Consider the following 72,089-nt stretch of genomic DNA (forward strand, 5'->3'; position numbering starts at 1 on the left):
ATTATGAGTTTCAGACATTTCAGTACCAAGTGGACCAGGTGTTTAAAGGTCATTCATTTCCCTCTTTCCATATCGCTGTTAGTTAAAGGGACAGAGATTGATTTCCCCGCATTATGCATTTGTAGTCGTTAAAGTAACATCCTTCCTTTTGGAAGTGATTTACATTCTGTGTGGGATGAGATGGCTGGTGGCATCAGCCTTTAAAATACACATCCTCTTGTTCAAATCTCTCCAGGGTCTCACCCTTCCCCTATCTCTGTAACCTCCTCCAGCCCACCAACCCTCTTAATAGTTTGTTTTCTTTGGAACAGAGGAGGCTGAGGGGTGACCTGAATGAAGTGTATAAAATTATGACGGGCCTAGATAGAGTGGATAGGAAGGACCTATTTCCCTTCGCAGAGGTGTCAGCAACCAGCAGAATTTTTTAGTCAGTACGTAGCAAGCCCAACAAGAGAGGGGGAAGTTCTGGACTTAGTATTGCTAGTGATCGTAATCCAGTCAGATTTAGGGTAGATATGGAAAAGGACAAAGATAGACCAGGAATAAAAGTTCTCAATTGGGGAAAAGTCAATTTTACTAAGCTGAGATGTGGTTTATCCAAAGTGGACTGGAAACAGCTACTGGAAATGGTGAGAGATTGGGAAATGTTGGTCTTCAGAGGGACCTTGGTGTCCTTGTACAAGAATCACTGAAAGTTAATATGCAGTTACAGCAAGCAATGAAGAAAGCAAATGTTGGCCTTTATTACAAGAGGATTTGAGTACAAGAGTAAAGACGTCTTACTGCAATTATATAGGGTCCTGGTGAGACTACACCTGGAGTATTGTGTTCAGTTTTGGCTGCTTACCGAAGGAAGGATGTACTTGCCATTGAGGATGGCAACGGAGGTTCACCAAACTGAATTCCTGGGATGGGAGGATTGTCCTATGAGGAGAGATTGAGTAGACTAGGCATGTATTCTCTAGCGTTTAGAAGAATGAGAGGTGATCTCAATGAAACATACAAAATGCTTACAGGGCTTGACAGATAGATGCAGGGAGGATGTTTCCTCTGGCTGAGGAGTCTAGAACCAGGGGTCACAGTCTCAAAATAAGGAGTTGTCCATTTAGGACTGCGATGAGCAGAAACTTATTCACTCATTAATCTTTGTAATTCTCTACCCCAGAGGGCTGTGGAGGCGCTGTCTTTGCGTCTATTCAAGACAGAGATCGATAGATTTTTGTACATTAGGGGAAATGAAAGGATATGGAATAGTGCAGGAAAGTGGAGTTGAGGTAGCAGATCAGTCATGATCTCCTTGAATGGCAGAGCAGGCTCGAGGGGCCGAATGGCATACTCCTGCTCTGAAATCTTATGTTCTTATGTTGAAGTTAAATCAGTCTCAGAGCAGTGGGAGGCATTCAAGGAGGAGATAATGAGGGTTCAGAGGAAGTATGTTACCTTAAAGAAATAGGAGCAGGAATAGGCCATAAGATCCCTCGAGCCTGCTCCCCCATTCAGCAAGATCATGGCTGATCATCGACCTCAACTCCACTTTCCTGCCTGATCTCCATATCCCTTGATTCACCTCGAGTCCAAAAATCTATCTATCTCAACCTTGAATAGACTGAGCATCCACAGCCCTCTGGGGGAGAGAATGCCAAAGATTCACAACCCTCTGAGTGAAGAAATTCCTCCTCATCTCTGTCTTAAATGGCCTACCCCTTATCCTGAGACTGTGCCCCCTAGTTCTCGACAGTCCAGCCAGGGCAATCAACCTCTCAGCATCTAACCTGTCAGTCCCCTTCAGAAACGTGTATGTTTCAATGAGATCACCTCTCATTATTCCAAACTCGAGAGTGTATAGGCCCATTCTACACACTATCTCATCATCAGACAGCCCTCTCATCCCAGGAATCAATCTTGTGAACCTTTGTAGCACCATCTCCAAGGCAAGTGTTTCCGTCCTTAAATAAGGAGACCAAACTGTGCCCAGTACTCCAGGTGTGGTCTCACCAAGGCCCTGTACGATCATAGCAAGACCTCCTTACTCTTATACTCCAACCCCTTGCAATAACGGACAAACCATTTGCCTTCCTTATTGCTTGCGTACCTGCATGCTCACTTTCTGTGTGTCTTGCACGAGGACACCCCAAAACTCTCTGAACACCGACGTTTAAAAGTTTCTCATCATTTAAAAGATATTCTGTTTTTCTGCTGTTCCTACCAAAGTTAATAACCTCACATTTCCCGACATTATACTCCATCTGACACCTTACTGCCCACTCACATAGTCTATCTATTTTTCTTGCAGACTCTTGTGTTCTCAGAACTTACTGGCCCACCTAGTTTTGTATCATCAGCAAATGTGGATACATTACACTCGATCCCTTCATCTAGGTCATTAATCATAAAATCATCGAAATTTACAGCATGGCAGGAGACCATTTCAGCACACCGTGTCCGTGCCGGCCAACAAACAGCTATCCAGCCTAATCCCACTCTCCAGCTCTTGGTCTGTAGCCCTGTAACTGATGGCACTTTAAGTGCACATCCAAGTATTTTTCAAATGTGGTGAGGGTTTCTGCCTCTACCACCCTTTCAGGCAGTGAGTTCCAGACTCCCACAAACCTCTGGGTGAAGAAATTTAACTTCGTATCTCCTCTAAACCATTTACTTTAAATCTATGCCCCTGGTTGTTGACCCCTCTGCCAAGGGAAACAGGTTTATCCTCGGCACTCTATCCAGGCCCCTCATAATTTTATCGACTTCCAACAGGTCTCTCCTCAGTGTCCTGTGTTCCAAAAAAAACAGATCCAACATCTCCAATCTTTCGTCATAGCCAAAATTCTCCAGTCCAGGTAACATTTTTGTAAATCTCCTCTGCACCCTTTTCAGTACAATCACATCTTTCCTGTAATGTGGTGACCAGAACTGCACACAGTATTCCAGCTGCGGCCTAACCAGTTCAAGCATAACCTCCTAGCTCTTGTATTCCATGCCTTGACTAATAAAGGTAAGTATTCCATATGCCTTCTTAACCACCTTATCTACCTGGCCTGCCACCTTCAGAGATCTATGGACCTACACTCCAAGGTCCCTTTGTTCCTCTACAATTTTCAGTGTCGTACCATTTAATGTGTAATCGCTTGCCTTGTTAGACCTCCCCAAATGCATTACCTCACACTTATCCGGATTGAATTCCATTTACCACTTTACTGCCCACCTGACCAGTACATTGATATCTTCCTACAGTCCGCAGCTTTCTTCTTAATTCTCAACCACACAGCCTATTTTAGTGTCACCTTCAAACTTCTTAATCATACTCCCAACATTCAAGTTCAAGTCATTGATATATACCACAAAAAACAAGGGACCCAGCACTGAGCCCTGCAGGACCCCAATGGAAACAGCCTTTCAGTCACAAAAAAACCCATCTACCATTACCTTTTGCTTCCAGCCTGAGCCAAGTTTGGATCCAACTTGTCACTTAGCCCTGGATCCCATGGGCTTTTACTTTTGTGACCAGTCTGCCATGTGGGACTTTATCAAAAGCATTGCTAAAAATCCATATACACTACATCATACACACTACCCTCATCGACCCTCACGGTTACCTCCTCTCGAAATTCAATCAAGTTAGTCAGACACGACCTTCCCTTAGCAAATCCATGCTGACTGTCCTTAATTAATCCATGTCTTTCCAAATGAAGATTTATCCTGTCCCTCAGGATTTGTTTCCAATAATTTTCCCACCACTGAGGTTCCGGGGTGATGTCAGGAAGCACTTCCTCACACAAATGGTGAGAATCTGTTTCTCTTGGCTCGAGAGTCGAGAACTAAGGGTTATTGTCTCAGGATACGGGCTCGGCCATTTAGGACTGAGCTGATGAGAAATTTCTGCACTCAGAGGGTCGTGAATCTTTAGAATTCTCTTCCCCAGAGGACTGTGGATGCTGAGTCATTGAGTATATTCAGAGCTGAGATAGAAAGCTGTTTGGACACTAAAGGAATCGAGGGATATGGGGATAGTGCGGGAAAGTGGAGCTGAAGTACAAGATCATCCTGAATCTTATTGAATGGTGCAGCAGGCTCAAGGGATCGTATGGCCTACTCCTGCTCCTGTTTCTCATGTTCTTAAAGGTTGTGGAAATCTGGAACTCTGTTCCCCATGAAACTCAGGCTGGGATCCAATTGAAAATTCCAAAACTGTGATTGATAGATTCTTCTTGAGCAAAGGTTTTAAGAGTGATGGAACCAAGGCAGGTATACGGAGATAAGATACTGATCAGTCACGATCTAATTGAATGGCGGGACTATGACTCAGTCACACTGGGTGGTGCCTGAGAGATTCGGTAAACCATCACCAACAGTTCTTGACTTCAGGATTTATAAGAACAAAATACACTCGGCACAGGGTTTTGGCTCAACCTTAAACTTGTATGTTTATTGAACTTGCGTTATTCCCCAGTACACAACCTCCCTGAGATTCCGACCGGAATAACACCAAAACCATAACACAAACCCCCTACACAAGGTTACCTGAAACCTAACAGGAAATATCACAGTTTAACACCCTTCCGCGATTCGACTGCGATTATAAAATGACTCGGACAAATTCCCCGACGGTTTGACTGAAACTTATAATCACCCACACAGCTGGTGGTTGTGGTGTGGATTGTAGGCCGGGACCAGGTGACCACCCTGCATCCTCCTTCACTGCACTGCCCTCGCTTCGAAGTGGTCCTCTTTTTATGGGGCTTCATAATCACAGCATCAAACATATTTCCTGCTGTTCCCCTGTCGATGGTTAATAACCTCTTGATCATCAGTGTATTCCACTCCCTGGCCTAGACAGGGGCACGATCAGCTCTCCTGCTGTGTTGTACAATGCAAACCTTCCTTGGGAACAGATCTGGCTCCACAGTTGAGGAATGTGTGAATGTCCCTCTTCCTTCTTGACAGGGACCAGGGGCCATTGAAGGTGTGCATGGCCGGCGTCTGGTGCTATTGCCTGTGTTGATTAGATCGATGGCAGGTATCCTGTATCATTGTCTCTGAGGATGATCTTCCAGTCTCTCAATGAGTCATCGTTTTGCTGCAATGTTTGAATGAACCCCTTACTGTATAGCCCACCCTCTGGGTGTTTGTACTGAGGTTTGTTTTTTTATTAACCCCTCCCACTGTCCGTAGGTTTTATATTCCATTCGACAGTTCATTTTACAGTTGGGATGAGGGGAGGTGGGGAACAGATCCTACAAGCCTTTATCCACTGAGCCATTGGGAGGAGGGTCTGGTGGCCCTGCTGGAAAATGCACGTGTGAGGCCTCAGGTGAGGACAGTGGAACAGCCAGTCGACACTCACTGTCGAGGTTCACACATGGAGTTTGGGCACATGGGTCACATATTGGAGAGAAACTGGTGAGTGTAGAACTGAACCCAGCCAGAGTCAGCACCTTCAGTGGAGGGGAACCAGTGAGTGTGGAACTGAACCCAGCCAGAGTCAATACCTTCAGGGGAGGAGAGGGAGGGGAACCAGTGAGTGTGGAACTGAACCCAGCATAGGATATTAAGTGAATCAAGGGATATGTGGATAGTGCAGGACAATGGAGTTGTGGTAGAAAATCAGCCGTGATCTTATTGAATGGCGGAGCAGGCTCGAGGGGCCGTATGACCTACTCCTGCTCCTAGTTCTTATGTATGTTCTTGTGTTCATTCACAACTGGATGTGGCAGGACTGCAGAGCTTTGATCTGATTCATTGATTGTGGGATTGCTTAGCCCTGTTTATACCATGCTGCTCTCGCTGCTTAGTGTGCATGTAGTCCTGTGTTGCAGCTTCCCCAAGCTGCTACCTCATTTCTCAGTACGCCTCGTGCTGCTCCTGGCATGCTCTTCTGCACTGCTAATTGAACCAGGCTTGATGGTAATGTTAGAGTGAGGGATATGCCAGACCATGAGGTTACAGATTGTGGTGGAATACAATGCTGCTGCTGCTGATGGCCCACAGCACCCTGAGGATGCCCCGTTTTCAGCTGCTAGATCTGTTCTGCATCTATCCCGTTTAGTGTGATGGTGCCACACAACACATTTGAGAGTGTGTTCGGTGTGACTTTGTCTCCACAATGACTGTGTGCGGTGGTCACTGCGACCAATGCTGTCATAGACAGATGCAGCTCCATGTGGGACAAGCTCGATGTACCTGATGGTCTTTACCTGTCCGTCATTGTTCGTATCTGCGACAGGTAGATTGGTGAGGACCAGGTCAAGTAGTTTTTTTCCTCGTGTTGGTTCTCTCTCCATCTGCTGCAGGCCCAGTCTGGCAGATATGTCCTTCAGGACTCGGCCAGCTCAGTCAGCAGTGGTACTACCGAGTCACTCTTGGTGATGGACATTGAAGTTCCCCACCCAGAGTACATTGTGTGCCCTTGCTACCCTCAGTGCTTCTTCCAAGCTTAAACCAGTGTGAGTAATAGAATAGATTAGATTATAATGTGAGATGTTTATACTTATAATTGTGAAACTATATGAACTAGCAGCAGGCAGGGTAGTTTAGGGATAATGAGAACATTACTGAAGAAAAGTAACTGCTGGGAACCAGGGAAAGTGTCCTTGTAAATCACAGATTAGAGAAGTTCCAGCTGTCTTTTCCTCACTTCCTGCCCAAACCCAGCAGAGAAGACAAAGAAGAGTCCGGTGCCAGAGGTGGATCAGTGCAGGGTATAAAAGTGAGGGGAGACTGATGTAAGGGGGCAGTGGGGACTGGAGACATCGGAGATCAAGCTCAGGGCGCCCGAGGTTCCATCCAGCGGGCTGACCTGGTGTCAGTTCCTGTGGACACGCGGGACTTGCATCTTTACTCTGATTGGTGGATCAGTATAAGATACGGTGGGTGACGGAGAAACTGCTCATCTTATATTTCTTATTAAGGTATTAAAGTTGCTGACACTGGACTCCGAAACTTGCGAATTAATAAGACAAGGGATTAGCTCGACTTTTACATCCCCAAATCTCTCTACCCCTCCACTCCTTTTAAAATGTTACCATTTAATGTACATTTCCTCCATTTTTCTTCCAAAATGTTTTGCATCAGATTTCTCTGCACTAAATTTCATCTGCCATCCATCCAGCCCATTTACAAACCTGTGCATTCAGACTGAGCTCACTTACAGTCCTCTTCACAGAGCCCCCCGCTCCCCATTTTTGGCATCATCTGGAGATTTTGATCATACTGCAGGTCTGATCACCGATTTTTAAAATAATTTATTTATTATTATTTATTGTCCCTCTGGCCCCAATCTCGATAACATGACAAAATCAATTTCAGTTCCCCCAATTTGGACTTTCAATTTTTGGAAAAAATTCTGAGGGACAGGATAAATCTTCATTCAGAAAGACACGGATTAATCAGGGACATTCAGTACGGATTTGTTTGTGGAAGGTCATGTCTGACTAACCTGATTGCATTTTTTGAGGAGGTCACACGGAGGGTCGATGACGGTGTTCTGTTTGACGTTGTGTATATGGATTTTAACAAGGCTTTTGATAAGATCCCACATGGTAGACTGGTCATGGGATACAAGGCAAAGTGAATACTTGGATCCAAAATTGGCTGAGGTAGGAAGCAAAGGTTAATGGTCAATGGGTGTTTTTGCGACTGGAAGGATGTTTCTGGTATACATCAATGATTTAGACTTGAATGTAAGGGGTATGACTACAAAGTTTGCAGATGATACGAAAATTGGCCGTGTGGTTGATAATGAAGAAGAAAACTGTCGACTGCAGGAAGGTATCAATGGACCTGTCAGGTGGGCAGAGCAGTGGCAAATGGAATTCAATCCGCAGAAGTGTGAGGTAATGCATTTGGTGAGGGCTAACAAGGAAAGGGAATACACAATAGATGGTAGGACACTGAGAAGTGTAGAGGAACAGGGGGACCTTGGCGTGCTTGTCCACAGATCCCTGAAGGTAGCAGGACAGGTCAATAAAGTGGTTAAGAAGGCATACGGGATACTAGACTTTATTAGCCAAGGCATAGAATACAAGAGCTTGAACTGTACAAAACACTAGTTAGGCCACAGCTAGAATACTGTGTGCAATTCTGGTCATCACATTACAGAAAAGAGAGGGTATAGAAGAGATTTACGAGGATGATGCCTGGACTGGAGAATTTTAGGGATGAGGAAAGATTGGATAGGCTGGGGTTATTTTCTTTGGAACAGAGGAGGCTGAGGGGAGACCTTATTGAGGTTTATAAAATTATGAGGGGCCGAGATGGAGTGGATAGGAGGGACCTATTCCCCTTCGGAAAGGTGTCAATAACTAGGGGCATAGATTTAAAGCAATTGGTAGAAACTTAGAAATTTACACTGCAGGAGGCCATTTCGGCCCATCGTGTCCATGCCGACCGATAAAGAGCCGCACAGCCCTCGGTCAGCAGCCCTGAAGGTTACATATAAACCTATGAGCAAGGAACAATGGCGGAAAGGTAATGAGCACCCGAGCCAACCAGTCCGCCTCACACAACTGCGACACCCCTTAAACTGAAACATTCTACACTCCACCCCAACTGGAGCCATGTGATCTCCTGGGAGAGGCAAAAACCAGATAAAAACCCAGGCCAATTGGGGAAAATAAATCTGGGAAAATTCCTCTCTGACCCATCCAGGCGATCGAAACGAGTCCAGGAGATCACCCTGGCCATATTCGATTTGCTGCAGTACTTACCATCGTATCTGCGCCAGCCAACAGGAGGTTATCCAGTCTAATCTCAATTACCAGCTGTAGGTCCGTAACCCTGCAGATTACGCCACTTCAAGTGCCCATCCAAGCACCTTTTAAATGTGGTGAGCATTTCTGCATCCACCAGCCTTCCAGGCAGTGAGTTCCAGACCCCCACAACCCTCTGCGTGAAGAAGCCTCCCCTCAAATCCCTTCTGAGCCTTCCACCAACCACCTTAAAACTATACCCCCTCGTAATTGACCCCTCCACCAATATCCAGGCCTCTCAAAATTGTCACCTCCAATGAGGTCTCCTCTCAGCCTCCACTGTTCCAATGAGAGCAAACCCAGCCTATCCAATCTGTTCTCACAGCTAAGATGCTGCATTCCAGGCAGCATCCTAGTAAATCTCTGCACCCTCTCTCGTGCAATCACATCCTTCCTATAATACAGCAACCAGAACTCCAGCTGTGGCCTAACCAGAGTATTATACAATTGAAGCATAACCTCCGTGCTCTTGTATTCTGTGCTTCGGCCAATAAAGGCAAGCATTCTGTCTGCCTTCTTAACCACCTTATCCACCTGGCCTGCTACTTTCAGGGATCTGTGGACAAGCACTCCAAGGTCCCTTTGATCATCTACCGCTTAATGTGTATCATCATCATCATCATCATCGGCAGTCCCTCGGGATCGAGGAAGACTTGCTTCCACTCTTAGCATGAGTTCTTAGGTGGCTGTACAGTCCAATATGTGAACCACAGTCTCTGTCACAGGTGGGACAGATAGTTGTTGAGGGAAAGGGTGGGCAGGGAGCCTGGTTTGCCACACGCTCCTTCCGCTGCCTGCGCTTGATTTCTGCATGCATCGGCGACGATACTCGAGGAGCTCAGGCCCCTCCCAAATGCACTTCCTCAAATGAGGGCGGTCTATGGCCAAGGACTCCCAGGTGTCAGTGGGGATGTCGCACTTTATCAGGGAGGCTTTGAGGGTGTCCTTGTAACGTTTCCTCTGCCCACTTTTGGCTTGTTTGCCGTGGGCAAGTTCTGAGTAGAGCGCTTGCTTTGGGAGTCTCGTGTCTGGCATGCGAACTATGTGGCCTGCCTAGCGGAGCTGATCAATTGTGATCAGTGCTTCAATGCTGGGGATGTTGGCCTGGACGAGAACGCTAATGTTTGTGCGTCTGTCCTCCCAGCAGATTTGCAGGATCTTGCGGCGACATCACTGGTGGTATTTCTCCAGCGACTTGAGGTGTCTACTGTACATGGTCCACGTCTCTGAGCCAGACAGGAGGGCGGGTATTACTATGGCCCTGTAGACCATGAGCTTGGTGACAGTTTTGAGGGACTGATCTTCAAACATTAATGTGTATACCCTTTCCTTATTAGCCCTCCCAAAGTGCATTACCTCACACTTCTCCGAATTAAATTCCATTTGCCACTGCTCTGCCCACCTGACCAGTAGATTGATATCCTCCTGCAGTCCATGACTTTCCTCTTCATTATCAACCACACAGCCAATTTTAGTGTCATCTGCAAATGTCTTAATCTTACTCCCTATGCTCAAATCTAGATCATTGATATATACCACAAAAAGCAAGGGACCCATGACTGAGCCCTGCAGAACCCCACTGGAAACATCCTTCCAGTCACAAAAACATCCATCAATCATTACCTTTGCTTCCTACCTCAAAGACAATTTTGGATCCAACTTGCCACTTTGCTCTGGATGCCATGGGCTTTAACCTTTGTGACCGGTCTACCACGTGGGACCTTATCAAAAGCTTTGCTGAAGGCCATATACACTATATTGTATGCACTACCCTCATCAACCCACTTGGTTGAATTTTTTGAGGAGGTAATCAGGTTAGTCAAACACTATCTTCCCTTAACAAATCTGTGCTGACTGTCCCTAATTAATCCTTGCCTTTCCAAATGTAGATTTATCCTCTCTCACAGGATTTTTTCCAATAATTTCCCACCACTGAGGTTAGGCTGACAGGCCTGTAATTACTTGGCCAATCCCTTAATCCCTTTCTCCCTTCTTAAACGAGGGTACCATATTAGAAGTCCTCTGGCACCATGCCCAAATCCAAATAGGACTGGAAAATGATCCTCTTTTACTTCGCTCAACAGCCTGGGATGCATTTCATCTGGGCCTGGGGACTTAGCTACTTCCGAAGCTGCTAAACCCCTTAATACTCCTCTCACTATTTATTTCATCCAGAATTTCACACTCCTCCTCGATAACAGTATCTGCATTGCCCTTTTCCTTTGTGAAAACAGACGCAAAGTATTCATTAAGAATCATAACATCTTCTGCCTCCACACAAAGATGGTCTCCAATAGGCCCTACCCTTTCTTTAGTTATCCTCTTGCTCTTAATATATTTATAGAACATATTTGGGTTTTCCTTAATTTTACTAACCAAGTATTTTTCATGCTCTCTCTTAACATTCCTAATATCTTTTTTAATGTTACCTCTTAACTTTCTATATTCCTCCAAAGATTCTACAGTATTTAGCCATTGGTGTATGACATAAGCTTCCCGCTTTTTCTTTATCCTCCCCTGTAAGTCCTTAGACATCCAGCGGGTTCTAGAATTGTTATTCCACCCTTTTTCTTTAAAGTCACGTTTGGCCTGAGCCTTCCAGACCTCCTCCTTGAATGCCTCCCATTGTTCCGACACTGATTTACCTACAAGTAGCAGTTTCCAGTCCACTGTGGCCAAATCACTCCTCAACTTAGCAAAGTTAGCTTTTCCCCAATTTGGAACATTTATTCGAGGCCTATCCTTGTCCTTATCCATAACTAACTTGAATCTGACTGAATTATGGTCACTGGCACCCAAGTGCTCTCCCACTAATACCCCTTCAACCTGCCCAGCTTCATTCCCCAAAACTAAATCCAAAACCGCCCCCTCTCGTGTTGGGCTTGTTACATACTGACTAAAAAAGTTCTCTTGAATGCATTTTAAGAATTCCGCACCCTCTATACCCTTCACACTATATTTGTCCCAATCAATATTAGGATAGTTAAAATCCCCTACTATTACTGCCCTATGGTTTTTATACTTCACAGCAATTTGCTGACATATTTGCTCCTCTATCTCCCTCCCACTGTTTGGGGGTCTATAATACATGGCCAGCAGTGCGATCGCCCCTTTTTTATTTTTAAATTTGACCCATATAGCCTCATTTGATGATCTCTCTAAAATATCCCTCCTCACCGCTGTAATAGTTTCTTTAATCAATACCGTGACACCCTTTTTACCCCCCTCTCTGTCTTGTCTAAAAATCCTGTAACCAGAAATATTGATCTGCCAAACCTGTCCCTCTTTCAGCCATGTCTCTGTAATGGCTATAATGTCATACTCCCAAGTATCTACCTGTGCTCTTAGCTCATCTGCCTTACTCGCTATACTCCTTGCATTAAAGTATATACCATTTAGCACAGGAAGACCTCCTTGATTACTACTTATTAACCCTTGTTTCCTCTGTTTTACAGATTCGCTTTCTAAATTCTTGCTATCCAATTTCTGCTTTACTTCCTTCCCTATTGAATGTGTGTTCAGGTTCCCATCCCCCTGCCAAGCTAGTTTAAACTCTCCCCAACAGCACGAGCAAAGCTCCCCACGAGGATATTGGTCCCGGCACTGTTGAGGTGCAACCCGTCCTGTTTGTACAGGTCCCATCTCTGCGAGAAGTGGTCCCAATCCCTCAAGAATTTAAAACCCTCCTTCCTACACCAACTCTCCAGCCACGCGTTCCTTCTCTCTGTCCTTCTATTCTTGTGCTCATTAGCACGTGGCACTGGTAGTAATCCGGAGATTACTACCTTTGAGGTCCTACACTTCAATTTTCTTCCTCGCTCCCTACATTCTGCCTGTAGAACCTCATCCCTCTTTCTACCTATGGTGCTGGTCCTGATATGGACCATGACCTCTAGCTGTTTACCCTCTTCCCCCCCACCCCCCCACCCCCCCAGAATTCCCTGCGTCTGCTCTGTCACATCCTTGACCCTGGCACCACGTAGGCACCATACCATTCTGGAGTCACGTCTGCGGCCGCAGAAACACCTCTCTGCTCCCCTAACTATAGAAACCCCTATCACTACAGCTTTTATTCATCGTCCTTCTCCCCTGTGCAGCTGAGCCACCCGTGGTGCCTTGGAATTGGCTCGAGCTGCACTCCCCAGAGGCACCATCGCCCTCATCGATGCTCAGAAGTGAATATCGGTTTGAAAGCGAGATGGACTCACGAGGGGACTCCTGCACTACCTGCCTAGCGTTCTTACTCTGTCTGGTGACCACCCACTTCCCCTCTGCCTGCACGCTTTTAAGCTGTGGTGTGACCACCTCCTGAAAGGTGCTATCCACGGAGCTCTCAGCCTCGCGGATGCACCGTATTGACTCCAGCCGCCGCTCAAGCTCCGAAACATGGAGCTCGAGTAGTTGAAGCTGGAGACTCCTCCTGCACAGCCACTGACACCAATCCCCTCCTGTCTGATATAAACCCACCCCACAGTCACTGACACCAATCCCCTCCTGTCTGATATAAACCCACCCGTCACTGACACCAATCTCCTCCTGTCTGATATAAACCCACCCCACAGTCACTGACACCAATCTCCTCCTGTCTGATATAAACCCACCCCACAGTCACTGACACCAATCCCCTCCTGTCTGATATAAACCCACCCCACAGTCACTGACACCAATCCCCTCCTGTCTGATAATAAACCAACCATCATCATCATAGGCAGTCCCTTGGAGTCGAAAATGACTTGCTTCCACATTACAAATGAGGTCTCAGATGTCTGTTAGGTCCAATGCGGGAGCTACAGTCTCTGTCGCAGGATGGACAGACGGTGGTTGAAAGTACGTTGTTTGAAGTGCCGGTTTGTTGAAGTGCTTGGGTTGTCGTGCGCTCCTTCCGCCGTCAGCACTTGGTCTCCGCTTGCTCCAGGTGGAGAGACTCGAAGTGTTCGACGCCCTCACGGATTATTCTCTTCCATTTTGTGCCAGGGATTCCCAGGTGTCGGTGGGGATGTTGAACTTCAAGGAGGCCTTGAGGGTGTCCTTGAAGCGTTTCCTCTGCCCCCCGGGGCTCGCTTGCCATGTTGAAGCTCCAAGTAGAGTGCTTGCTTTGGGAGTCTCGTATCGGGCATGTGGACGATGTATCCCATCCATCGGAGCTGATCGAGCGAGGTCAATGCTTCAGTGCTGAGGATGTTGGTCTGTGCGAGAACAGATGTTGGTGCGTTTATCCTGCCAATGGATTAGCAGGATCTTCCGGAGGCAGCGTTGTTATTTCTCCAGTGCTTTGATGTGCCAGCTGTACATAGTCCATGTCTGAGAAGCCTGTCCGAGGGCAGGTATCACTACTGCTCGGTAGACCATGAGCTTTGTGCCGGTTTAACGGTCTGGTCTTCAAACACTTTATGCCTTAGGCAACCAAAGGCTGTGCTGACACACAGAAGGTGGTGTTGGCCCTAGTCATTGATATGTGCCCTTGTTGACAGTAGGCTCCCGAGGTATGAAAAATGGACCATTTTGCCAAAGGCCTCATCGTGGATTTTGATCATCCAGGGTGGGGTGGGGGTGAAGGGCAGTCCTTGTGGCGGGGCAGGTTGATAGAGCACCTTTCTTTTACGGAGATGTTTAGTGTAAGGCCTATGCTCTCAGACACTACGGTGAACGTGTTGACGATGGTTTGGAGCTCGTCCTCTGAGTGAGCGCAGACACAAGCATCATCTGCATATTGTAATTCGATGACACAGGATGGCACGACCTTGGATCTGGTCTGAATACGATGGAGGTTGAACAGTTTCCCGTTTATTCTGTAGATTATCTCCACTCCAGCGGGAAGCTGACTGACGGTGAGATGTAGCAATGCAGCAAGGAAGATGGAGAAGAGCGTAGGTGCAGTGACACAGCCTTGCTTCACCCCGGTCCGTACATGAATTGGGTCTGTGGTGGATCCATTGCTCAGGATCACAGCTTGCATGTTATCACCAAGCAAGTGGAGAATGGTGACAAATTTTTGAGGACAGCCGAATTTGAAGAGTACACCCCATAATCCCTCACGGTTGACAGTGTCAAAGGCCTTGGTCAGGTCAAAGAAGGTTGACCCAACCCCACAGTCACTCACACCAATCTCCTCCCATGTGATATAAACCAATCCTTGTCACTGACACCAAGTGGACTGGGAAAATATGTTGAAGGGTAAGACTGTAGAAACGCAGTGCCAAACATTTAAGGAGCCATTTCATAATCTCAGCAAATATTTATTCAAGTGAGAAATAAAGATGCTGAGAGAAGGATGAACCATCCCTGGCTAACTAAGGAAGTAAAGAATGGTATCAAATTGAAAAAAAAAGGCATACAATGTTGCGAAGGACCGTGGAAGGCTTGGGAAATTTTTAGAAACCAGCAAAGGACGACTAAACAAATGATAAAGACTGAGAAGATAGCAGATCAGAGCAAACTGCAAGAAATATAAAAACAGACAGCAAGAGCTTCTACAGGTATGTAAAAAGGAAATGAGTATCTAAAGTAAATGCTGGTCCCTTCGAGGGTGGGACTGGAGAATTAATAATGGGAAACATGGAACTGGCAGAGATTTTGAACAAATATTTTGTATCTGTCTTCATGGTGGAGGACACTAAAAACATCCCAACAGTTGTTATTCAAGGAGCTATTGTAGGGGTGGGTGGGAACGTAAAACAGTCACTATCACTAGAGATAAAGTACTCAGCAAACTAATGGGACTAAAGGTGGACAAGTCTCCTGGACCTGATGACATGCATCCCAGGGTCTTCAGAGAAGTGGCTGCAGAGATAATGGATGCACTGGTTGTAATCTACCAATTTCCCTGAATTCTGGAGAGGTCCCAGTGGATTGGAAAACAGCAAATGTAACACCCCTATTTAAGAAAGGAGGGAGACAGAAAGCAGGAAACTATAGACCAGTTAGCCTACCATCTGTCATTGGGAAAATACTGGAGTCCATCATGAAGGAAAAGTAGCAGGACATTTAGAAAATGATAGTGCAGTCAAGCAGAGTCAGCCTGGTTTTATGAAAGGGAAATCATGTTTGATAAATTTGCTGGAGTTGTTTGAGAATGTAACGAGCAGAGTGGATAAAGGACAACCAGTTGATGTTGTATATGTTGATTTCCAGAAAGCATTTGATAAGTTGCCACACAAAAGGTAACTGCAGAAGCTAAGAGCTCACGGAGGTGGGGGTTATATATTAGCATGGATAGAGGATTGGCTAACTAACATAAAACAGAGACTCAGGATAAATGGGTCATTTTTAGGTTGCCAAACTGTAACACAGGGATCAGTGCTGGGGCCTCAACTATTTACAATTTATATTAATGACTTGGATGAAGGGACCGAGAGTAACGCAGTCAAATTTGCTGATGATACAAAGATAGGTGGGAAAGCAAGTTGTGAGGAGGACGCAAAGAATCTACAAAGGGATATAGACAGGCTCAGTGAGTGGGGAAAAATCTGGCAGATGGACTATAATGTGGTAAAACGTCAGGTTATCCCCTTTGGTAGGAAAAATAAAAACACAAATTATTACTTAAATGGAGTCGATTACAAAATGCTGTAGTACAGAGGGATCTGGGGGTTCTTGTACAAGAAACTCAAAAGGTTAGCATGCAGGTACAGCAAATAATCAGGAAGGCAAATGGAATGCTGGCCTTTATTGCAAGGGGGAATGGAGTATAAAAGTAGGGAAGTCCTGCGACAACTGCACAGGGCATTGGTAAGACCACAGCTGGAGTACTGCACACAGTTTTGGTCTGGACTTGTCTCCATTCCCGTTCCGAGGGGATTGCTACACCAGTTGGGAGGGGCAACATTTGGGGACACTGATTCCCCATCAATTCCCATTCCCCTTCTTTCTGGTGGATAATGGAGGGGCCACTGTGTGTAATGTGCAAGTCAGTAAGCATTGTCAGCAAGCTCTTTCTAATTGAAGATTATATTCAGTGGAAAGTTTGACACTATTGTAGATTTTGTACCAAAGATCAATGTAGGATTAAAGTAAAAATGCAAAATTTTATTGCAAACTAAATTTCTGTTGAGAGTCGCTGAATTAAGGGGAAAGATAACACACAGCATTTCTTAAATGGACACAGCAGCCCCAAGAACACAATCAGCAATATATCCAGAATAGTAAAGTCCAGCCCATTTATAGGGTTATTAACATCAGCAGAAACAAACCCCAACTGTCAGAAGGAACATGATTTAGTCGGGATGTGATTAACAGCAGCAATAGCAGCAGATTCCAACCCCTGCAGTCACTTGTGAACTCGCTGATGTGTCAGCAGGTTGGATGACCCAGTGAATCCCTTCCCACACATGGGGCAGGTGAACGGCCTCTCCCCAGTGTGAACTCGCTGGTGTTTCAGCAGGTGGGATGACCCTATCCTTGTGACTCTGGATGGTTGGACGATCAGTTGAAGCCTCGCCCACACACACACAACACGTTTACAGTTTCTCCGCGCTGTGAATGGTGCGATGTTTCTTCAGGCTGTGTAACTGGTTAAAGCTCTTTCCACAGGCAGTGCACTGGAACACTCACTCGGGTGTGTGTGTGTCTCGGTGCTTTTCCAGTCACACTGATATTTGCAATCTTTTCCCACAGGCAGGACAGACAAACATTTCTCCTTCCACTTTCAAAGGCCGATGATATTCAGGTCCTGATGAATGGATTGACTCTGTCAGATCTTGACGCGATGTTTGGTTTGTGTTTCCTGTCTGAAAATCTTCCCTTCTAATACGCTGTAAAAGGAGATAACAAAACTCATCACTGTCAGTGCAAGACACAAATTCAGGATAGACACATCTAGTTTCCATGGAACATTCTTTCCTCTCTTGTTCTTTCAAAGTTGTAAATCCCTGACCCACACATTGTCCCTCCTGCTGTGCTGAAATCCAAATCAACACACATTTCTAAACTGTTTCTCCTCCACTCCCAGTTTGCAACACCAATTCTGGTTGGGTTCAGTTCTATATTCACTGGTTCCCCTCCCTCTCCTCCCCTGAAGGTTTTTTTCTGTTAAGTTAGTATTTAGTCTTTAAATAAAGATTAGTTAAATCAGCGGATTGCTGAGTAGTTGCTGGGTGTATTTCTCTAAGGTTTAGAGTTTAGTTCTACTTGATAGTTGTGAGTGTAACTCGAGAGATGACAGGACAGCTCAGTCCCGTGGATTACACATCCTGTGGCTGTGAACACAGCCGGGACGACCACATGTGCAGGAGGTGTCTCCAGCTGCACCAACTCGAGCTCCGCGTTTTGGAGCTTGAGCGGCGGCTGGAGTCACTGCGGTGCATCCATGAGACTGAGAGCTACGGGGATCTCACGTTTCTAGAGGTGGTCACCCTGCAGCTTAAGAATGTGCAGGCAGATAGGGATTGGGTGACCCCTGGATCGAAGAGGAGGACTAGGCAGGTAGTGCAGGAGTCCCCTGAGTCCATCTCGCTCTCCAACTGGAACTCTGTTCTGAGTACCGGTGAGGGCGATGGTGGCTCTGGGAAGTGCAGCCAGAGTCAAATCCACGGCAGCACGGGTGTCTCAGCTGCACGGGGGGGGGGGGGGAGGGGAGGAAAGAAGAATGGAAGAGCTATAGTGGTAGGGGATTCAGTAGTCAGGGTAACAGACAGGTGTTTCTGCGGCCGCAGACGTGACTCCAGGATGGTATGTTGCCTCCCTGGTGCCAGAGTCAAGGATGTCACTCAGCAGATGCAGAGCATTCTGGGGGGAGAGGGTGAACAGCCGGAGGTTGTGGCCCACATCGGGACCAATGACACAGCTAGAAAGAGGGGTGAGGTCCTGCAGGCAGCGTTTAAGGAGCAAGGAGAGAGATTAAAAAGCAGGACCTCAAAGCTAGTAATCTCCGGATTACTCCCCATGCCACGAGCTAGTGAGTACAGAAATAGGAGGATAGAGCAGATGTATGGTGCTGGAGAGATGGTGCTGGAGAGATGGTGCAGACGGGAGGGCTTTAGTTTCCTGAGGCATTGGGACCGCTTCTGGGGGAGGTGGGACCAGTACAAGCCGGACGGGTTGCACCTCAACAGAGCCGGGACCAATATCCTCACGGGGGCGGGGGTTGCTAGTGCTGTTAGGGAGGGTTTAAACTAGCTTGGCAGGGGGATGGGAACCTGAAAATAGATTCAGTAGGAATTTAGCTGGAATTAGAAAGCAAAATTAAAGAAAGTGAGTTTGAAGGAGAGAGGAAACAAGCAGGAAAAAAGGGTAAAAAAACAAACTTGAAGCCACTTTGTCTAAATGCACATAGCATTCGGAACAAAATAGATGAGTTGACGGCACAAATAGATACAAATGGGTATGATCTGATAGGCATTACAGAGACGTGGTTGCAAGGTGACCAGGTCTGGGAATTAAATATTCAGCGGTACTGGACAATCTAGAAGGACAGACAGAAAGGAAAAGGAGGTGGGGCAGCTCTATTGATAAAGGATGGAATAATGAGAAACAATATTGGCTCAAATGATCAGGAATAATAAAGGGAAAAAGTCACTGTTAGGGGGCATATAGACTACGCCCAACAGTAGCAACTGTGTTGGTCGGAGCATAAACCAGGAAATAGTGGGGGCTTGTAAAAAGTTAACAGCAATAATCATGGGTGATTTTAACCTCCATATTGATTGGACAAATCAAATTGGTCAGGGTAGCCTTGAGGAAGAGTTCACAGAGTGCATAAGGGATGAGTTCCTTGAGCATTATGTAACGGAACCAACCAGGGGGCAGGCTATCTTAGATCTGGTTCTGTGTAATGAGACAGGATTAATAAACAATCTCCCAGTAAAGGATCCCCTTGGAATGAGTGATCATAGCATGGTTGAATTTCAAATTCAGATGGAGGGTGAGAAAGTTAGATCTCTAACCAGCGTACTAAGCTTAAATAAAGGAGACTATGAAGGTATGAGGGCAGAGTTGGCTCAAGTGGACTGGGAAAATAGATTAAAGTGTATGACGGTTGATGAACAGTGGTGTACATTTAAGGAGATATTGCACAACTCTCAAGAAAAACATATTCCAGTGAGGAGAAAAGGGTGTAAAAGAAAAGATAGCCATCCGTGGCTAACTAAAGAAATAAAGGACGATGTCCAATTAAAAACAAGGGCATACAAAGTGGCCAAAACTAGTGGGAGGACAGAAGACTGGGAAGCTTTTAAAAGCCAGCAGAGAATGACTAAAAAAAATGATTAAGAAAGGGAAGATAGACTATGAAAGTAAACTAGCACAAAACATAACAGATAGCAAGAATTTCTATAGGTATATAAAAAGGAAAAGAGTGGCTAAAGTAAATCTTGGTCCCTTAGAGGACGAGACCAGGGAATTAGTAATGGGGAACATGAAGACGGCAGAAACACTGAACAAATATATTCTATCAGTCTTTACGGTCGAGGACACGAACAATATCCCAACAGTGGATAGTCAAGGGGCTACAGGGGGGAGGAACTTAACACAATCACTAAGAAGGTGGTACTCAGTAAGGTAATGGGATTAAAGGTGGATAAATGCCCTGGACCTGATGGCTTGCATCCTAGGGTCTTCAGAGAAGTAACGGCAGGGATAGTGAATGCGTTGGTTGTAAATTTAACATAATTCCCCGGATTCAGATTGGAAAACTGTAAATGTAACATCTCTTTAAAAAAGAAGGCAGACAAAAAGCAGGAAACTACAGACCAATTAGCATAACATCTGTGGTTGGGAAAATGTTGGAGTCCATTATTGAAGAAGCAGTAGCAGGACATTTGGAAAAGCACAATTCAGTCAGGCAGAGTCACCATGGATTTATGAAGGGAAGTCATGTTTGACAAATTTGTTGGAATTCTTTGAGGATGTAACAAACAGGGTGGATAAAGGGGAACCATTGGATGTGGTATATTTGGACTTCCAGAACGCATTTGACAAGGTGCCACATAAAAGGTTACGCACAAGATAAAATATCATGGGGTTGGGGGTAATATATTAGCATGGATAGAGGATTGGCTAACTAACAGAAAACAGAGTCAGGATAAATGGTTCATTCTCGGGTTGGCAATCAGTAACTAGTGGGGTGTCGCAGGGATCAGTGCTGGGACCCCGACTATTTACAATCTACATTAATGATGTGGAAGAAAGGACTGAGTGTAACATAGCCACATTTGCTGACGATGCAAAGATAGGAGGAAAAGCAATATGTGAGGAGGACACAAAAAATCTGCAAAAGGACATACAGGCTAAATGAGTGTGCAAAAATTTGGTAGATGGACTATAATGTTGGAAAGTGTGAGGTCATGTGCTTTGGCAGAAAAATTCAAAGAGCAAGTTATTAATTAAATGGAGAAAAATTGCAAAGGTTAGTATGCAGGTTCTGCAAGTGATCAGGAAGGCCAATGAAATCTTGGTCTTTATTGCAAAGGGGATGGAGTATAAAAGCAGGGAAGTCTTGCTGCAGTTATACAGCGTATTGGTGAGGGCACACCTGGAATACTGCGTACAGTTTTGGTTTCCATATTTACGAAAGGATATACTTGCTTTGGTGGCAGTTTCTTGTCTTGGAGGGTTGTAAATCTGTGGAATTTGCTGCCTCAGAGAGCTGTGGAAGCTGGGTCATTGAATAAATTTAAGACAGAGATAGACAGTTTATTAACCAATAAGGGGTTATGGGGAGAGGGCAGGGAAGTGGTCCAGAGTCCATGATCGGATCAGCCATGATCGTGTTGGGTTGTGAAGCAGGCTGGAGTATGGCCTGCTCCTGCTCCTATTCCTTATGTTCATTTGTTCTTATGTTCTACACTCTCTCATCAGACACTTCCAGGGCAGGTACAGCAAGGGTTAGATAGAGAGTAAAGCTCCCTCTCCACTGTCCCATCAAACGCTAAACCTTGCCCATAATGAGCAGGGCTCAGGGAGGTTGGTTGCTAGGCACTGCAGTGATGTCATTAAGCTAGTTTGAATAGCTAATAGTTACTCCAAACGAACTTAGGCCAGCATATCTGGCCACACAGAAAAACCTTGTGGAGAGATAAGAAAGCACCAAGCACGAAACAAAGCACAAAAATAAACATTCAATAACAAATAAAAAATACAAGGAAGCTGAGAGAACCTGCACCTAGCACCAAGATTTACAAAGCACGAAACAAAGCACAAAAAGTAATAAGCAATTAATTAACAAATAAAACAAATAAAAGGAACCCTGCATCTAAAGCACCAAGACCAAAGTAATTGATGGGATTGAAGGCCAATAAATCTCCGGGGCCTGATAGTCTGCATCCCAGAGTACTTAAGGAAGTGGCCCTAGAAAGAGTGGATGATTGGTGATCATTTTCCAACAGTCTATCGACTCTGGATCAGTTCCTATGGTCTAGAGGGTAGCTAATGTACCACCACTTTTTAAAAAAGGAGAGAGAAAACGGGTACTAATAGACCAGTTAGCCTGACATCAGTAGTGGGGAAAATGTTGGAATCAATCATTAAGGATGAGAGAGCAGTGGCAGGATCGGACCAAGTCAGCATGGATTTATGAAAGGGAAATCATGCTTGACAAATCTTCTAGAATTTTTTAAGGATGTAACTAGTAGAGTGGACAAGGGAGAACCAGTGGATGTGGTGTATTTGGACTTTCAAAAGGCTTTTGACAAGGTCCCACACAAGAGATTCATGTGCAAAATTAAAGCACATGGTACTGGGGGTAATGTACTGACGTGGATAGAGAACTGGTTGGCAGACAGAAAGCAAAGAGTCGGGATAAACGAGTCCTTTTCAGAATGACAAGCAGTGACTAGTGGGGTGCCACAGGACTCAGTGCTGGGCCCCCAGCTATTTACATTATACATTAATGATTGAGATGAAGGAATTGAGTGTAATATCTCCAAGTCTGCAGATGAAACTAAGCTGGGTGAGCTGTGAGGAGGACGCTAAGAGGCTGAAGGGTGACTTGGACAGGTTAGGTGAGTGGGCAAACGCATGGCAGATGCAGTATAATGTGGATAAATGTGAGGTTATCCACTTTAGTGGCAAAAACACAAAGGCAGAATATTATCTGAATGGCAGCAGGTAAGGAAAAGGGGAGGTGCAACGAGATCTGGGTGTCATGGTACATCAGTCATTGAAAGTTAGCATGCAGGTACAGCAAGCGGTGAAGGCGGCAAATGGTATGTTGGCCTTCACAGCAAGGGGATTTGAGTATAGGAGCAGGGAGGTCTGACTGCAGTTGTACAGGGCCTTAGTGAGGCCTCACCTGGAATATTGTGTTCAGTTTTGGTCTCCTAATCTGAGGAAGGACATTCTTGCTATTGAGGGAGTGCAGCGAAGGTTCACCAGACTGATTCCCGGGATGGCAGGACTGACATATGAGGAGAGACAGGATCGACTGGGCCTGTATTCACTGGCGTTTAGAAGGATGAGAGGGGATCTCATAGAAACATATATAAAATTCTGACGGGACTGGACAGGTTAGATGCAGGAAGAATGTTCCCGATGTTGGGGAAGTCCAGAACCAGGGAACATAGTCTAAGGATAAGGGGTAAGCCAGTTAGGACTGAGATGAGGCGAAACTTCTTCACTCGAGAGTTGTTAAGCTGTGGAATTCCCTGCCTCAGAGAGTTGTTAATGCCTGTTCATTGGTTATATTCAAGAGGGAGTTAGATATGGCCCTTACGGCGAAAGGGATCAAGCGGTATGGAGAGAAAGCAAGAAAGGGGTACTGAGGTGAATGATCAGCCATGATCTTATTGAATGGTGGTGCAGGCTCGAAGGGCCGAATGGCCCACTCCTGCATCTATTTTCTATGTTTCTATGCAATAAGCAATCAATCAATAACAAATAAAAAGGTCGGCGAATCGGTTCTTTCTCACTGTGTAGATCTGCTCCTGGTGATATACCCTCAACTACCTATTGACTGCAACTCAACTTGCATGTATGTGCAGTTGAAACTCAGAGAAAGCTCAGAATCTCTTCAGTCAACTTAAACTGGGGTCTCGAGAGCTCTTGCAACCCAGAAAGCAAAATAAAAAATAGACCACAATCAATCAATAAATAAATAAACACACAAAAAATAGAAGACCTACCTTCAGCAGCCGCCGATGAGGGAGCCCATTCGGCGAGGGATAGGGGCGGCGTGCTTCGGGCCCCTCCCACACAGCCTGAAGAGCACACGCAGGGATTCTGGGGGCGAGGAGCTACTGCACATGCGTGCACAATCGAGCGCGCATGTGCAGAGATCACTTTTGAAAGGCACTGTTTTCAGAGCCGGGACCTGGCTGCGCCTCTATCGAGGCGAGGCTGGGGAGCGGCCAAACTCGGCCTGAAGATTTTTGGTGCCCTAATCGGTGTAGAAAAGCGGCGACCTCTGGTGAGTTTGCCAGAAATCTCTACTGGCCAAATTTGAGCCCCAAGAGTGGGACTGTTTCAAATTTACCAATTTAGCACTTTGTTCTCACCAATGTGTGCAGTCCCTTTAAATCTGCTGCACTGTGTCTTTTCCAGCGGTGGGAGTTGGTGAGCGGTCCCTTTAAATCTGCTGCACTGTGTCTCTTCCAGCGGTGGGAGCTGGTGACCCTGTCCCTTTAAATCTGCTGCAGTGTCTCCTCCAGCGGTGGATGAACCTGGTTCAGTTCTGGATGTGATTAACAGCAGAATCCAAACCCTGCAGTTACTTGTGAACTCGCTGGTGTCTCAGCAGGCTGAATGATCAAGTGAATCCCTTCCCACACATGGAGCAAGTGAAGGGCCTCTCCCCGGTCTGATCTCGCTCGTGTCCCAGAAGGTGGTAATTGTTGTGCATGTATATACCCTGTAAAATCAATGTACAGTTACATAAGATCTATGAATGTACCTTTACACTGTATACAATATGCCTGTACCACCAGAGGGTGCAACAGGTGGAGACCTAGAGGTCACCTGCAACACCGCAGGTATAAAAGGGAGCCCTTACTGTAACCTCATTCAGGAGCTGCAATAAAAGGACTAAGGTCACAACAATGCAAGTGCAATACCTTACCTCGTGGAGTCATTACTAGAGTGCTTGCAAACACTACAGTAATTACTGTTGAATCTGTTTCCACACAAGGAGCAGGTGAACGGCCACTCCACAGTGTGAGTGTGCTGGTGTGCCAGCAGTTCCTTTTTGCTTTTAAAGCTCTTCTCACAGGCAGAACATTTAAAAGGTCTCACATTGGTGTGAACAAGTTGGTGTCTCAGTCGGTGGATTGAAGAAATGAATCCTGACCCACACACGGAGCAGGTGAAGGTCTCTCCCCAGTGTGAACTCGCTGGTGTGTTAGCAGCTCACATGACCGAGTGAATCTCTTCCCACACACGGAGCAGCTGAACAGCTTCCCCCTTAGTGTGATTGTGTTGATGAGTTTCCAGCTCAGACGGGAAATTGAATCCTTTCCCACAGTCCCCGCATTTTCACAGTTTCTCCCCAGTGTGACTGCGTTTGTGTTTCGCCAGGCCACAGGATCGGCTGAATCCTCATCCACACACACAACACGTGTACGGTTTCTCCCCGCTGTCAACTCTGCTTTTTGCTTCCATGTTATGTTTGATATTCAGGTCCAGATGAACAGACTGGCTGATCTTGATGTGATGTTGGATTTAAATTTCCCATCTACAAATCCTCCCCTTCTAATAACCTGTAAAATGAATATAAAACAGATAAAAGGAAGTGAGAGAGAGAACCCTGAAAAACATAAAGGCTTGTTATAAAATTGAGCTTAATAAATCGGGGAATTTGTGGGGCAGGCTCTAGAAAAACAGTCACCATGAAAGCTGCCGGATTGTCACTAAAATCCCAACTGGTGCACTAATGTCCTTCAGCGATATGGGGATCGGGCGGGAGAGTCAAGTTGAGGTCGAAGATCAGCCACGGTCGTATTGACCGGTGGAGAAGGCTCGAAGGACCATATGGCTGACTCCTGCTCCGAATCCTTATGTTCTGATGGAAGGGAACCTGCCACCCAACCTGTCCCACGGCTTTTACCACCCAGAAGGAAAAGGGCAGCAGGTGAATGGGAATACCATCATCTGCAAGTTCCCCTCCAAGTCACACACCATCCGGACTTGGTCATATATCGCCGTTCCTTCATCGTCACGGGGTCAAAATCCTGGAACTGGCTCCCTAACAGCACTGTGGGAGTACCTTCACCACACGGACTGCAGCGGTTCAAGTAGGTGACTCCCCACCACCTTCTCCAGTGTAATTAGGAATGGCCAATAAATGTCGGCCTTGGCAGCGACGGCCACAGCCCGGAACAAATTTAAAAATCTGTAAATGTTCAATGGATTAAAAGTCTCTCCAGAAATACTTGTTCCTCAAACACTTTTCCATTGTGAGGACAGTGTGTTTAACAATCTAATCTCCCCCAGAGCCCACTTCCCCGGGAGCCCCGCACGGGCCCAGAGCCCACCTCCCCAGGGCCCACCTCCCCGGGGGCCCCGCACGGGCCCAGGGCCCAGGGCCCACCTCCCCGGGGGCCCCGCTCTGGGAAAGGCCGGAGCCGTAGGTTGTTGTTCGGGGCCTGAGGCCCACAGCGGGTGTGTTGTCTCGGGCGGGGCCTGGGCCCGCACTCGCTGTGTGTGAAGCCCGCGGTTTATTAACCCGCTCCCTCCCTCCGCCCATCTCTCAGCCGCTGCCTCAGACACAGCCGCCCCACCGCGCATGCTCGGCTCACACTGCCCGGGTGATTGACGGCCGCTCCGGGCCAATAGGAGGAGCGGGGCGTGACTGGAGGACCGCGCGGGCAGTTGGTCATCCAACCAATCAGAGTGTGCGAGGGGCGGGACTTGCGCCCCCCAGGGGGCGGGACTGGAGGACCGAGCAGGCGGTGGGTCCTCCAACCAATCAGAGTGTGCGAGGAGCGGGGCTGACCCCGGATCTCCCGCACTGAGCATGTGCGGGCGGCGGCGGCGACAGTTGGTGGAGCCCGGATGATGTCCGTTGTCGGCGCGGGGCAGGAATTGGAGCCGCGCGTGGAGCTGGTGAGCGTCATAAACATCTGGTGTAGGGCCCAGGGCCAATTACAGCCCAGAGGCTGACCCCGGGCTTGACCCGCGGTGACAGGCCCGGGGTCAGCGGGGTCACCGGCCGCCAGCTGGGATTTGGGAAGGAGGAAAAATGGGACGCATTCTAAAGGAAATGGTGCAATTTGCAGGTGAACACAAAGCTGTGAGGGGCAGGGTCCGCTGATCAATCTGTTCCAGCATTAATAGCAGTATAGAGTACAACAAGCAAGTTCTGGTCAACCTTTATCACTCACTAGTTAGACTCAGATATTGAGGGTTGGCCCCAATTCTGGGACATCAATAATAACTTTCAAAACCAGGAATGTTCAAAGGGAACATTTTCTGGTGCTTTGGTGTAGGTGCAGGGATATTACACAGGTGGAAATAGGCGGTCTTGGTTTTCTGGGGATATGTGGTCGCAGCATTCTGGATAAGATCATCCGCCATTTTCATAGAATGAAAGCGCAGGAGGCCATTCGGCCCATCGTGCCTGTGCTGGCTCTATGGTAGAGCTATCCATTTAGTTCCACTCCCCTGCTCTTTCCCCATAGCGCTGCAAATATTGTCCCTTTAGTATTTATCCAATTCACTTTTGAAAGCCACTATTGAATCTGCTTCCACCACCCGATCAGGCAGTGCATTCCAGATTGCAACAACTCACTGCTTATACAATGGTTCCTCATGTCGCCTCTGCTTCTTTTGCCAATCACCTGAACTCTGTGTCCTCTGGTTACCGACCCTTCTGCCACTGGAAAGTGTTTCTCCTTATTCACTCTATCAAAACCGTTCATGATTTTGAACACTCTATAAAATCTCCTCTTAACCTTTTCTGTTCCAAGGAGAATTACCGCAGCTTCTCCAGTATCTCCACATAACTGAAGTCCCTCCTCCTTCGTACCATTCGAGTAAATCACTTCTGGTCCCTCTCGAAGGTGTAGATCCCCTTCTGAAAGTGTGGTGCCCAGAATTGAGCACAATGTGTCAGCTGAGGCCTAACCAGTGTTTTATAAAGGTTGAGCAGAACTAAACATAAATGCTGATATTTGTGTGATGGGGTTTAGATGGGCGAGGTTTATCCAGTCAGTTGGATGTGAGCTGAAACATGTGCACTTGGAGCAGGGAGCCAGGGACACGCTGTGTAACCGGGCACAGACACTCTGCACAGCCCACACATCACTTGTTTCCCACTTGGCCCAGAAGGATGTATTAAATGCAACAATTCATTTGATTTGACTTTAAATAGTTTTGTTTATAAATTTAATTATGTTTCTGTAATTTTATTTCTTAACTCAGATTCACGACCCCATTTTATTTCTTCCTCTGAGCCTCTCAACTTAATGTGGCAGTTTAATGTTGGCGAGTGCTGATTGATTGCCCTGGGAACCAACAGGAAGAGGTGTCAGAGGCCGGAGGGCCCAGGGAGCAGTGTGTTCTGCAACCAATCGCGGTGCTTGAGGGGTGGATCCTGAGTCGGCCTGTCAGGTGAGTCTGTGTGAACCCCCGTTACACAATTCATCTTTTAAAGTTAAATCGAGATTTCTTTTGTCAGCAAAACAGATAAAGGGGAACCAGTGGGTATAGTATATTCTGATTTTCAATAAGCTGTGACATAAAAGATTGTTATGCATGATAAGGGTTAATGGGGATGGGGCCAATATATTAGCATTGATAGAGGATTAGTTAACGGACAGGAAACAGAGAACATGTCAATATCCAGTTGGAAGGCTGCAATTTGTGAGGTGCCGCAAAGATCAGTGCATGGGCCTCAGCTATTTGCAATCATATTAATGATTTCGATAAATGGACTGATTGCAATGTATCCAGGTTTGCTAATGATACAACGCTTGGTGAGAAGAAATTCCTCCTCATTTCTCTTTTAAATGGGTGACCCCTTATTCTGAAACCATGCCCATAGTTCTAGATTCCCCCATGGGGGGGAAGCACCTTCTCTGCATCTACCCTGTCAAGCCCCCTCAAAATCATATGTTTCAATAAGATCACCTCTCATTCTTCTGAACTCCAATGAGTATAGGCACCATCTGCTCAACCTTCCCTTCATCTCAGGAATCAACCTTGTGAACCTTCTCTGAACAGCCTCCAATGCAAGTATATCCCTCCTTAAATAAGGAGACAAAAACTGTACGCAGTACTCCAGGGCGTGGCCTCATCAATACCCTGTACAGTTGTAGCAGGAGTTCTCTGCTTTTATACTCTATCCCCCTTCCATTGGCCTTCCTGATTACTTGCTGTACTAGATTTTTACGTTTCATGTACAAGAACCCCAGGACTATCTGCACTGAAGCATTTTGTAATCACTCCCCATTTAAATAATAATTTGCTCTTTTATTTTTCCTACCGAAATAGATTTTCCCACATTATATTCCATCTGCCAAATTCTGCCCACTCACTGAGCCAATCTCTAACCCTTTGTTGATTCTTTGCATCCTCCTCACAACTTGTTTTCCCACCCATCTTCATGTTTAGTGCCTTCTCCCGCAGCTTCTCCAGTATCTCCACATAACTGAAGTCCCTCCTCCTTCGTACCATTCTAGTAAATCTCTTCTGGTCCCTCTCTAAGGTGTAGACACCCTTCTGAAAGTGTGGTGCCCAGAATTGAGCACAATGTGTCAGCTGAGGCCTAACCGGTGTTTATAAAGGTTGAGCAGAACGAAACATCAAATGCTGCTATTTGTGTGATGGGGTTTAGACGGGCGAGGTTTATCCAGTCAGTTGGACGTGAGCTGAAGTATGTGCACTTGGAGTGGGGAGCCAGGGACACGCTGTGTAACCGGGCACAAACACTCTGCACAGCCCACACATCACTTGTTTCCCACTTGGCCTAGAAGGATGTATTAAATGCAACAATTAATTTGATTTGACTTTAAATAGTTTTGTATATAAATTTAATCATGCTTCTGTAATTTTATTTCTTAACTCAGATTCACGGCCCCATTTTATTTCTTCCTCAACTTAATCTGGCAGCGTAATGTTGGCGAGTGGTGATTGATTGACCTGGGAACCAACAGGAAGAGAGGTCAGAGGCCGGAGGGCCCAGGGAGCAGTGTGTTCTGCAACCAATCGTGGTGCTTGAGGGGTGGATCCTGAGTCGGCCTATCAGGTGAGTCTGTGTGAACCCCCGTTACACAAATCATCTTTTGATGTTAAATCGAGATTTCTTTTGTCAGTAAAACAGTTTAACATTTGTCAGTATTTTGTTTCCCTGGAGTTCCTATTATGAGTTTCAGACACTTCAGTGCCAAGTGGACCAGGTGTTTAAAGATCATTCATTTCCCTCATGTCGCTGTTAGCTAAAGATACAGAGATTGATTTCCCTTCATTATGCATCTTTTGTAAGTAAACAAAAATCCTTTCTGTTAGCAGTGAGTCACATTCTGCACTGGGGGAGACGGCTGGTGGCTTCAGGCTTTAAAATTCTCATCCTCTTGTTCAAATCCCTCCAAGGATCTCGCCCCTACGTATCTCTGTAACCTCCTCCAGCCCGCCAATCCTCTTAATAAGGAGAAACAATTTCCAGTGTCAGAAAGTTCAGTAACCAGAGGCTCAGATTGAATGTGATTGGCAAATGAACCAGATGCTACATGAGGGAACGAATGAAGCAGCGAGATGTTCTGGCCTGGAACGCACTGCCTGTTTGGGTGGTGGAAGCAGATTCACTTGTAACTTTCGAAAGAGATAAACATGAGTTGAAAAGAATTTTCAGCGTTATGGGACAAGAGTAGGACAGGAGTCCCCTGAGTGCATCTCGCTCGCTAACCGGTTTTCAGTTCTGGATACTGATGAGGGCGATGATTTCTCTGGGGAGTGCAGCCAGAGCCATGTCCACGACACCGTGGGTGGCTCAGCTGCACAGGGCGGGGAGGAAGAAGTGTGGAAGAGCAATAGTGGGAGTAGATTTGATAGTTAGGGGAACAAACAAGTGCTTCTGCAGGCACAGACATGATTCCAGGATGGTATGTTGCCTCCCTGGTGCCAGGGTCAAGGATGTCACTGAGCGGCTGCAGGACATTGTTGAGGGGGGAGGATGAACATCCAGAGGTTGTGGTCCATATCGGGACCAATGACATCGGTAGAAAGAGGGATGAGATCCTGCAGGCAGATTTTAGGGAGCTAGGAAAGAGATTAAAAAACAGGATCTCAAAGGCAGTAATGTCCGGATTACTCCCGGTGCCACGTGCTGGTGAGTACAGAAATAAGAGGATAGAGCAGATGAATGCATGGCTGGAGTTTGGTGCAGGAGGGAAGGCTTTAGATTCCTGAGGCATTGGGAGCGTTTCTGGGGGAGGTGGGACCAGTACAAGCCGGAGAGGTTGCAACTCAACAGGACTGGACAATATCCTCACTGGGGCTTTTGCTAGTGTTTGGAAGGCAGAGGAAACAAAGGCTAGAAAATAGACAATAAGGGAGTTTGGCAGCGCTAAATGCCAGTGCCAGTGTGTTTCAGTGATATCACCTCTAAACTCCAGAGAGTATAGGCCCATTCTACACAAACGCTCATCAGAAGACAGCCCTCTCATCACAGGAATCAATCTAGAAATACTTCAATGCCAATGCAAGGAGTCTAGGGATTAAGGCAGATAAGCTGAGGGCACAGACAGACATGTGGGGGGATGATATTGTAACTATTAGTGAAACACGGCTAAAAGAACTGCAAGAATGGCAGCTCAACATTCCTGCTTACAGGGTTTTAAGACGAGATAGAGACAGGGATAAAAAAAGGCGGGCGTGTCACAGTGTTGATTAAAGAAACAATTCCAGCTGTGGGGAGGAATGATATGTTCGAAGGATCATCAAATGAAGCCACATGGGAGAAGTGAAGAACAAAAAAGGGGCAATCACACTGCTGGGGATGTACTATAGACCCCCAAACAGTCAGAGGGAGACAGAAGAGCAAATATGTCGGCACATTTCTGATACCTGCAAAAATAATAGGGCAGTAATAGTCGGGGATTTCAACCACCCAAATATTAACTGGGATAGAATTAGTGTGAAAGATATAGAAGGAGCAGAATTCTTAAAATGCATTCAGGAGAACTTTTTTAGCCATTATGTAGCAAGCCCAACAAGAGAAGGGGTGGTTCTGGACTTCAGTGTAATGAATGAAGCTTGGGCAGGTGGAAGGGGTATCAGTAGAAGAGCATTTTGGTGCTGGTGATCATAATTCAGTTAGGTTTAGGGTAGTTATGGAAAAGGACAAAGATGGACCAAGAATAAAAGTTCTCAATTGGGGCAAAGCTAATGTTACTAAGCTGAGATGTGATTTAATCAAAGTGGACTGGAAACAGCTACTTGAAGGTAAATTAGTGTCAGAGCAGTGGGAGGCATTCAAGGAGGAGATAGCGAGGGTTCAGAGCAAGTATGTTCCCTTAAGATAAAAGGTGGGACTAATAAATGTAGAGCCCCTTAGATGTCAATATTAGAATATCAGAGATAGGAGCAGGAGTAGGTCACACGACCGCTCGATCCTGCTCCGCCATTCAATAAGATCATCGCCCTCAACTCCACTTTCCCACCTGATCTCCATATCCCTTGATTCCCCGAGAGTCCAAAAATCTATCTATCTCAGCCTTGAATAGACTGAGCATCCACAGCCCTCTGGGGCAGAGAATTCCAAAGATTGACAACCCTCTGAATGAAGAAATTTCTCATCTCTGTCTTAAATGGCCTTCCCCTTTTCTTGAGCCCCCTAGTTCTAGTCACTCCAGCCCGGGGGAATCGAGCTCTCAGCATCTACCCTGTCATTACCCTTCAGAATCTTGTATGTTTCAATGAGATCCCCTCTCATTCGTCTAAACTCCAGAGAGTATAGGTCCATTCTACACAATCTCTCATCGTAAGACAGTTCTCTCATCCCAGGAATCAATCTTGTGAACCTCCGTTGCACCATCTCCAAGGCAAGTATATCTTTCCTTAAATAAGGAGACCGAAACTGCCCAGTACTCCAAGTGTGGTCTCACCAAGGCCCTGTACAATTGTAGCAATAGATCCTTACTCTTATATTCCACCCCCTTACTGCTTGCTGTTCCTGCATGCTCGCTTTCTGTGTTTCTTGCACAAGGACACCCAAATCTCTCTCAACACCAACATTTAAAGTTTCTCACCATTTAAAAAATATTTTGTTTTTCTATTCTTCCTACCAAAGTGAATAACTTCACATTTCCCGGCATTATACTCAATCTGCCACCTTACTGCCCATTCACATCGTCTGTCTATATATCTTTGCACTCTTGTGTTCTGCTCACAGCTTACTGTCTCACCGAGCTTTGTATCGTCAGCAAATATTACACTCTGTCCCTTTATCTAGGTCATTAATATAGATTGTAAATAGCTGAGGCCCCAGCACTGATCCTTGCTGCACCCCACTTGGTACAGCCTGCCGGAAGCCCCACACCTCACACACTCCAATTGGTTGGAGGACCAACCGCCCATTCGGTCCTCCAACCCCGCCCCACTCTTCCTATTGGTGGGGTGCTGCCGTCAATCACCCGGGCAGTGTGAGCTGAGCATGTACAGGCGGCGGTGGCAGACGCTGACGCAGGAGGTGAGCAAGCTCCAGGGAGCGGGTTAAAGAAACACTGGGGGCAACAACACCGAGTGCAGCCCCGGGCCCAGATATAAACCGGGGAACATTCTCCCCACACCGGGGGGGGGATATAAACCGGGGAACATTCTCCCCACACCGGGGGGGGGATATAAACCGGGGAACATTCTCCCCACACCGGGGGAAATAAACCGGGGAACATTCTCCCCACACCGGGGGGGGATATAAACCGGGGAACATTCTCCCCACACCGGGGTGGGGGGGATATAAACCAGGGAACATTCTCCCCACACCGGGGGGGAATATAAACCGGGGAACATTCTCCCCACACCGGGGGAAATAAACCGGGGAACATTCTCCCCACACCGGGGGGGGGGGGGGGATATAAACCGGGGAACATTCTCCCCCTGCCTGCCGGGTCCTGGGTCCGTTTCAGCCCGAAGGAGCGGTCAGTGCATGTGCTGTGTCTGCGTCAAACTCTCAGGGAGCGTCTGTAAATCAACGCAAAATAGTGATGGACCAGGGAGCGTCTGTAAATGAAGGAGCAATGGTGACTGAGCAGGGAGCGTCTGTAAAGAATTCTAGAATCACAGAATATTGCAGCACAGAAGGGGGCCATTCGGCCCATCGACTCTGCGCCGATACTTTCGGGGAGCAATCCGGTTATCCCGCTTCCCCTGCTCTTTCCCCAAATCCCTGCAATATCATTCTGCTTCAAGTCTTTGTCCAGTTCACTTTTGAAGGCTACTATTGACTCTGTCTCCACCGCTCCGTCAGGCAGCGCATTCCAAACCCTAACCACTCCTTGTGTGAAAATGGTTTTCCTCATGTGACCTCTGTTTTTGCCAATCTCCTCAAATCTGTGCCCTCTGGTTATCAGTGTTACAAACAGTTTCTCTATTCATTCTATCTCATCTTCATGATTTTTAGCACCTCTATCAAATCTCGTCTTAGCCTTCTCTGCTCCAAGGCGAACAATCCCAGCTTCTCCAGTCTCCACATAAATGAAGTTCCTCATCCCTGGCACCATTCCAGTAAATCTCTTCTGTCCCCTCTCCAAAGCCTTTGTGTCCTTCCTGAATAATGCCCAGAATTGGACCCAATCCTTCAGCTGGGGTTGAGCTAGTGTTTTATATAGCTTTAGCATAACTTCCCGGCTTTAGTACTCTGTGCCTCGATTTATAAAGCCCAGGATCCTTTACGCTTTATTAACAGCTTTGTTAACCTGTCCTGCCACCTTCAAAGATTTATTAAAATCTTTCAATATTTCAAAAAATGTAACAGAAATGGGGAGTGATCAGGGAGCGTCTGTAAAGGAAGGAGAAATGGAGAGTGGTCAGGGAGCGTCTGTAAAGGAAGGAGACATGGAGAGTGATCAGGGAGCGTCTGTAAAGGAAGGAGAAATGGAGAGTGGTCAGGGAGCGTCTGTAAAGGATGGAGACATGGAGGGTGATCAGGGAGCGTCTGTAAAGGAAGGAGAAATGACGACTAGGCACGAAGCTCAATTTTAAAATTCTCATCCTTGTTTTCAAATCCCTCCTTGGCCTCGCCCCTCCCTATCTCTGTAACCTCCTCCAACCCTACAACCCTCCAGGATCTCTGGCCTGCTGCACATTCCTGGTTTTAATCACACCACCATTGGTGGCCATGCCTTCAGCTGCCGAGGCCCTAAGCTCCAGAATTCCCTCCCTAAACCTCTCCCTCCTCTTTTAAGACCCAAACAACATAAGGAATAGCAGCAGGAATCGGCCATTTGGCCCCTCGAGCCTGCTCCGCCATTCAATAAGATCATGGCTGATCTGATCATGGACTCAGCTCCACTTCCCTGCCCGCTCCCCATAACCCTTAACTCCTTATCGTTCAAAAATCTGTCTATCTCCACCTTAAATATATTCAATGACCCAGCCTCTACAGCTCTCTGGGACAGAGAATTCCACAGATTTACAACCCTCTGAGAGAAGAAATTTCTCCTCATCTCAGTTCTAAATGGGCGGCCCCTTATTCTAAGCCTATGTCCTCTAGTTTTAGTTTCCCCTATAAGTGGATGCAAATATCCTCTCTGCATCCACCTTAACGAGCCCCCTCATTATCTTATGTTTGAATAACATCACCTCTCATTCTTCTGAACTCCAACCTATTCAATCTATCTTCATAAGACATCTCCGGAATCATCCGAGTGAACCTTCTCTGACAGCCTCCAATGCAAGTATATCCCTCCTTAAATAAGGAGACTAAAACTGTACGCAGTACTCTAGGTGTGGCCTCACCAATACCCTGTACAGTTGTAGCAGGATTTCTCTGCTTTTATACTCTATCCCCCTTGCCTTCCTGATTATATGCTGTACCTACATACTAATTTTTTGTGTTTCATGCACAAGGACCCCCAGGTCTCTCTACTGCAGCACTTTGCAATTTTTCTCCATTTAAATTATAATTTTGTTTTCTATTATTTCTGGCAAAGTGGATAATCTCACAGTTTCCCACATTATACTCCATCTGCCAAATTTTTGCCCACTCACTGAGCCTTTGCAGATTTTTTGTGTCCTTCTCACAATTTGCTTTCCCACCCATCTTTGTATCATCAGCAAACTTGGCTACATTACACTCTGTTCCTTCATCCAAGTCATTAATATAAATTGTAAATCGTTGAGGACCCAGCACCGATCCCTGCGGCACCCCACTTGTTACTGTTTGTCAATTGGAAAATGACCCATTTATCCCGACTCTGTGTTTTCTGTTACTTAGCCAATCCTCTATCCATGCTAATATATTGCCCCCAACCCAGTGAGCTTTTATCTTGTGCAGTAACCTCTTATGTGGCACCTTATCGAATGCATTCTGAAAATCCAAATATACCACATCCACTGGTTCCCCCTTATCCACCCTGCTCGTTACATCCTCAAAAGAACTCCAGCAAATTTGTCAAACCTGATTTCCCTTTCATAAAACCATGCTGACTCTGCTTGATTGAATCATGTTTTTCCAAATATCCCATTACTGCTTCCTTAATAATGGACTCCAGCATTTTCCCAACGACAGATGTTCGGCAAACTGGTCTATAGTTTCCTGCTTTTTGTCTGCCTCCTTTTTTAAATAGGGGTGTTACATTTGCGGTTTTCCAATCTGCAGGGACCGCCCCAGAATCCAAGGAATTTTGGTAGATTACAACCAATGCATCCACGATCTCTGCAGCCACTTCTCTTAAGACCCTGGGATGCAAGCCATCAGGTCCAGGGGACTTGTCCGCCTTTAGTCCCATTATTTTACCTAGGACCACTTCATTACTGATAGTGATTGTATTAAGTTCCTCCCTACCTATAACCCCTTGATTATCCACTATTGGGATGTTTTTAGTGTCTTCTACGTGAAGACCGATACAAAATATTTGTTCAACGCCTCTGCTATTTCCCTGTTCTCCATTATTAATTCCCCAGTCTCATCCTCCAGGGGACCAACATTTACTTTAGCCACTCTTTTCCTTTTTAACCCTCTTTTAAAATGTGCCTCTTTGACCCTCGGTGTCAAATTCTATCTGATAATGCTCCTGTGAAGCACCAGGGGCCATTTTACAGAGTTATTTCAAGGCTGAGATAGATACATTTTTGGCGTTTCAGGGAATCAAGGGATATGGAGATCGGGCGAGAAAGTGGAGTTGAGGTTGATGATCAGCCATGATGTTATTGAATGGTGGAGCAGGCTCGAGGGGCCGTATGGCCTACTCCTGCTCATAACTCTTATGTTCTTAAAGGCGCTATATAAATGAAAGTTGTTGTTGTCTATAAAGGAAGGAGAAATGGTGATGGGTCAGGGAGAGCATTTGATCAGAACTGGGAGATATGGCAGATGGACAGCTTATAGGGAGCGATAGAGTGAGGGAAAGGAGAGAGAGAGAGAGAGAGAGAGAGAGACCATGTACACAAGAAATGAACTGTAAAGTTGGGTGGGGAAGAGGAGTTGGGGAAGTGACAGCAGACAAAATGAGGCACAATGGGAGAAGGGAGAGTTATAAAAGACACATAGAAAATAAAAAGACTTGCATTTATTTCACACCTTTCACCACCACCAGATGCCCCAAAGCGCTTTACAGTCAATTAAGTTCTTTTTGAAGTGTAGTCACTATCGTAATGTAAGAAACGCAGCAACCAATTTACAATGTGATAATGACCAGATAATCTGCTTTACTGATGTTAAGGGAAAATATTGTCCAGGACATCGGGGATAACTCCCCTGTTCTGCTTGAAATAGTGCAATGGGACCTTTTACGTCCACCTGAAGGAGCAGACGGGACCTCGGTTTACTATCTTATCCAAAAGACAGCACCTCCGACAGTACAGCAGTCCCTCAGCACTGCACTGGAGCATCAGCCGAGATTTTTGTGCTCATGTCTCTGAGTGCGACGTCAACCCACAACCTTGTGACTCAGAGGCAAGTGTGTTACCCACTGAGTCACAGCTGACACAAATACTAGACATAATGAGAGCAGATTAGCTCAGTTGGAGATGTTAGATGATGCATTTATCAATGCTTAGATATTTTTTCTATTCCTCAAAATCAGTAACATTTTGGAACGTTCAGGTCAAGATTCACAGATTAACAATAAGAAATAGGAGCAGGAGTAGGTCATTTGATCCCTCGAGCCTGCTCTGCCATTCAATAAAATCATGGCTGATCTGATCTTGGCCTCAACTCCACTTTCCTGCCTGCTCCCCATAACTCTTGACTCCCCTATAATTCAAAAATTTGTCCATCTCTCCTTTAAATATATTGAACGACTCAGCCTCCACAGCTCTCTGGGGTAGAGAATTCCAAAGATTCATGACCCTCAGAGAAGAAATTCCTCCGTATCTCCGTTTTAAATGGGCGACCCCTTATTTTGAAACTATGCACCCTAGTTCTAGATTTGCCCACAAGGGGAAACATTCTCTCTGCATCTACCCTATCAAGCCCCCTCAGAATCTTACACGTTTCAATAAGATCATCTTTCATTCTTCGAAACTCCAATGAGTACAGGCCCAACCTGCTCAAGCTTACTTCATAAGAAAACCCCCTCATCTCACGAATCAACCTCACGAACCTTCTCTGAACTGCCTCCAATGCAAGTATATTCCTCCTTAAATAAGGAGACCAAAACTGTACGCAGTACTCCAGGTGTGGTCTCACGAACACCCTGTACAGCTGTAGCAAGACTTCTCTACTTTTATACTCCATTCCCCTTCAATAAAGGCCAACATTCCATTTGCCTTCCTGATTACTTGCTGTACCTGCATGCTAACTTTTTCATGCACAAGGACCCCCAGATCGCTCTGTACTGCAGCATTTTGTAGTCTCCATTTAAATAATAATTTGCTTTTTTATTCTTCCTACAAAGTGCATAACCTCACATTTTCCCACATTATAATCCATCTGCCAAATGTTTGCCCACTCACTGAGCCTGTCTATAACCCTTTGCAGATTCTTTGTGTCCTTCTCACAACTTACTTTCCCACCTATCTTTGTATCAGCAGCATATTTGGCTGCAGTGCACTCCATCCCTTCATCCAAGTCATTAACATAGATTGTAAATAGTTGCGGCCCCAGCACTAATCCCTGTGGCACCCCACTAGTTACAGTTTGCCAACCTGAAAATGACCCATTTATCCCGACTCTGTGTTTTCTGTTAGTTAGCTAATCCTACATCTATGCTAATATATTACCCCCAACCCTGTGAGCTCTTATATTGTGCAGTAACCTTTTATCTGGCACCTTATCGAATGCCTTCTGGAAATCCAAATATACAACTGCTACTGGTTCCTCTTCATCCACCCTGCTCGTTACATCCTCAAAGAACTCCAGCAAATTTGTCAAACCTGATTTCCCTTTCATAAAACCATGCCGTCTCTGCTTGACTATTATGATTTTCTAAATGTCCTGCTACTATTTCATTAATAATGGACTCCAGCATTTTCCCAATGATAGATGTGAGGCTAACTGCTCTATAGTTTCCTGCTTTCTCTCTCCCTCCCTCCCTTGTTGAATAGGGATGTTGCATTTGAGGTTTTCCAATCCACTGGGACCTTGCCAGAATCCAGGGAATTTTGGTAGATTACAACCAATCCATCCACTTTCTCTGCAGCCACTTCTTTTAAGACCCCAGGATGCAGGCCATCAGGTCCAGGGGACGTCCACCTTTAGTCCCAATAGTTTGCCTAGTACTTTTTCTCTAGTGATAGTGATTGATTTAAGTTCCTCGCTCCCTGTGACCCCTTGATTATCTATTATTATTGGGATGCTTTTAGTGTCTTCCACTGTGAAGACCATACAAAATATTTGTTTAAAGTCTCTGCCATTTCCCTGTTTCTCATTATTAATTCCCCGTCTCATCCTCCAAGGGACCAACGTTTATTTTAGCTATCTCTCCCTTTTTATATATCTGTAGAAGCTCTGACTGTATTTATATTTCTTGCCAGTTTACTCTCAATCTACCTTCTCCCTCTTTATTATTTTTATTAAGTCAATACTTAAAACCACACAGCAGAAGGAAAGAATGTTCCATAGAAACTAGAATTGTCTCTTCTGAATTTCGATCCTGCACTTACAGTGATGACTTTTGTAAACTCCTTTTGCAGGGTGTTCGAAGGGGAGGATTTGAAGGAGGGAAACTCAAACTAAACATCACGTCAAGATCAGATAGAGTCACTCGATTCATCAGGACTTGAATATCATCGGCCTTTGAATGTGGAAGGAGAAATGTTTATTTATTCTGTCTGTGAGGAAAGATTACAAACATCAGTGTGACTGAAAAAGCACTGAGACACACACACCCGAGTGAGAGTGTTTCAGTGCACTGATTGTGGAAAGAGCTTTAACCAGTTACACAGCCTGAAAAACCATCGCACCATTCACAGCGGGGAGAAACTGTAAACATGTTGTGTGTGGAGGAGGCTTCAACTGATCATCCAACCTGGAGAGACAGAAGCACACCTGCACCACGGAGAAACCGTGGAAATGTGGGGACTGTGGGAAGGGATTCAGCTGCCCGTCTGCTCTGGAAATTCATCAACACATTCACACTGGGGAGAGGCCGTTCACCTGCCCCGTGTGTGGCAAGGGATTCATTCAGTCATCCGACCTGCTGAGACACCAGCGAGTTCACACCGGGGAGAGGCCGTTCACCTGCTCCGTGTGTGGGAAGCAATTCACTCAGTCATCCAGCCTGGTGAAACACCAGCAAGTTCACACTGGGGAGAGGCCGTTCACCTGCTCCATGTGTGGCAAGGGATTCATTCAGTCATCCGACCTGCTGAAACACCAGCGAGTTCACACCGGGGAGAGGCCGTTCCCCTGCTCTGAATGTGGGAAAGGATTCACTCAGTCATCCGACCTGCTGGCACACCAGCGAGTTCACACTGGTGAGATGCCGTTCACCTGCTCTGAGTGTGGGAAAGGATTCACTGTGTCATCCAGCCTGCTGAGTCACCAGCGAGTTCACACTGGGGAGAGGCCGTTCACCTGCTCTGAATGTGGGAAGCGATTCACTCGGTCATCCAACCTGCTGGCACACCAGCGAGTTCACACTGGGGAGATGCCGTTCACCTGCTCTGAGTGTGGGAAGCGATTCGCTCGGTCATCCAGCCTGCTGAGACACCAGCGAGTTCACAAGTGACTGCAGTGGTTGGATTCTGCTATCATTGCTGCTGTTAATCACATCCCAACTGAATCGTGTCCATTCCGACAGTTGAAGTTTGTTTCTGATGATAATAACCCCTATAACTGGGCTGGAATATAATATTTTGATGTTTCAATAACAGAGTGTGTTGATATTTAATGTTCCAAGATAAGAGGAGACTAATTGATATCCTGTTACTGACTGCACCATTTTGGGGCCTTTTCTCCTTTCTAACTCTGGATTATTTCAGTTCTCATACCTTTGGTTACTCTCGTGGACAAGTGCCATTTCCCCATACCTTCCAGAGTGCCTCTCCTCGCCTTGGTATTGAGGGAAGGTATCAGTAACATGCCCGGGATCACTGAACACAAAACCCAGTCTGTGAATCACTTTCAGATACTGGACTTAGTGTGTGCCCCACAGCATCTCTCTCACCTTCGATGTGTGAATGGAGCATCACGCCTGCAAACCTGGTTTCAATTTAAATTAGAATCCACTCTGGAAATGTATTTAAGAAAATACAGATCACATGAAATAATTGGAAACGGTTTCGAGTCAACAAGATGAACACGTAAATACATCCCGGCCCAATATTCCAGCTCTGCATTCACAGGAGAAAGTCTGTTATCAAACTCCTCGAGTGGACAGAATACAGAACAATGCTAACTCTAAGAATATCTAGCATCTGTTGTAAATATCTTTCAAATCCCGACCGATGCAATCTGGCGTTTTCCTTTCAGTTGAAGTGAATGGAAGATGAGAGGGGTGTTGGCAGAGGGAACTCGGTTAATTCAGCTTCTGAAAGGTGTTCATGACGACCATATCAGGCAATGCCAGTTCCAGTTGGATAAGATGTTGATGGCATAGCAAAAGATCCAGCAGTTAAAACAAAGGTTTTGATAGAGTAGATACAGTGTTTCCACTTGTGAGGACCAGCATAATTAGAGGCCATCAACATAAGATAGTCACCAAGAAATCAAATCGGGAATTCAGAAGAAACCTCTACCCAGAGAGTGGTGAGAATGTGGAACTCGCTGCCACAGGGAGTGGTTGAAGCGAATAGTATCGATGCATTTAAGGGGAGGCTAGACAAGTATCTGAGGGAGAAGGGAATCGAGAGTTATGTGGATATAGTTAGATGAGGAAAGAAGGGAGGAGGCTCGAGTGGAGCATAAACGTCGGCATGGACTGGTTGGGCCGAATGGCCTGTTTCTGGGTCGGAAATCCGATGTAATCCTATTGTTCAAGATACACTGCTCGAAGGGGAAGATAAATGACTTGCATCCAAACGCAATTGTTACTTTTGTCTTCTTTGTAAAATGACAAAGTCTGGGCATAATTTGTTTGTGAAATTAAAACTGATTTTATATATATATATATATTGCTAAGCGTCGCTGGTCAAACACATGGGAAGGAAAATTTACTGAAAATTGAGATAATTAAGTTTTATTTTTGAAAAAGTCCAGTCTCTGTGGATCTGTCCAAACTATGTATTCACAAATAAGTTTTTGGGGGCGACTGTTATGCTAAAGGTAACTAACATCCTTCCTCTTGTAGACTGAATTGCTCTTGGGCATATTTTGGAGAATAAAAGGTCCAAGAAGAGGTTTGGTTAAATAAAATTAAACAAAGAAACTGGGTCAAAACTTGGACCAAGTGGGATTATTTGATCGATGTTTTAAAGACAGTATGATAATATTGTATTAGACAGTAAAGTTCCTCCGGGCTCATGAATGAAATGGTGAACACTGTATAAAATGTAATGAGAGGAAATGAGTGAGGATAGAAGAGGAAAACAGGAAAGTTACACCTCCAAATAAAATGTTTCTTCACTCATTGTTCCTGGGTGAATTGTCATCAATCACCTGGGTACAATCTGGTGTTAATGTAAATTCTTGTTAAAGTCAGGGAAGTGCAGGAAATTGCTAAGATTTCTCTCTCAGATGTTTGTGTCATTGCCTATACTGAACAATAAGAAAACTGAATTTGATCGCCTGGCTACTACCCGAGACATCGGGACCGTGCAGAGGGAGATGAGCAAAGATCTTCAGACACCCCACGATCTTTTGATAAGATCACCTCAAATGGCTTGGATCAGATGTCACATGTGGCATGATATTGGGATACCACTGCGTGTGTGTGTGAACGAGTCTCAGGCATGCTCAGTTATCGACAACAGCACAACATGAAATGGCTAATGTGGCTCAGGAGAGTGAGAGAACTTTTTAAACCATCAAGGCCGTGACACATTCTCCATAGAGAAACCGACTTTGAAATAATCAGGACGGAGTTAAACACACTGCTGCCTGTCAGAGGCATTAGAATTAACAGTAGCGAGAATGCTGATCAAATTAGGATTTCCTTACAGCTAGAATGGTCATCAGTTTCAAGGCCTCCACTAAGTACTGAACAAAGAAAGCTTGTCAAGAGGCTAAAAACAAAAAAAGTCAGCCTGTCTGTGTCTGGACAAGGTGGCCATGGCTGTGTACAGATCAGCTACAAGCTGAAGGTGGGAGATAAGGAGGCCAGACCTTACAGGCTCCATAACAAAACATGGATCCAAGTGAGAGGCCATCTCCAGTAGGAAGCAGAGCACCTCAAAAAGGTTAGTTTTGGAATCCGTGATAAACCGAGGTATAGACCCTCAAAAGCATAATTTTGGTGGTAATAGAGAAAGAACCCTAAAGCCTGCTCCTTGGGAAGATTGGGAGACCAGGAAGACTCTCCTGAACCAGGTGGGTTGGGACACATCCTGAACCAGGTGGGTTGGGACACATCCTGACCCCAAACACTAAATTAATAGTGTTCACTTAAAGAGTTAGTATCGCACCAGGACAATAAGTAATTCAAGAACATTATAAAATACTTCAATTCAAACTTAAAAGGTAATGACAGCAGGTTATTTTGAAGTAAGAAACATCGTATGTTGATCAGTAATGTTAACTATTGGTTTGCCAAGTACAAACGCTGATAGTGATCATCATATGTGGGACTTAAATAAAATGACATCCCACCTCACAAAAAGAACTCGACCTGTCCGATGTAGTAAAATAACCCACATTTAATGGACTAGAAGTAACTGAATCAGGAAATGTATTATATAACAATGTGTGTTTTTAAATTGTTCATTGAAATCAAAAGTTTTAAACATGAGCTTGAATCTATCAAGTAGATTATGTGAAGGGAGATATTCACAATTAATCGACAAAATGGGAAGAGAATTAATAAAGGATGTGTTAGTAAAGAATAGAAAACAGGAACCAAGGGATGAGGAAGATGGGGAACACAAGGAGAATCAGTTTAATTGCAAGGAAAGTAAGAGCTGACAGGATAGCTCAGAATAGGAGCCACAGAAAGGTGAGCAGGAGTAAACAAAATAGATATAGAAAGTGAATGGGAACACGATGTGGCTCACTGGTGGTATTGTGTTTAGCCTTTGTGACATTTATGATGAATGTGGTACAGAAGGGACTGGACAAGAGAGAGAGTAATCAAATCCCTTTGTTTATTCATGAAGGGCAACTGAGAAAATGGTTTAGGGGAACCAAGTCATAGGCTTTGATGTGATGCAGCCAATAGGAATGGAGATTTTGGCCCTAGGGAAGGAGAAAGAAGTGAAGATATTAGACCAGTGGGATTGGTCTTGCCTTTGCTCAGGAAAAATGGAAATAAACCCAAACCTTGGATGGTGTATAGGGTAGAATTGTTTGCAAGGGTGGAAGACTGAGTTAGGTCCGATCCATAAACAGTATGAGGAATAGCCAAGATATCAGATTAAAAAGGGAGGAACTTGGATAGCACCAGATATACAGTATTGTACTCTGAAAGGGACAACATGGGTTTGTAGATGTTCCAGCTTGTGGGTTCACCCTCGACAAAGAATCTCCAGAATGGCAGATTGAAATAAGTAAATTGGGTGAAGGCCAAACTAATACCGTGTATAAAGGAAAAGGACAGTATTGTGTGACTACTACTGTCACGTATATGACTGTGGGTTCAACCCAATGCCCCATACTCGAACATCACTTTAGCTTGATTCCACCGAGGAACACATGTATCGGTGCTAAACGTTGGTTCTGGTACATCATCATAATGCAACTTATCTGCAGATGAGACTGCCTCTGGAGGATGAAGCCATTCGAGTCATTCCACATATAGGACACTATATTGTCCCTGTTTCTGGCTTTAAAGCTCATAATTCAGCAAATTAGGACATCCCAGAAACACACAGTGCAAATCATATAGACAAATAGACAGAACAGGCAATCCCAAGACTTGCGAATCAGGAATGGTGGAAAGTAGAATCTAGTTAGATTGTTCCAGCTGGGATTGGTGATAGCACGGATAATAGCTTCAGGGATTCTGGTCATTGCATTATGCTGTAAGGAAATCAATAAGGGACATTGAAAATATAAGGAAAGGGAAGGACGCTGAGTGGAAATCAGGATTAGTAAAGACAAATAAGGATATAAAACACTTTGTCAACAGGTAATGTAACCCATAAAAAAACCCGTGGGACAGGCTGACATGTGGACCCTGGTTAATTCAGCTTCTGAAAGGGGTTTATGCTTAATTAATTCGATAGAGGGAACAATGTGGTTCGTATTATTAAGGAGAGAGAGATAGATTTCACTTAGCAACAACTGGTGTTTTGCGACCAACCAGGTTTCGATATTCATAATAGAATGAATTTGAAATATTGTTAGGATAAGAAAAATCCAGAACTAGTGGTTTATGATCACCGTAGCCAGGCCGCAATGCTTCTAAATGTGTTGCTAATGTAAACTTGTGTTTCTGGATGATGCAGTAGCCAGAGACTACCATATTAGGCAAAGCCGGCTCTAGTTTGATAAGAAAACAGTCGATAAATGTAAGCTTTTTCCTTTGTTCATTAGCATGGAGATACCCGTGCCTGGTTACACGTGCTCCATCTGTGACTATACTCCACTTGTAAATTGCTTTTCATGCTGAAGGTAAAGAATAAATTGATTAAAAACAGAAGACTGAATTAGTTACGACTCAAGTGAACAAACAGAAGTTTGTTTTAAATCAACACTTGGTTCTTTTTTTTAAGTTTGGAACTTCAAAACTTCCTTAGGAATTAAAAATCCGTTAAAACAGCAGAAATCATTTGTAAAGCTATCATTATTAATCTTGAATAAAACATAGCTTAGTTAATTTCAATAGCTCCAATTTAATTCGCACCAATATTTTATTAACTAAACAATACAGAACAGATAAACTAAAACAAAATAGCACATGTTTACAGAACACAGTTACCTTCAGCTGCTTTTCCAAATGACTAAAAAGACTGAATATGAGTAGAGAAACATTCATTTAATTTGTTTAAATGCGAAAAATCAAAGTGCTTTGGGAATTTCAAACCAAGTATCAGGCACATGGCAACCGTAACTTCAAGGCTGAAGCTCATCTTTTGTAAAACAAACTCGCCTGGCTTTCAGAGTTGCACAGCTTGCCCCAGTCAAAATATATCCACAGCAGCGTCTTTAACGTCAAAATGTAAATTACAAAGATCCCCTGCTACTAGTTCCACAATCTGAATTGAAATGAATATACTGAACATATCTACACTTCCTTAAAATTCCCAACATCCAAGACAACAAAGGGTTAAACGGCTTTTAGCTCCATGCAGAGAAAAGTAGGTGAAGTTAAAACAAACATCACAGACGCTTTTTTCAAAGGCAGTCTTTCAGACAAAATAATACCGTAAATTCTTAAACATTCATGGTCAGGAAAACTTCCACTCTAGCACAATTCACACAAACTGAAATTCCAGCATCCTTTAAGGTTCCTTTCACTCAGTAATCTTGTGCTTTATTTTTCTCGGCTTCAGTGTTGGTTTCAACTTTAAGTTTCCTTTTTTCGCCTTTTAAATTGTCATCTCAGCAACTTATTCCCTAATTCTGTTTTTTCCTACCTTTGCTAAGTTCCCGGCGGGGTTAACTTGCACCTTAGATCTTTTTCCCTCTGTCTTGCCTGTTCCTTATGCTTCTCTCTGTCTGCGCACAGAGGTGGGTTGCGTAAGCCAATATACGCTTCCCTTTGTCAAATTGGAACTTGCCCTCGTCAATTTGACTCTGGACCCAATCGACCGCTTTTCAGTACAAGTCACCTTATGGACTCGCGAGGAATGATGCAAAGTGAGCGTTAGGTAGCAGCTTCCCATGTTCATTGTCCCTGGCACGCTCTGTCAGATTAGCCATGCTTAGCAAACCCATCGCTCAACTATTGGTAGGAGATTAGTCCTACATCTCCCAGAAATTCTCCATTCTGGATTGATAGCATGGTCGAGTAAAACTAGTTGGCCTCAGATCTCCGGACCCCAGTTCCACTGAACAAAATGTTGATTAATTACTATCTGTCAAGTCAATTTGTTGAGTTTTTGGGTCTGTGCCAATTAGTCCTTTCATGCCTAAGTTCAAAAAGCTTCGACTTAACTCGTATTTGTGACAGTAATTATATTTTATTCAGTGAAATTGAGACACTACTATTCACCAAACCCCCATCCCAGCTCCTCTTCCACCTCTGCTCTCCAACCATCTTCATCCCAACTCCTTTCACCCTTATTCTCCACCCTCACTTACCCCTCCTCTTAAACCCCTCTCATCTTCCATTCATTTCAATTGAAATGAAACCGAGAGATTGGACCAGTAAGGATTTGAAAGATATTTACAACATATTCTACAGGTTCTTAGACTTATGGTCTTTCTATATTCTGTCCACGCGAGCAGTTAGATAACAGACATTCTCCTGTGGATACTGAGCTGGACGATTGGGCTGTGATGTGTTTACTTGTTCATCTTGATGACTCGAAAGCTTTGCCAATTAATTGATGTAATCAGTTTACTTGTTTGTCTTTTGTTAAATACATTTCCTGAGTGGATTCAAATTAAAATTAAAACCAGGTTTGCAGCCATGATGCTCTATTCACACATCGAAGGTGAGAGAGATGCTTTGGGGCACACACTAATTTCAGCAGTGGAAAGCCTCTCCCCAGTGTGAACTCGCTGGTGTGTCAGCAGGTGGGATGACCAAGTGAATCCCCTCCCACACTGGGCGCAGGTGAACGGTCTCTTCCCGGTGTGAACTCACTGGTGTGTTCGCAGGCTGGATGGCTGAGTGAATCCCTTCCCCCGGTGTGACTGCGCCGATTAATATCCAGGTTAGATGGGGAACTAAATCCCCTCCCACAGTCCCCACATTTCCACTGTTTCTCCATGGTGCAGGTATCCTTGTGTCTCTCCAGGTTGGATGATCAGTTGAAGCCTGGTCCACACACAGAGTACGTGTATGGTTCTCCCCGCTGTGAATGGTGAAATGTTTTTTCAGGCTGTGTAACTGGTTAAAGCTCTTTCCACAGTCAGTGCACTGGAACACTCACTTGGGTGTATGTGTCTCAGTGCTTCTCCAGTCACACTGATATTTGAAATTATTCCCACAGGCAGAACAGACAAACATTTCTCCTCCTATATTGAAAGCCCGATGATATTCAGGTCCTGAGGAATCAAGTGACTCTGTCAGATCTTGGTGTGATGTTTGGTTTGAGTTTTCCGTCTCCAAATCCTTTGAATACCCTGTAAAAGGAGTTTACAGATCTCATCACCATAAGTACAGGAAAAAAATTCAAAACAGTAAATTCCAGTTTCTATGGAACATTTTTACTTCTCTTGCTCCTCCAAAGCTGTAAATTGCTGCCTTCTCCCTGTGCTGAAATCCAAACACATCGCACGTCTCAAGACATTTTATCCTCCACTCCCAGTTTTCCCCACCAACTCTGGCTGGGTTCAGTTCTACACTCACTGGTTCCCCTCCCTCTCCTTCCCTGATGGTGCTGACTCTGACTGGGTTCACTTCTACACTCACTGGGACCCTGAAGACCCAAGCACTCTGTTTTCATTTACAAAGATGGCCACACATGCCCTCTACAGCTCGATGAACAGCGATAGCGATGCACAAACCTGTGGCGTTCCTTTACAAAGGCCGCCAACCTGGGCCTGTTCCCGTGAAAAAGTCCCGGAGCTGCAAATGTGAGAGCTCTAGGTTCTTAGTCAGGGTTTACCACCAACACCAGTTACAAATGGGTATGATCTGATGGCCATTACAGAGACGTGGTTGCAAGGTGATCAAGACTGGGAACTTAACATTTCAGGGTACTTGACAATCCGGAAGGACAGACAGAAAAGAAAAGTAGTTGGGGTAGCTCTGATGATAAAGGATGGAATCACTGCCACAGTGAGAAACGATATTGGCTCAAATGATCAGGATGTTGAAACAGTTTTAGTTACCAACAGATGGCTATCTTTTCTCTTATGCCCTTTCCTCCTCACTGGGATATATTTTTCTTGAGAGTTGTGAAATATCTCCTTAACTGTACACCAGCCGTCCTACACTTTAATCTATTTTCACAGTCCACTTTAGCCAATTCAGCCCTCATCCCTGCATAGTCTCCTTTATTTAAACCGAGTACGCTGGTTAGAGATCCTCCATCTGAATTTGAAATTGAATCATGCTACTCATTCCAAGGGGATCCTTTACGAGGAGATTGTGTATTAATCCTGTCTCATTACACAGGACCAGATCTAAGATAGCCTGCCCCCTTGTTGGTTCCATTGCATACTGTTCAAGGAACCCATCCATTATGCACTCGATGAACTCTTCCTCAAGCCTACCTGACCAATTTGATGTGTCCAATAAATATGGCGGTTAAAATCAACGATGATTATTGCTGTTCCCTTTTTACAAGCCCCCACTATTTCCTGGTTTATACTTCGACCAACAGAGTTGCTACTGTTCGGGAGCTTATAGACTACACCCACCAAGTGACTTTTTAAGAATTAGGAAGAGGAGTAGGTCATCTGGCCCCTCGAGCCTGCTCCGCCACTCAACAAGATCATGGCTGATCTGGCCGTGGACTCAGCTCCACTTACCCGCCCGCTCCCCATAACCCTTAATTCCCTTATTGGTTAAAAATCTATCTATCTGTGACTTGAATACATTCAATGAGCTAGCCTCAACTGCTTCCTTGGGCAGAGAGTTCCACAGATTCACAACCCTGTCGGAGAAGAAATTCCTTCTCAGCTCGGTTTTAAATTGGCTCCCCCGTATTTTGAGGCTGTGCCCCCTATTTCTAGTCTCCCCGACCAGTGGAAACAACCTCTCTGCCTCTATCTTGTCTATCCCTTTCATTATTTTAAATGTTTCCATCAGATCACCCCTCATCCTTCTGAACTTCAACGAGTTAAGACCCAGTCTACTCAATCTATCATCATAAGATAACCCCCTCATCTCGGGAATCAGCCTCATGAATCGTCTCTGTACCCCCTCCAAAGCTAGTACATCCTTCCTTAAGTAAGGTGACCAAAACTGCACGCAGTGCTCCAGGTGCGGCCTCACCAATACCCTGTACAGTAGCAGCAGGACCTCCCTGCTTTTATACTCCATCCCTCTCACAATGAAGGCCAACATTCCATTCGCCTTCCTGATTACCTGCTGCACCTGCAGACTAACTTTTTGAGATTCATGCACAAGGACCCCCAGGTCCCTCTGCACCGCAGCATCTTGTCATTTCTGCCCATTCAAATAATATTCCCTTTTACTGTTTTTTGTTTCCAAAGTGGATGACCTCACATTTTCCGACATTGTATTCCATTTGCCAAACCTTAGCCCATTCGCTTAACCTATCTCAATCTCTTTGCAGCCTCTCTGCGTCCGCTACACAACCCGCTTTCCCACTAATCTTTGTGTCATCTGCAAATTTTGTTACACTACACTCTGTCCCTTCTTCCAGGTCATCTATGTATATTGTACAAAGTTGTGGTCCCAGCACTGATCCCTGTGGCACACCACTAACCACCAATTTCCAACCCGAAAAGGACCCATTTATCCCGACTCTCTGCTTACTGTTCGCCAGCCAATTCTCTATCCATGCTAATACATTTCCTCTGACTCCGCGTACCTTTATCTTCTGCAGTAACCTTTTGTGTGGCACCTTATCGAATGCCTTTTGGAAATCTAAATACACCACATCCATCGGTACACCTCTATCCACCATGCTCGTTATATCCTCAAAGAATTCCAGTAAATTAGTTAAACATGATTTCCCCTTCATGAATCCATGTTGCATCTGCTTGATTGCACAATTCCTATCTAAATGTCCCGCTATTTCTTACTTAATGATAGCTTCAAGCATTTTCCCCACTACAGATGTTAAACTAACCGGCCTATAGTGACCTGCCTTTTGTTTGCCCCCTTTTTTAAACAGAGGTGTTACATTAGCTGCTTTCCAATCCGATGATACCTCCCCAGAGTCCAGAGAATTTTGGTAGATTATAACGAATGCATCTGCTATAACTTCCGCCATCTCTTTTAATACCCTGGGATGCATTTCATCAGGAACAGGGGGCTTGTCTACCTTGAGATCCATCAGCCTGTCCAGCACTACCCCACTAGTGATAGTGATTGTTTCAAGGTCCTCCCTTCCCACATTCCCGTGACCATCAATTTTTGGCATGGTTTTTGTGTCTTCCACTGTGAAGACCGAAGCAAAATAATTGTTTAAGGTCTCAGCCATTTCCACATTTCCCATTATTAAATCCCCGTTCTCATCTTCTAAGGGACCAACATTTACTTTCGTCACTCTTTTCCGTTTTATATATTGGTAAAAGCTTTTACTATCTGTTTTTATGTTTTGCGCAAGTTTACTTTCGTAACCAATGTTTCATTTCTTTATTGCTTTCTTAGTCATTCTTTGCTGTCATTTAAAATTTTCCTAATCTTCTAGTTTCCCACTAACCTTGGCCACCTTATACGCATTGGTTTTTAATTTGATACTCTCCTTTATTTCCTTGGTTATCCACGGCTGGTTATCCCTTCTCTTAACGCCCTTCTTTTTCACTGAAATATATTTTTGTTGAGCACTATGAAAAAGCTCCTTAAAAGTCCTCCACTGTTCCTCAATTGTGCCACTGTTTAGTCTGTGTTCCTTGTCTACTTTACCCAACTCTGCCCTCATCCCACTATAGTCCCTTTTGTTTAAGCATAGTATGCTCCGTTGAGCCACTACTTCTTCACCCTCAATCTGTATTACAAATTGAACTATACTGTGAACACTCATTCCAAGAGGATCTTTTACTCGGAGATCATTTATTATTCCTGTCTTATTACACAGGACCAGATCTAAGATAGCTTGCTCCCTTGTTGCTTCTGTAACATACTGTTCGAAGAAACAATCCCATATGCATTCTATGAATTCCTCCTCAAGGCTACCCCATGCGAATTGATTTGACCAATCGATATGTGGGTTAAAATCCCCCATGATTACTGCCGTTCCTTTTTCACATGCCTCCATTATTCCCTTGATTGTTGTCTGCCCCACCGTGAAGTTCTTATTTGGGTGCCTATAAATATGCCCACCAGTGACTTTTTCCCCTTACTATCTCTAATCTCCACCCACAATGATACAACATTTTGTTCATTTGAGCCAATATCGTCTCTCACAACTGCCCTGATATCATCCTTTATTAACAGAGCTATCCCACCTCCTTTCCCTTCTTGTCTATCTTTCCGAATTGTCAGATACCCCTGTGTGTTTATTTCCCAGTCTTGGCCATCCTGCAACCACGTTTCTGTAATGGCCACCAAATCATACCCATTTGTAATGATTTGTGCCATCAACTCATTTACTTTGTTTTGAATGCTGCGTGCGTTTAGGTAGAGCGATTTAATACTAGTTTTTAAACCATGATTTTTAGTTTTGACCCCTCCTGCAGCCCCTTTATATTCATACATATTGTCCCTTCCTATCACCTTGTGGTTTACACTTACTCCAGTGCTGCTCTGCTCTGTTGCCGCCTGCCTTTTGCATCCTTTCTTGGGGTTCTGTTCATCTGAGCTCTCAACCACTCTAACTAGCTCAGAGCCCTCTCCTGGGTTCCCATCCCCCTGACAAGCTAGTTTAAAGCCCTCCCAACCACACTATCAAAACCACCCGCGAGAACATTGGTCCCATCTCTGTTGAGGTGTAACCTGTCCGACTTGTGCAGATCCCACCTACTCCAGAAGTGGTCCCAATTGTTCAGGAAACTAAAGCCCTCCCTCCTACACCAATGGCCCAGCCACGTATTTATCTGACTAGCATTCCTATTTCTACCCTCACTAGTACGTGATGGCACTGGTGGTAATCCCGAGATTACCACATTTGAGGTCCTTGCTTTCAATCTTACTCCCAGCTCCCTAAACTCAGCTTTCAGGGCCTCACCCCTCTTTCTACCTATTTTGTTGGTACCAATGTGGGTCACAACCACTGGCTATTCCCCTTCCCTCCCCAGAATGCCTTGCAGTCGCTCAGTGACATCATTGACCCTTGCACCAGGGAGGCAACACACCATCCTGATGTCACTTATGCTGCCGCAGACGCGCCTATCTGCTTCCCTAACTATTGAATCTCCTATCACTATAGCCCTTCCCGTTTTCTTCTTCACCCCCTGTGCAGCTGAGCCACCCACGGTGCTGTGGACTTGGCCTTGGCTGCACTCCCCAGAATCATCACCGCCCTCGCCAGTAGTCAGAATAGAGTACCAGTTTGAGAGCGGGATATTCTCGGGACTCCTGCACTACCTGCCTGGCCATACTCTTGTGCACGACGGTCACCAATTCCCGATCCTCCTGTCCCCTTTTAATCTGTGGGGTTTCCCTTTATTATTCATTATCTCCACCCAAACTATTTCAGCACAGAGCCGATTTAATTAACTGGTTCTCCTTAGATAATAAAGATCACATATATTGAATTGCAGTTCCTAACCAAAGATTTCTTAAAGAAAAAAAATACTCATCAATCCACCAGCCAATCACTTATCTGTTTAGCTGTGACGTCACACTTCGATTTTGATTTTTTTACATTATGTTTTTGGTGTAGCTGGCCTCCTGACTGCCGCTCTTTGTACTCCCGCGTCCACTCAGGTCTCGCGATGCTGGCCTCCTCCTGACTGTGGTCCTTTGTACTCCCGCGTCCGCACAGGTCTCGTGATGCTGGCCTCCTGACTGCAGCCCTTTGTACTCCCGTGTCTGCTCAGGTCTCGTGATGCTGGCCTTCTCCTGACTGCTGCCCTTTGTACTCCCGCGTCCGCTCAGGTCTCGCGATGCTGGCCTCCTCCTGACTGCCGCCCTTTGTACTCCCACGTCCGCTCAGGTCTCGCGATGCTGGCCTCCTCCTGACTGTTCCGCAGAAGCACGGGGTTTTTCTGCTTTTATTCATGAATTTAACAAGTCTATATTAAAATGCTAAATTTAAAAAATCTTCATTAAAATGTGAGCCAGTGGTTTGTGAGCCCCAGAGCCTTGTGTCCATGGCAAAAGAGCCAAAGGTGGGCAGCAGAACTGTTACAAAGACACCCTCAAAGCTTCCCGAATAAAGTGCGACATCACCACTGACACCTGGGAGTCCCTGGCCAAAGACTGCCCTGGATAAAGAAAGGGCATCCGGGAGGGCACTGAGCGCCTCGAGTTTCAATGCCGAGAGCATGAAGAGGTCAAGCGCAGGCAGTGGAAGGAGTGTGCGACAAACCTATCCCACCCACCAGTGACAGTCTGTGGTTCTCGTATTGGACTGTTTAGCCACCAAAGAACTCACTTCAGGAGTGGAAGCAAGTCTTCCTCGATTCCGAGGGACTGCCTATGATGATGATGATGATGATGATGTGTCCAAAAGGGCCCACAACAAAGGCCCACAGCCTCTCCTGGCCCCAGGCCCTGAACAAGGGACTGCACAAGGTCGTGCCCTGCGGCTCAGACAATCAGCGGCACAAATCCCGCCCCTCGGGCTCCCTGATTGGTTGGAGGACCCTCCGCCGGCTCGCTTCTCCAGCCCCGCCCCACTCGCTCTGCATTGGACCGAAGCTCCCGTCAATCAGGCCCGGGTCACGTGTCCCTTGAGCGCGCTCCGCCAAACTGGTGGAAACTGTTCTCGGGGACCCAGATGGGCGGACTCTCGGGTTTGGATTTCTCTTTATGCTCTCCCTATCCCCCCGCGCAATTCTCTGCCCAATCGGAGTGGAGAAAACTTACTTTGCATCACCGCTCATGGCTCTTAACAGACACAAACGCCTTTCCCCGGAAGGTGCTGTGCTGACTCCACACCACAGAATCTGAGTGCGCAGGCGCAGCTCCGCATGTGGCGGGTAGGAGGCGGTTGGTGTCCCCTGGGCATGCGCGGTTATTATCGATGTCGACCGAGACGGGGTGCTGTGCCGGACATGGTTATCGGTGCACATGCGCAGACTCTCGGCTGTCAATCACCCATCAGGCAGCGCAGCTGCTGGTGAGACCTGTGACATCATCGCATCCCAGAGAGGGACTGGAGTGCATCATCACTCCCGGCAACCAAATTTTAATTTGATTTCATGTTTTAAAGTTTAATTTGTTTTAATTGCCGGTATTTTTAGTGTCCCCCTCCCCTTTTGTGGGGGGCACTTGGAGAAAAAATATAGATATGATTTTAGTGCCCAAAAAAAAACTTAAAAAAAACCAAACAAACAAAAAAAATACAAAAAACAAAAAAAAGGGCCTTGTAAATGTTTGGTGCGTCCCCCAGATCGGGGGGCCACGATTTATTGTTTTTGTTTCCCCCAAAAGAGTTCATCGAATCCCAGACATTGACAGCACAGAAGGAGGTCATTTAGCCCATTGTGTCCCTGCTGGCCGGCACAGAGCTCTCCAGCCTAATCCCACTGTACAGCTCTTGGTCTGTAGCTCTGTAGGTTACGGCACAAAAAAGAAAGCCTTACATTTATATAGCGCCTTTCACGATCACCGGACATCTCAAAGCTCTTCACAGATGCCTCACTTTAGCCATGTCTGGGCTAAAATTCAATTGGAAACTGCCCATAAGCCACTTATATCCCTAGTTTCCGAGAGTAATGGGATAAATACCAACGCATCGGCCCGCATCCAGAGATGGGCGCTCACATTGTCCACATACAATTACGCCATTCACCACAGAGCAGGCACAGAAAACTGCGCCGATGATCTCAGTAGGCTGCCGTTGCCCACCACGGGGGTGGAAATGGTGCAGCCTGCAGATCCAGCCATGGTAATGGAAGCATTTGAGAGTGAGCCCTTATTATCTCTAGTCAAAAGCTGTGTGCTTCACGGGAGCTGTTCCAGTGTCCCAGTGGAAATGCAGGAAGAGAGAAAGCAGTTCCAGCAGCGCGAAGATGAAATGTCTATACAGGCAGACTGCCTTCTGTGGGGCAATCGAGTAGTGGTCCCTAAGAAGGACAGAGACACCTTCATCAATGACATTCACAGTACTCACCCAGGCATCATAATGATGAAAGCGATAGCCAGATCTCACGTGTGGTGGCCCGGTATCGATGCGGATTTAGAATCCTGAGTTCACAGATGTAATACATGCTCGCAGTTGAGCAATGTACCCAGGGAGGCGCCGCTAAGTTTATGGTCTTGGCCCTCCAAACCGTGATCTAGGGTACACATCGACTACGCAGGCCTGTTCTTGGTTAAAATGCTCCGTGTGGTTGTAGATGTGTACTCCAAGTGGATTGAATGTGAGATAATGTCGGCTAGCACGTCCGCTGCCACCACTGAAAGCCTGCAGGCCATGTTTGCCACTCACGGCTTACCCGAAGTTCTGGTGAGCGACAACGGGCCATGTTTTACCAGTGCTGATTTCAAAGAATTAAAGACCCGTAACGGGATCAAACATGTGACATCTGCCCCGTTTAAACCAGCGTCCAATGGTCAGGCAGAGAGAGCAGTGCAAACCATCAAGCAAGGCTTGAAGAGGGTAACAGAAGGCTCACTGCAGACTCGCCTATCCCGAGTCCTGCTTAGCGACTGCACACGACCCCACTCACACACTGGGATCCCACCTGCTGAACTGCTCATGAAAAGAGCACTTAACACAAGGCTCTCGTTTGTTCACCCTGATCCACATGAAGAGGTAGAGAGCAGGCGGCTTCAACAAAGTGCAAACTATGATAGCGGAAATGTGTCACGCGAGATTGAAGTCAATGATCCTCTATTTGTATTACATTATGGACAAGGTCCCAAGTGGCTTTCCAGAACTGTCGTGGCCAAAGAGGGGAGCAGTGTGTTTCGGGTCAAACTTTCAAATGGACTCATTCACCGGAAACACTTGGACCAAATCAAACTCACATTCACGGACAACCCTGAGCAACCCACCTTGGACCCTACTTTTTTAGATCCCGAACATACACACCAGTGACGACTGACACCACGGTTGACCACGAAGCAGAACCCATCATCCACACCAGCCCTGCAGAGCCCAATACACCAGACAGCCCAGCAAGGCCAGCTGCACAGAGCCCAGCGAGGGCCCAACAAATGATTCAACAACAACAACACCAGCTTTCACACCGAGATGATCAACCAGGGCAAAAAGGGACCCAGATCGACTCACATTGTAAATAGTTATCCTATTGACTTTGGGTGGGAGTGTTATTATATTTGTGGACTTGTATTTACACTGTACAACCACCAGAGGGCTCATTCCCCGAAGTCCCAAGGGATTCCATAATCCCTTGGGAGCACAGGTATTTAAGAAGGCTTCACAGGTTGGAGAAGCACTCTGGAGACCTGCAATAAAAGATTAAGTTCACACTTTACTTTGAGATCACAGTGTTCAGTCTGACTCTTTCTCCATACACTACACTATCAACGATTTAGATTTGAAAATAGGGAGTATGATTAAGAATTTTGCAGACGACACTAAAATTGTGGTTAATAATGAACAGGAAAGTCATGTGCTGCAGGAGGATATCAATCTACTGGTCAGGTGGGCAGAGCAGTGGCAAATGGAATTTATTTCAGAGAAGTGTGAGGTGATGCACTTTGGGAGAGCTAATAAGGAAAGGGTATACACATTAAGCGGTAGGCCACTTAATAGTGTAGATGAACAAAGGGACCATGGAGTGCTTGTCTACAGACCCCTGAAAGTAGCAGGCCAGGTGGATAAGCTGGTCAATAAGGCATATGGAATGCTTGCCTTTATTGGCCAAGGCATAGACTATAAGAGCAAGGAGGTTATGCTTAAAGTGTATACTACTTTGGTTAGGCCACAGCTGGAGTACGATGTGCAGTTCTGGTAGCTATGTTATAGGAAGGACGTGATTTCTGATTTCACTGGAGAGGGTGCAGGTGAGATTTACTAGGTTGCTGCCTGGAATGGAGAATCTTAGTTATGAGGACAGATTGGATAGGCTGGATTTGTTCTCATTGGAACAGAGGATGTTGAGTGGAGACCTCATTGAAGTGTACAAAATATTGAGCGGCCTGGACATAGTGGATAGGAAGGGCATATTTCCATTGGTGGAGCAATCTATTACGAGGAGGCAAACTTTTAAGATGGTTGGTGGAATGTTTAGAGGGGTTTTGAAAGGGGGGTTTCTTTATGTCGAGGGTTCTGGGGATCGGGAACTCAATGCCTGGAAGAGTGGTGAATGCAGAGAACCTCTCCACTTTTAAGAGATGGTTGGATGGGCACTTAAAGTGCCGTAATCTGCAGGGTTACAGACCGAGAGCTGATAGTTGGGAGTAGACTGGACGACCTTTTGTTGGACGGAGCACATATAATGGTAAGTACTGTGGGAACAGAATTCGGCCAGGGTGATCTCTCCGAATAATTTCGATCATCTGGATGGGTCAGAGAGTAATTTTCCCAGATTTTTTCTCCCTAAATTGGCCTAGGATTTTATCTGGTTTTTGCCTCTGGTTTTGAGATCACATGGCTCCTGTTGAGGTGGAGTGTAGAATGTTTCAGTATAAGGGGTGTCACAGTTGTGTTGGGCGGACTGGTTGGGCTGGGTGCTCTTTGCCTTTCGATCATTCTTCATAGGTTTATATGTAAACTTTAGGACTGCTGACCAAGGCCTGTGCGGCTCTTTGTGGATCGGCGTGGACACGATGGGCCGAAATGGCCTCCATCTGCGCTGTAAATTTCTACGTTTCTATGTTTCTCGTATAAGGGGCCGAGATAGAGTTGCTAGGAAGGAACTATTTCCCTGAGCAGAGTGGTCAATAACATGGGAAAATAGATGTAAAGTAATTGCTGGAAGGATTAGAGCGGATGGAGGAGAATTCCTTTTCCTCCAGAGGGTGGTGGGGGTCTGGAACTCACTGCCTAAAAGGGAGGTATAGGCAGAAATCCTCATCTCATTGAAAAAGTACCTGCATATGCACTTGAGGTGCCATAACATACAGAGCTATGGACCAATGGAAAGTGTGATTCTGCCGGATCGCTGTATTTCGGCCGGCACAGACATGATGGGCACAAAGACCTCCCTCTGTCTCGTAAACCTCGATGATTCTGTCACAACTGTTCATCATTTTAATCACCTTTATTAAATCATCCTTTAACCTTCTCTACTCAATTCCAGTTTCCCTCGTCTCTGCATGACTGAAGTACCACATTCCTGGCAGAATTCTAGTAAATCTTTTCTGCACCATCTTCACGGCCTTGATATAGATCCCAAAGTCTGGTTTGAAATTCATTCAATTTCTATTGTTCTATAAAATTAATGATAAGGATGCATGCTCTCTTAAAATTAGACTGAGCAGTATTCTGAGTATTTGTAATTATTGATTGATAACAATTATATAACTTGTCCTAACCATGCAGATGGTGACGCATCTGCTCAGCAACAGCAGCCTCTGCATGATTCCTGTTTCAATAAGCTCACTGTCGCCACCTGCTGATCATAAACATCTACTGAACATAAGAACATAAGAACATCAGAATTCGGAACAGGAGTAGGCCATCTAGCCCCTCGAGCCTGCTCTGCCATTCAACAAGATCATGGCTGATCTGGCCGTGGACTCAGCTCCACTTACACGCCCGCTCCCCATAATCCTTAATTCCCTTATTGGTTAAAAATCTATCAATCTGAGATTTGAATACATTCAATGAGCTAGCCTCAACTGCTTCCTTGTGCAGATAATTCCACATATTCACAACCCTCTGGGAGAAGAAATTCCTTCTCAGCTCGGTTTTAAATTGGCTCCCCCGTATTTTGAGGCTGTGCCCCCTAGTTCTAGTCTCCCCGACCAGTGGAAACAACCTCTCTGCCTCTATCTTGTCTAACCCTTTCATTATTTTAAATGTTTCGATAAGATCAGCCCTCATCCTTCTGAACTCCAACGAGTAAAGACCCAGTCTACTCAATATATCATCATAAAGTAACCCTCTCATCTCCAGAATTAGGCTAGTGAATCGTCTCTGTACCCCCTCCAGAGCAAGTATATCCTTCCTTAAATAAGGTGACCAAAACTGCACGCAGTACTCCAGGTGCGGCCTCACAAATACCCTGTACAGTTGCAGCAGGACCCCGCCGCGTTTGTACTCCATCCCTCTCGCAATGAAGGCCAACATTCCATTCGCCTTCCTGATTAACTGCTGCACCTGCAAACTAACTTTTTGGGATTCATGCACAAGGACCCCCAGATCCCTCTGCACCGCAGCATGTTATAATTTCTTCCCATTCAAATAATATTCCCTTTTACTGTTTTTTTTCCAAGGTGGATGACCTCACATTTTCCGACATTATATTCCATCTGCCTAACCTTAGCCCATTCGCTTAACCTATCTAAATCTCTTTGCAGCCTCTCTGTGTCCTCTACCCAACCCGCTTTCCCACTAATCTTTGTGTCTTCTGCACATTTTGTTACACTACACACTGTCCCCTCTTCCAGGTCATCTATGTATATTGTAAACAGTTGTAGTCCCAGCACCGATCCCTGTGGCACACCATTAACCATTGATTTCCAACTCGAAAAGGACCCAATTATCCCGACTCTCTGCTTTCTCGATCCATGCTAATACATTTCCTCTGACTCCACGTGCCTTTATCTTCTGCAGCAACCTTTTGTGTGGCAACTTATCGAATGCCTTTTGGAAATCTAAATACAACACATCCATCGGTACACCTCTATCCACCATGCTCGTTATATCCTCAAGGAATTCCAGTAAATTAGTTAAACATGATTTCTCCTTCATGAATCCATGTTGCGTCTGCTTGATTGCACTATTCTTATACTGCAGGCGCCAGCAACTTGCATTCTCCCAGTGACGGTCAGCCAGAGGAGTTTCTCAGAGCAAACCATAACAGAGCCAAGAGATCAGGGGGAGTTAAGCGACAAAGAACACAATTAGCGTTCTCAATTCTGAGGAGGTTTTAATGGGAAGGTGTGAAGTTATATAAGAACATTAGAATTAGGAATAGGAGTAGGCCATACGGCCCCTCGAGCCTGCTCCGCCATTCAATAAGATCATGGTTGATCATCTACCTCAACTCCACTTTGCTGCAATATCCCCATATCCCTTGATTATTCTACAGTCCAAACATCTATCTATCTCAGCCTTGAATACACTCAACAACTCAACATCCACAGGCCTTTGGATTGAGAATTTCAAAGATTCACAACGCTCTGAGTGATGAAATTCATCCTCTTCTCTGTCTTAAATGGCCCACCCCTTATCCTGAAACTATGCCCTCTAGATGTAGACTCTCCAGCCAGGGGAAAGAATCTCTCAGCATCCAACATGTCAACTCCCCTCAGAATCATTTACCTTTCAATGAGATCCGAATTGCTCATTCTGTGTTTCCAGATTTAGATCTTGAGCAACGCGGGCAATAAAACACAAGCAAAATAGTGTGGGCGGGCGGGAGCGGGTGATTAATAAACTGCGGGTAGGCCGCACCGCACGATTTATAATGTTGGAGAACAGCCTCAAGGCCTGAAAGTGAACCAGTGGCCTGGTCGATGTTCCATCCGACGGCGCCCGTCAGGCTTTTTATTGGTGACAGGCCCGTTACGGACAGCCATCTTGGTGCAGGAAAGAGCGACTGGTTCCCCTCGCAGTGCGGCCATCTTGGTACTGGAACGAAGAGTGGGCAGGGATTTAGGGTCCCAGTGACGAGGAGATAAAATCATTGACTCATTGATTTTATTCTCAGTCTGCACACAGCGGGTGAAGAACTGAACCCATCCAGAGCAGAGGGAAGGAGAAAATTGGGAGTGCAGGAAAGAAACGTCGGAGATGGTGCAATGGGTTTGGATTTCAGCACAGGGAGGAAGGAGAGTGTGTGGGACGGGGATGTACAGGTTTGGGGGAATAAGAGAGGAATCAATGTTCCATAGAAACGAGAATTGTCTGTTCTGAATTTCTATCCTGTCCTTACAGTGATGTATTTTGAAAACTCCTTTCACAGGGTATTAGAAGGAGAGGATTTGGAGACAGGGAACTCGAACCAAACATCACGTCAAGAGTCACTCGATTAATCAGGACCTGAATATAATCGGCCAGTGAATGTGGAAGGATAAATATTTGTGTGTTCTGTCTGTGAGAATCCTGGAACGTCACGTCCTGAACTGTTCTGTCCTGGAATCTGAAATAAAAACAGAAAATGCTGATAATCTCAGCGGGTCAGGCAGCATCTTTGGAGAGAAACAGAGTTAACGCTTCAGTTTGATGACTGTTCCTCAGAATGCTCTTCAGAAATGTCTTTACAATAAAATTTATAAACTTTTCCTCATTCCTAAATTGATCTTTGGTACAAAATCTATAATTCAGTGTCTGAAAGGTTTCACTGATGCACATCTCCAATTGGAAAGTGCTGATTAATCCTTGCTGACAATACTTACTGACTTGTACATTACATACAGCGGCCCCTCCATTATCCACCAGAAAGAAGGGAAATGGGAATTGCTGGAGAATCAATGTCCCAAATGTTGCCCCTCCGTCTGGTGCAGCAATCTCCTCGGCAGGGGAATAGAAACATAGAAACATAGAAAATAGGTGCAGGAGTAGGCCATACGGCCCTTCGAGCCTGCATCGCCATTCAATGAGTTCATGGCTGAACATGCAACTTCATTACCCCATTCCTGTTTTCTCGATTTACCCCTTGATCCCCAAAGTAGTAAGGACTACATCTAACTCCTTTTTGAGTATATTTCGTGAATTGGCCTCAACAACTTTCTGTGGTAGAGAATTCCACAGGTTCACCACACTTTGGGTGAAGAAGTTTCTTCTCATCTCGGTCCTAAATGGTTTACCCCTTATCCTTAGACTGTGACCCCTGGTTCTGGACTTCCCCAACATTTTTGAACATTCTTCCTGCATCCAACCTGTTTAAACCCGTCAAAATTTTAAACATTTCTATGAGATCCCCTCTCATTCTTCTGAATTCCAGTGAATACAAGCCCAGTTGATCCAGTCTTTCTTGATATTCAGTCCCGCCATCCCGGGAATCATTCTGGTGAACCTTCGCTGCACTCCCTCAATAGCAAGAATGTCCTTCCTCAAGTTTGGAGACCAAAACTGGACACAATACTCCAGGTGTGGCCGCACCAAGGCCCTGTACAACTGTAGTAACACATTGCTGCCCCTGTACTCAAATTCCCCCGCTATGAAGGCCAACATGCCATTTGCTTTTTTAACCGCCTGCTGTACCTGCATGCCAACCTTCAATTACTGATGCACCATGACACCCAGGTCTCGTTGCTCCTCCCCTTTTCCTAATCTGTCACCATTCTGATAATAGTCTGTCTCTCTGTTTTTACCACCAAAGTGGATAATCTCACATTTATGCACATTATACTTCATCTGCCATGCATTTGCCCACTCACCTAACCTATCCAAGTCACTCTGCAGCCTCATAGCATCCTCCTCACAGCTCACACTGCTACCCAACTTAGTATCATCCGTAAATTTGGAGATACTACATTTAATCCCCTCGTCTAAATCATTAATGTACAATGTAAACAGCTGGGGCCCCAGCACAGAACCTTGCGGTACCCCACTAGTCACTGCATGCCATTCTGAAAAGTACCCATTTACTCCTCCTCTTTGCTTCCTGTCTGCCAACCAGTTCTCAATCCACGTCAGCATACTACCCCCAATCCCATGTGCTTTAACTTTGCTCTTGTGTGGGACCTTGTCGAAAGCCTTCTGAAAGTCCAAATACACCACATCAACTCGTTCTCCCTTGTCCACTCTACTGGAAACATCCTCAAAAAATTCCAGAAGATTTGTCAAGCATGATTTCCCTTTCACAAATCCATGCTGACTTGGACCTATCATGTCACCTCTTTCCAAATGCGCTGCTATGATATCCTTAATAATTGAGTCCATCATTTTACACACTACCGATGTCATGCCTGTTTTCTCTCTTTCTCCTTTTTTAAAAAGTGTGGTTATATTGGCTACCCTCCATTCCATAGGAACGGATTCCAGAGTCTATGCAATGTTGGAAAATGACTGTCAATGCATCCGCTATTTCCTAGGCCACCTCCTTAAGTACTCTGGGATGCAGTCCATCAGGTCCTGGGGATTTATCGGCCTTCAATCCCATCAATTTCCCCAACACAATTTCCCGACTAATAAGGGTTTATCTCAGTTCCTCCTTCTTACTCGACCCTCTGACCCCTTTTATATCCGGAAGGTTTTTTGTGTCCTCCTTAGTGAATACCGAACCAAAGTACTTGTTCAATTGATCTGCCATTTCTTTGTTCCCCGTTATGACTTCCCCTGATTCTGACTGCAGGGTACCTACGTTTGTCTTTACTAACCTTTTTCTCTTTACATATCTAGAGACGTTTTTGCAGTCCGCCTTAATGTACCCTGCTAGCTTCCTCTCGTATTCTATTTTACCTGCCCTAATCAAACCCTTTGTCCTCCTCTGCTGAGTTCTAAATTTCTCCCAGTCCCGGGTTCACTGCTATTTCTGGCCAATTTGTGTGCCATTTCTTTGGCTTCAATACTATCCCTGATTTCCCTTGATAGATGTACAATTGTTGCAGTTCATCCATGCGGTCTCTAAATGTCTGCAATTGCCCATCCACAGTCAAGCCCTTAAGTATTATTCGCCAATCTAGCCCAGCCAATTCAGGCCTCATACCTTTAACGTTACCCTTCTTTAAGTTCTGGACAATGGTCTCTGAATTAACTATTTCATTCTCCATCCTAATGTAGAATTCCACCATATTATGGTCACTCTTTCCCAAACGGCCTCGCACAACGAGATTGCTAATTAATCCTCTCTCATTTCACAACACCCAGTCTAAGATGGCCTCCCCCCCTAGTTGGTTCCTCGACATATAGGTCTAGAAAACCATCCCTTATGCACTCCAGGAAATCCTCCTCCACCGTATTGCTTCCAGTTTGGTTAGCCCAATCTATATGCATATTAAAGTTACCCATGATAACTGCTGCACCTTTAGTGCATGCACCCCTAATTTCCTGTTTGAATCCCTCCCCAACATTACTGCTACTGTTTGGAGGTCTGTAGACAACTCCCACTAATATTTTTTGCCCTTTGGTGTTCTGCAGCTCTAACCATATAGATTCCACATCATCCAAGCTAATGTCCTTCGTAACTATTGCATTAATCTCCTCTTTGACCAGCAATGCTACCCCACCTCCTTTTCCTTTTATTCTATCCTTCCTGAATGTTGAATACACTTGGATGTTGAGATCCCAGCTCTGATCATCCTGGAGCCACGGCTCTGTAATCCCAATCACATCATATCCTTTAACATCTATTTGCACAGTTAATTCATCCACCTTATTACGGATACTCCTGGCATTAAAACACAAAGCCTTCACGCTTGTTTTTTTTAACACCCTTTGTCCTTTTAGAATTATGATGTAGTGTGGCCCTTTTTGTTTCTTGCCTTTGTTTGCTCGGCCTTCCACTATTGCTATTTACCTTTCTACCATCTGTTTCTGGCTCCATATTACTTCGCCCTGTCTCGCTGCATAGGTTCCCATCCCCCTTCCATATTAGTTTAAACACTCCCGAATTGCATTAGCAAATGTTACCCCTAGGACATCAGTTCCAGTCCTGCCCAAGTGCGGACCGTCCCTTTTGTACAGGTCTCACTTCCCCCAGAACTGGTTCCAATGTCCCAGGATTTTGAATCCCTCCCTCTTGCACCACTGCTCAAGCCACGTATTTATTCTAACTATCCTACTCCCTCTACTCTGATTAGCACGTGGCACTGGTAGCAATCCAGAGATTCCTACTTTTTCCTACTTTGAGGTCCTACTTTTTAATTTAACTCCTAGCTCCCTAAATTCAGCTTGTCGGACCTCTTCCCGCTTCTTACCTATATCGTTGGTACCTACATGTACCACGACAAATGGTGTTCACCCTCCCTCTCCAGAAAGCTCTGCAGCCGCTCCGAGACATCCTTGACCCTTGCACCAGGAAGGCAACATACCATCCTGGAGTCTCGATTGTGGCAGCAGAAACTTTTATCTATTCCCATTACAATAGAGTTCCCTATCACTTCAGCTCTCCTATTCTTTTTCCCGCCTTTCTGTGCAGCAGAGCCACACATGAACCTGGCTGCTGGTGCCTTCCCCTGGTAAGTCATCTCCCCAACATTATCCAACATGGTATATCTTTTTTGGAGGACATTACCGCAGGGGACTCCTGCACTACCTTCCTGCTCTTGCCTTATCTCTTGGTCACCCATTCACTATCTGTCCTAACCTTTACCTGTGGTGTGACCAACTCACTAAATGTGCTATCCACAACATTATCAGCATCGCGTATGCTCCAGAGTGAGTCCATCCGCAGTTCCAATGCCGTCATGTGGTCTGTCAGGAGCTGCAGCTGGACACACTTCCTGCACACATAGTAGTCAGGGACACTGGAAGCGTCCCTGATTTCCCACATAGCACAGGAGGAGCATGACACGGGTCCGAGCTCTCCTGCCATGACTTAACCCTTAAATTAATTTACTTACTAAAATTTACTTCAACACCAAACAGCTGCTTAGTAGTTCGCTGCCAATTAAACCAATCTAAAAGTTAATCTAAAAGTGAGTTATACTTACCAGTCGAACAGCCAACCACTTACCAGATAGGCTGTGACGTCACCTTTCGATTTCACATCCCTCTATCTTTATCTGCAGCTGGTTGGGCTTGAACTGGGCCTCTGTCTCCTACTCTGGCACTCCTTGTCAGCTGCTCTAGTGTCAGCACTGGTAGGAAAAATAAGACAAAACAGCACCAGCCACCCCAACTTGCCCGAACTCACCCACTTATCAAACTCACAAATGCCACTCTATGCTGCTGCACTCCGTGCTCTGCACGAGCTGCCTCTTTTTAAACTGGATCTAGGTCAGATGACTCACTACTGGTCAGTCGTTTACAGAACTGATTTTAACTAACTGCTAATTGCTTCCTACTAGAGAGTTACCTTGTTTTTCTCTGCCTAAATCTGAAAGATTCCCAACTAATTAGCGTTTCCCTTTTAAATTAAACTGCTACTTACTTAGAAGCTACTGGCAATTGCCACTAACAATTTACTCCAGCCTCCAAATGATTTAAAGAGAATAACCCTTAAAACTCACCCACTTACCAAACTCACAAATGCCACTCTATGCTGCTGCACTCCATGCTCTGGAGACAAGTCCAATCCAAGTAACGGGCTGAATATAATCCTTCTGGGCCTGTGTGGTTGTTTTATATGAGACAGGAGGCGATTGGTGTCAGTGACTATGGGATTGGTTTATATCAGACAGGAGGAGATTGGTGTCAGTGACTATGGGGTTGGTTTATATCAGACTGGAGGGGATTGGTGTCAATGACTGTGGGGTTGGTTTATAACAGACAGGAGGGGATTGATGTCAGTGACTGAGGGGTTGATTTATATCAGAGAGGAGGGTATTGCTGTCACTGACTGTGGGGTTGGTTTATATCAGACAGGAGGGGATTGGTGTCAGTGACTGTGGGGTTGGTTTATATCAGAGAGGAGGGTATTGGTGTCAGTGACTGTGGGGTTGGTTTATATCAGACGGGAGGGGATTGGTGTCAGTGACTGTAGGGTTGGTTTATATCAGACAGGAGGGGATTGGTGTCAGTGACTGTGGGGTTGGTTTATATCAGACAGAAGGGCATTGGTGTCAGTGACTGGGGTTGATTTATATCAGACAGGAGGGAATTGGTATCAGTGACTGTAGGGTTGGTTTATGTCGAACAGGAGGGGGTTGGTGTCAGTGACTGTGAGGTTGGTTTCTATCAGACAGGAGGAGATTGGTGTCAGTATCTAACCCGTGTAGTACCTTTCCTGTGAGTGTTTGATGGGACAGTGCAGAGGGAAGTTTACTCTGTATCTAACCCCGTGCTGTACCTGCCCAGGGAATCTTTGTTGGGGCAGTGTCGATGGAGCTTTGCTTGTATCTAACGCGTGCTGTACCTGCCCTGGTTAGTGTTTCATGGGCCAGTGTATATGGAGTTTTGCTCTGTATCTAACCCGTGCTGTACCTGCCCTGGGAGTGTTTGATGGGACAGTGTAAAGGGAGTTTTACTCTGTATCTAATCCCGTGCTGTATCTGTCCTGGGAGTATCGATGGTGCAGCGTAGAGGGAGTTGTACTCTGTATCTAATCCCGTGCTGCACCAGCCCTGGGATGTCCGATTGGTCAATGTAGATTGATATTTACTCTGTATCTAAGCCCGTGCTGTACGTGTCCTGGGAGTGTTTGATGGGACAGTGTAGAGGGAGCTTCACTCCGTATCTAACACGTGCTGTATCTACCCTGGGAGTGTTTGATGTGGTAGTGTAGAGGAAGTTTTACTCTGTATCTAACCCCGTGCTGTACCTGCCCTGGTAGTGTTTGATGGGACAGTGTAGAGAGAGCTTTACTCTGTATCTAACCCCGTGCTGTACGTACCCTGGGTGTGTTTGCTGGGGCAGTGAAGATGGAGCTTTACTCTGTATCTAACATTATCCACCCCTCAGCCGCCAGTTCCCGGTTTCTCCTGAAGCTCAAAAAAGCGGCCCCATGGCAAACTCCAGGACAGGAAGTGAATCATGGAAAGTCTGTAAATAAGCGCACATTGGTGATTAGTTGAGGAGAGCACCTCACCAAAATTACAGAGCGAAAGCTTATAGTGAAAGACAGAGTATTGGGAAGAGGAATGGAGACAGAGTCGGCACCTTCAGGGGCGGAGAGAGAGGGGAACCAGTGAGTGTTGAACTGAACCCAGCCAGAGTCAGCACCTTCAGGGGAGGGGAACCAGTGATTGTAGAACTGAACCCAGCCAGAGTCAGTACCTTCAGGGGAGGGGAACCAGTGAGTGTAGAACTGAACCCAGCCAGAGTCAGTACCTTCAGGGGAGGGGAACCAGTGAGTGCAGAACTGAACCCAGTCAGAGTCCGTATCTTCAGGGGAGGGGTACCAGTGAGTGTAGAACTGAACACAGCCAGAGTCAGTACCTTCAGGGGAGGGGAACCAGTGATTGTAGAATTCCCCGCTGCAAATGGTGGAATATTTTTCAGGCAGTATAAAAGATTAAAGCTCTTTCCACAGTCATTTCACTGGAACATTCTCACTTGGGTGTGTGTGCATGTCTCGGTGATTTTCCAGTCACACTGATGTTTGAAATATTTTCCCACGAACAGAACAGGCAAACATTTCTTCTTTCACATTCAAAGGCTGATGATATTCAGGTCCTGATGAATCGAGTGACTGTCAGATCTTGATTGGTTTAAATTTCTCATCTGTATATCCTCCTCTTCTAACACGCGAAAAAGCAGTTTACAAAAGTCCAGGACAGAAAATCAAAACAGACAATTCTAGTTCCTATGGAATATTCTTTCCTCTCTCGTTCCCACAAACATGTGTTCCAATCAAACTAGAATAAGGCAACATAAGCAACAAAAGCAAAGGGAACCTTCCCAACGAAACCTGAATGTAATTCCCAGTGTGTATGAGATCCTCCATACCCTGAGGTACCACTGGTCGCGGAAGGCATTAAGGAACCAGTGCACAATGCATGCTCTCTCTCCAGGGCCATCCGGGCACCGACAACACAAAAGACCACAAGAATGTGGCACAGGAATAGGCCATACAGCCCCTCGAGCCTGCTCTGTCATTTAATAAGATCATGGCTGATCATTGACCATAACTCCACTTTCTTGCCCTCTCTCTATATCTTTTGATTTCCCGAGATTCCAAAATTCTACCTGTCTTATTCTTGACTATATTCAACATCTCAGCACTCACAATCCTTTGGGGTAGAGAATTCCAAATATTTGCAAATCTCTGAATGAGGACATTCCTTCTCATCTCAGTCTTATATGGCCTACCCCTTATCCTGAGACTATGCCTCCTAGTTCCAGCCTTTCCAGCCGGAGGAAACAACCTCTCAGCATCCACCCTTTCAATCCCCCTCAGAATTGTATATGTTTCAATGAAATCACCTCTCGTTCATGTTAACACCTGAGAGTATAGGCCCGTTCTGCTCAATCTCTCCTCATAGGAGAATCCCCCATCCCGTTAATCAGTCTGACAAACCCTCAGATTAAGGAGACCAGAACTGTGCATTATACTGCAGGTGTGGTCTCACCAAGGCCTTTTACAATTGTAGCAAGACGTTGTAATTCTTGTACTCTAACCACCTGGCAATAAAAGCCAACATGCCTTCCTAATTGCTTGCTGGACCTGCATGCTAGCTCTCTGAGTTTCCTGTGCGAGGACACCTAAATTTCTCTGAACACTAACATTTATTAATTTTTCACCATTAACAAAATATTCTGTTTTTCTATTCTTGCTAACAAAGTGAATAACCTCACATTTCCCCACATTATACTCCATCTGCCAACTTACTGCCCACTCACTTAACCTGTCCATATCCCTCTGCAGCTCTTTGCGTCCTCCTCACAATGTACTTTCCCTTCTGGCTTTGAATCGTCAGCAATCCTGTATACAATGCACGTGGTCATTAATATAGACTGTAAGTAGTTCAAGTAAAGCGCTGGCACCCCACTAGTCACAGCCTCCCAACTGGAAAATGACCCGTTTATCCCTACTCTCTGTTTTCCATCCGTTAACCAATCCTCTATCCATATTAATATATTACCCACAACTCCATGAGCTCTTAAGTTGCATTTCATGTGGCACATCAAATGCTTTTTGGAAATTCTAAAATATTACATCCACTGGTTCCCCTTCATCCATCCTGCTAGTTACATCCTCAAAAAAATTAATAACTGCATTAAACATGATTACCTTTCATAAATTCATGTTGACTCTGCCTAATCATAGCATGATTTTCTAAAAGCTCTGTTACCACTTCTGTAGTAATGGATTCCAGCATTTTCCCAAGGACTGATGTCAGGTTAACTGTTCTGTAGTTTCCCGTTTTCTCTCTCCCTCCTTTCTTGACTGCGGAAGAGAGGCAGGCAACTAGAGTGATCCACCTCTGGGCCTCGCCCACGCCGGACCTACAAGTTGCTGTTTGAGCCAGGCCCAAGCGCAGGTCCAGGAGAAGAACCTCCGTCTTACCCACCCCCCTCTGCACCAGGCGGCCAAAGATTAGGAGCACGGGGCCAAAGTGTAACCAAAAGTTGAGGAGCAGCCCCTTCAGGTAACTATTCAGGGGCTGCAACCTCTCACACTGAATATATACATGGCCCATGGACTTCTCTAGGCCGCGAACATCACATGCGGCCTGGGAGTAAGGTGAAGCCGAAAAAGAGCGCGTATGAAAGATGTCAAGTCGAGAATACATCTGAGAGATCTAACGGTTTATGTGCAGAGATCGTTGAAGGTGGCAGGACAGGTTATGAAAGCAGTTAAAAAAAACTTACGGGAGCTTGGCTTCATGAATAGTGGTACAGAGTGCAAAAGTGTGGAAATTAAGATGAACATGTATAAAACATTGATTCGGCCTCAACTGGAGTAGTGTGTCCAATTCTGGGCACCGCACTTCAGGAAGGATGTGAAGGGCTTAGAGAGGGTGTAGAAAAGATGTAGGATAATGATTCCAGGGATGAGGGCCTTCAGTAACTTGGATAAACTGGAGAAGCTGGGGCTTTCTCCTTAGAGCAGAGAAGATTTTATAGAGGTGTTCAAAATCATGAGGGGTCTGGACAGAGTAGTTAGAGGGAAACTGTTCCCATTGGTGGAAGGTTAGAGAACCAGAGGACACAGATTTAAGGTGATTTGCAAAACAACCACAGGCAACATGAGAAAAAACATTTTTACACAGCGAGTGATGAGGATCTGGAATGCACTGCCTGAAGTGATGGTGGAGGTTGACTCAGTCACTGGTTTCAAATGGGAGTTGGATATGTATC

General features: G+C 45.5%; 1 protein-coding gene and 1 long non-coding RNA gene across 5 annotated transcripts; one reads left to right on the top strand and one right to left on the bottom strand.

The window, feature by feature from the left end:
- Positions 1-16,038: 16,038 nt before the first annotated feature.
- Positions 16,039-26,352, bottom strand: LOC139235635 (uncharacterized). 3 transcript variants are annotated; one of them, XR_011588482.1, is made up of 4 exons: positions 25,498-26,352; positions 24,733-25,369; positions 23,801-24,525; positions 16,039-17,497 (listed from the first exon to the last, which is right to left on the bottom strand). It is a non-coding gene; the product is annotated as an uncharacterized lncRNA (long non-coding RNA). The 3 variants fall into 3 exon arrangements; XR_011588483.1 differs by having other exon boundaries at positions 24,173-24,525; positions 24,733-26,352; XR_011588481.1 differs by having other exon boundaries at positions 24,733-26,352.
- Positions 26,353-26,565: 213 nt separating this feature from the next.
- Positions 26,566-42,965, top strand: LOC139235309 (gastrula zinc finger protein XlCGF8.2DB-like). Of its 2 annotated transcripts, none has more exons than XM_070866461.1 (4): positions 26,566-26,714; positions 28,032-28,220; positions 29,678-29,856; positions 39,903-42,965. In XM_070866461.1, exon 4 carries the CDS (start codon positions 40,541-40,543, stop codon positions 40,937-40,939), a length of 399 nt encoding a protein of 132 aa, XP_070722562.1. In that variant the 5' UTR covers positions 26,566-26,714; positions 28,032-28,220; positions 29,678-29,856; positions 39,903-40,540; the 3' UTR covers positions 40,940-42,965. The 2 variants fall into 2 exon arrangements, with proteins under 2 accessions (XP_070722562.1, XP_070722563.1); XM_070866462.1 differs by lacking the exon at positions 26,566-26,714 and adding an exon at positions 26,807-26,887.
- Positions 42,966-72,089: the final 29,124 nt, after the last annotated feature.

This window comes from Pristiophorus japonicus, chromosome 23 (genome assembly GCF_044704955.1).
Source record: "Pristiophorus japonicus isolate sPriJap1 chromosome 23, sPriJap1.hap1, whole genome shotgun sequence".
NCBI classification, from domain to species: domain Eukaryota; kingdom Metazoa; phylum Chordata; class Chondrichthyes; family Pristiophoridae; genus Pristiophorus; species Pristiophorus japonicus.

Coding starts and splice junctions, on each gene's coding strand:
- LOC139235309 (XM_070866461.1), top strand. CDS start 40,541: ATGTGTGGCAAGGGATTCATTCAGTCATCCGACCTGCTGAAACACCAG.